This window comes from Glycine soja, chromosome 20, assembly GCF_004193775.1.
Source record: "Glycine soja cultivar W05 chromosome 20, ASM419377v2, whole genome shotgun sequence".
Taxonomy (NCBI): domain Eukaryota; kingdom Viridiplantae; phylum Streptophyta; class Magnoliopsida; order Fabales; family Fabaceae; genus Glycine; species Glycine soja.
This window is the reverse complement of record NC_041021.1, coordinates 6,094,410-6,166,498: the sequence shown is the minus strand read 5'-3', so window position 1 is coordinate 6,166,498 and position 72,089 is coordinate 6,094,410. Positions and strand designations below refer to the sequence as shown.

General features: G+C 31.8%; 1 protein-coding gene across 1 annotated transcript; it reads right to left on the bottom strand.

Moving 5' to 3' along the window:
* Positions 1–30,114: 30,114 nt before the first annotated feature.
* LOC114401818 (AT-hook motif nuclear-localized protein 19-like) lies at positions 30,115–30,834 on the bottom strand. The gene has a single exon (XM_028364402.1). The coding sequence runs from the start codon at positions 30,832–30,834 to the stop codon at positions 30,115–30,117; it is 720 nt and encodes a 239-aa protein (XP_028220203.1).
* Positions 30,835–72,089: the final 41,255 nt, after the last annotated feature.

Genomic DNA, 72,089 nt, shown 5'->3' with positions numbered 1-72,089 from the left:
TATATATATATATAACACATTAGAATCTTATATACATATAATCATATAATTTTATATATGGAAAACAAATATACATATATCACTAAGCATACTCCAAGGCAACCATAGGAATCTAGCTACGAGAAATTTAGTCAATAGAAGATTATGATCAATTTTCCAAGGCTTCGCATTCTAATTCACAACAACTTGGTTTCATGTACTGTTCCAATATTTCGGAGATTAATCACAAAATTTAAGAATTACCATAATAGTAAAACATAATTCAGCGAAATTCATCATTGGTGAAAAGGGGAAAATGTTACGAACATCATAACAAAAAATTTGTCACAAAATAAAATTAAACTTATTTGGAATTTTTCAACTCGTTCAAATCAAGGGAAAATTATACAATAGAAGGAATAGAGAGCTCACTCCCCTTATTATTATTATTATTATTATTATTATTATTATTATTATTATAATTAAAACAAGCAACACAAAATATTTAATAACAAATAATATATATTTAAAATTAAATTGGGATGTTACATGCCGTCCTTAAGAAACTAACCATTGTCTCCTTGTCAACAGATTTCAGACGTGGTCTTTCATAAAGCATTATATCCACTGTTTCTTAGGTTATGTCCTCTCGGTCTTTATCGAACACCAATACCTCCTCCAAACAATCACTTGCAGCAGTAATGGTTTTAGAAAAGATAATCACCTCCTTCCTATTTACGCATCCTCTTATGTTTACTTTGTCGGGCCTATTTGTTCCCCAAAATAAGGCATAGGGGCAATAGCGCAAGGTACTGAATTTTTCCTGAAAAATAGTCCATCCTACACAATCAAACAAATCTTTTACATCAAACCCATATGTTACATGTAGTCCTTAAGAAACTAACCATTGTCTTCTTGTCAATAGATTTTGGACTTGGTCTTTCATAAAGCATTATATCCACCGTTTCTTCGGTTATGTCCTCCCAGTCTTTATCGAACACCAATCCCTCCTCCAATTAAACAATCACTTGCAGCAGTAACGGTTTTAGAAAAGATTATCACCTCCTTCCTATTTACGCATCCTCTGATGCTTACTTTGTCTAACCTATTTGTTCCCCAAAATAAGGCATAGGGGCAATAGCGCAAGGTACTGAATTTTTCCAAAGAAATAGTCCATCCTACATAATCAAACAAATCGTTTACATCAAACCCATATGTTACATGCAGTCCTTAAGAAACTGACCATTGTCTTATTGTTAACAGATTTTGGACGTGGTCTTTCATAAAGCATTATATCCACCATTTCTTAGGTTATGTCCTCCTAGTCTTTATCAAACACCAATCCCTCCTCCAAACAATCACTTGCAGCAGTAAAGGTTTTAAAAAAGATAATCACCTCCTTCCTATTTACGCATCCTCTTATGCTTACTTTGTCTGGCCTATTTGTTCCCCAAAATAAGGCATAGGGGCAAATAGTGCGCAAGGTACTGAATGTAGGCAGGGTACCCTAGAAATGTATGATTCTTTAGCCCTTGTATTTTAAGGCACCTAGACTATAGTTTTTGTATTAGGGGTAGTTTTGTAATTTCACATGCATTAAGTAAATATGTGTGTGTTGGGAAATAAATTTAATTGAATTGGGAGAAGCATAATGCAATTAAATTTTAGAGGGGGAGGTGAGCATTTGCTTGCTACACCCCATTGCCACATCATACAGTCACACTTTGTGCATGTCCTTCTTGCTTTACATGCCTCATGACACCAATGAGCACTTAGTGCATAATCTTGAACTTAATATTGGATTAGTGGGCAAAATCATAGCTAAAATTCACTAATCATAATTAGTGAAATTTGGGCTCCACAAATTCAACTTTAAATCCATTGATGAAAAAGATCCAAGGCCTACAAGCTCCACATGGAGTTACATCATGTGGTATCAAGAGAATTTTCATCTAGGTGATGTTCTTTTGCTTCCTCTATCTTTTTGTTTGGTCAATTCACTTTAATTCCTTGTTTTTCAGATTATTCTCCATGTATATTCTCCATTGTCTTGTGGTTTGGTGCTGTTTAGAGTAGATACAAAAAAAATAAACCGATTAAATCTTAGATCTACACTTGTTCTTGCATTTCAATGGTTCAAATTTTATAGATATACTTTTGAATCATATTTTTGTGTTGATTTTAGGTTCTATCATTTTACAATCATAATCTTCTTGTGCTAAACCTTTAGATTTAAATTTTCTTCTAAAATATTCATTAAAAAAACACAAAAATCTAAGTGTAAGTCACTTAATCCATGTTGTCTTAAAGTCATGTTTAATCATAATAATTGTCACAGTATGTTCTAAGTTTGCGTTGAATTTTGATTTTGTTGATTGAATTCTAGATAAATTTGTTCATGTATTCTTGTCATTCTTAGCCTATCTTTTGAATTTTGAGTCTAATTCATGCATGTCATTTAGTTCATAACATGTTCTAAATCAATTCCTAGAAATAGTCTTGTTGAACTTTTTTTTTCTAAGTTTCTTACATGATGCCTATGAAGAAGTTTAGTTGTGGCTAGATTTGTGAATCAAAATAAGTCTTAAGCTCTCTTGAATTGTGTTATTCAAGACAATTGAGCATAAGCAAAATCAAATTGTAACTATCCAAGCTGTAAGCAACATAAACACTACTCTTGATTTCTAGGTTGAAATCGCTGGTTCTAGCAACTTGAACATACGAACTTGTAAAAATTATTGGGAATTGGTAACTATGAATTTTGAGCTGAAATATTTACTGAATTTTCTAGACATCTGGAAAAAAATATAAAAAAAGAACCAAGTGATTTGGAAAAAAGGAAAATATAATAAAAATCACACAAGTTGGCAGAAAAATCAGTGTCCATAAAAGAAAAAAAAAAGTGAAAGGGAAGTGTGCTTGTTGTTTTGGCTCAAAATTTGTTCTATAATTGGTGCCTATTTTATACCAATCTTAGTTCTGAAATTTCAATTGAAAATTAGTGTGAAAACAAGTGCCAAAACTAGAGGTTTCTTGAGTCTTATTTTTTTTTGTGTTTTTACTCTACTCTAGAGCCATTCTAGGTTTCTCTTTGAGTCCTAGCTTGCTTCTATGTCCTTTTCATTGCTTTAATTGTTGAATAATCCTTGAAAATTTGTCTTGTTAAAACTCCATTGATTTAGCTTTATTTTGATTTTTTGGTCTTTATTTATTGCTTATCTCTTTGTTTCCTTGTTTGTGAATTTCCATATAGGGAATTGGAAAGGAGGATTGGTGTCATCCCTTTAAGAACTTGAGTCAAAAAGCAAGGGGCCAACCACCTTAAGAGCTATTGGACTAAAAAGCACTCCAAATTGAGTGAATCACCAAAGAGAGAAGAACCACCAAAATTGAGGACCTTTTTGTAATTTTGTAATTGACAATTTAGTTACCTTCATTGCTTTCAAATTTTGTAACAAAAAAGTGTTTCATTGGAAATAAGTTGGGAGCCTCCAATAGGTCACCCTACTTCCATTTGTGTGTAATAATTTTAGGCAATTTTTCCTTAGGATAGTGAGTGATTTGTTGGAACCTTAAATGAGGTCATCCAAACACTCTTAGGAACCGCCTAGTTTACATTTCTTTCTCGTTAATTTCTTGCTTACTTTCATAGCTTATTTTCTTTACTAGTCACACCTAGCTTATCTTGTTATTGCATAATACTTTCTTCTTGCTTATCACACTTATCTTGAGTTCTTTTGGAACCCTATCTTTTACCTTTTTTTCAAACCCCCAACAAGAAAGAACCACAACTAAGGAACCAACATGAGTCATCATTCATCTAGTGTTAATGGTGAGGGTACTAGCCATAAGGACCCTTTATCTAGAATCTTAGATGAATGACATTTATAGTAGCCAAGATAAGGCTACTACTTCACCTTCATCTAGTGAAAGTGAAGAAGCAAAAGGTGAAGTAGTAGCCTCATCTTGGCTACTATAAATGTCTTGGCCCCTCATAATCATGATTTTCTTGGTGGGGCATTGAGAAGTAAAGTGTTCTCCTCCAAGACATTTAAAGCACTTCATGGAGCTAGTCTTCTCTTGCATACTAGCCTTAAGGGGTTGCTTTTCTATTGTCTTCCCTTTATCATCTTTGGGCTCAGAAGGTGTCACCCCTAAGATGCCTTAACCTTGGTCTTTCTTTGGATAAGAGTTAGAGCCATAAGATTTTGAAGTAGAGTTCCTTTTAAGTTGCTGCTCTACCCTTATTTCCCAATCTAAGTTAGCCTCTACATGTTTTTCTTTTCTTAACTCTTTTAGTATTTTGCTTCTTTCTTCCTCTCTTATTTTCTCTCTTTCATCATGACTTATTTCTTCCACTCTTTTTTTTCTTTTTCTTTTCTCTCTTGTTTTTTTTTCACATCCAGCCACAACTCATCAGCATAACTCAACTTCATCATATGCATCATGTAGGAATCTTGCAAAACAAAAAAAAAAAGAATTCAACAAGACTACTTCTAGGAATTGATTTAGAACATGTTGTGAACTAAATAACATGCATGAATTAGACACAAAATTCAAAAGATAGGCTAAGAATGACAAGAATACATGAAAAAATGTATCTAGAATTCAATAAACAAAATAAAAATTCAACACAAACATAGAACATAATGTGACAATTACTATGACTAAACATGGCTATAAGAAAACATGGATTAAGTGATTTACACTTAGATTTTTGTGTTTTTTTTCTAATCAATATTTTGGAAGAAAATTTATATCTAAAGGTTCAGAACAAGAATATTATGAATGAAAATTGATAGAACCTAAAATCAACACAAAAACAAGATTCAAGAGTAGATCTACAAAATTTGAACCATAGAAATGCAAGAACAAGTGTAGATCATAATGAAATTTTCAACATCAACAACATCTCATCTCAATGTCATTATCAACATCAACATCATCTCATCTCAATGTCATTCTCGACATCAATATCATCTCATCTCAATGTCATTCTCAACATCAACATCATCTCATCTCAATGACATTATTAAAGCCACAATAACATAATCATCAATAACAACATCATCTCATATCAATATTATCATAAACACCAACGTCGCCTCCTATCAATTATTATCAATATCATCTTCAATAACAACATTATCATAAGTATCAACGTCACCTAATATCAATTAATATCATCACATTTTGCATATACATACATATATAGATAATGCCTGAGATTCACACTCTCCAGGTCTTCAAACAACACAAGTCTAATAAAAACAATAATGTCATCTATCAATAACAGACGTACCGTATCCCATTAGTAAAAAACATTGTTTTTTATTTTATTTTAAAATCAGCATGCAATAGGGACAGAAATACATCCCCATAGTTAGGTTCCCTAACCCTAATTATGGTATCAAAAGCCATAAATTACAATAAACTCCTTTCACCTATTGTGAGCCCTCTGTCAATTCCTCTTTGTGTCATTCAGAGACCTCTCTTGTTCACATTCGTCAGTCCAAACACAATGTTCTATATACCAAATTGAAGGAAATTTAGTATAGATTTCAAAAAAAAGGTTAATAACAACATTCAGAGTCAATTACCCCTGTCAAAACATAAAGGGCTAAGGGGTGTTTCGGATTCTACTAAAAGGAGATGTCATTTTGAAATTTTGATCACGCCAATGTGATTGGGGTTCAATGCAGGTCACGAAAATGACATCAATTTTATAAAATAAATAATTTTTACAATGTCTCATTTTAAAGGGGTTTTCCAAGGAAGTGTAAAAAGACCCTGTTACAATACCCAAAACATGAGAGACACTAAGAGAAGTTTAAACTAACTAGGAGAAAGACTTAGAAGTCAAGATTACCTCAAAGAAGCTATGAAATAATGGATTGAGGGATTGTTCTTCACTGAATCCTTGAGGTGGATTCTGAGGATTCCGCTCTGATTAAAATGTTCCTCTTCTTGTGGTGGTTTAGTGGCAAGCAACGACGGCTCATGGTGGCAACCGGAAGTTGTGGGTGGTGGAGAAGAAGGTGTTAGGGTTTGGGTGGGCATTTGGAGAGGATGAGAGTGAAAAATAGTGTTTTTCACGCTGAAGAACGTATTTATAATCTATAGATCTTGTTAGTGAGCTTATCTCGCTAAGTGGTAGTCTATTTTTGGTGCTAAGCATGACAATCCACACTCAGCGCAATTCCCTCTCGGATTGAAATTGCGCTTCTCGCGCTAAGCGAAAGGTCAAAATTTGTTATTTTGCAAATCCCAACGGTCAAACCTTGGGGACATGTGTTAGGAATCTACAATCAATTTGAAATCCAAGATTGTTGTTTTACTGGAATATTTGAAATCTCATAATTTCAACTTAGGTCAATAAAACTTCACATAACTCAACATCCACATCAAGCAAATCACACATGACTAATTCACACCATACCTCAACTCAATCATATAATCAAATAACACGATAAATACAATTAAACATCAATTTATAGTTAGCAAAATTTTAGGACGTTACAGTTGGGGCTGGCTTATTTGGTTATATGTGCATTATTACACTATAGACTTGGTACAATTGAAGCATCTAAGGATATGAGTGCCTGGTATTGTCTTTTTCCTTTTGATTCATTGTAGTAAATCTGATATAGACATCATAAATAAATATCATTGTCCATTGATAGAACTTCAATTAATCTAGTTATTTTGGGAAGTTCAATTGTTTTCAACTTTCCAATATATCTTCCATTCCATGCCATTGCATATTGTTTTCAAATTATCATTTTTTTTCTTTTCAACTCAAGATTACCTATAGATACACTTGCCATAGAATTTGATCTTGCTTGTGTTCTCTAAAATTACCTAGTCTAATGTTGCTAAAAATATTATGTGAATATATGAGAAATCTTGAGTGATTTATTCATATGCTACTTTTGTAGGTTGAGGGGACAACAATGTTTAGCATTTCACCAAGTCCATATCAAAAGCCCTTGAAGTTTGTCAAGCCTCCTTTAATTCCATCATATATTGGAAAATACTATATTTTCACTTCTTTGAGAGAGAAAGAGAGAGAGAGAGAGAGAGAGAGAGAGAGAGAGAGACATCTAACTGCCTATTTAACTAACATCTAACTCCGAACTAATGAGTAATTTGCAAGATGTATGAGTTGAGTATGTTCTCTGAAACTTGCTTTAACTATAAATTGCCTGCTTAAATTTATAATTTTGACTTATGTCATGTAGAAAAAATTAACTGATGAATATTGTATGAATATTGAGAGAAAGTTTTAGTAAATCTAATGATCTAATAAACATATATAATTCATGTGAGCATGCAAATGGCAGGTTTGGGCCTGGTCGGTGTTCTGATTGGTTAAAAATGAATTGCAAAAGTGGTGATTCGAGAACTGAGCCATATTCGGTTGGTGTTCAGGGCATCATATTTCCATATTGGTGTTGTATACATTGTAGTTATATGTTTCTTAAACATTCTCACAATCTTGTATACATGGTAGATCTTTGGACCAGTTCTTCTTCTCATGGAGGTGTATTTTATTTGTCGAATACTTAGCATTATCTAATTTGGAATTATTTTATTTGTCATTATTTGGCAATGTAAGAGGCCCTATCTGTGTTGGATTTTTCATTTTGGCTCAATTTATGCTAACACAATTTTTCATTTTTACTTTTTAACTTTAGGTTGATAGCTTGGAAAAGGCTATAAACATTATCAATGTAAACAAGTACATTGGTTAACAACTACTCCATTTCATTTGTATTTGTTGAACTATCATTTTTGTCATACTATGACTATTACAAATTGAAATTGTGCTTCTATATTTACCACATCTAGTGTGGCTGCGAGGAAATTTCAGACCGAGAATGAGGGTAGACAGGTTTGTCAACTAAGTGGGATGCTTTCTACCAAGCCATGTGACTTTTTAAAAAACTTAATGAGTTGTGTTTTAATCTCGACCATTTTTCATAATGAGATTTAACACTCAATGTTTATTTCTCTCACTCTCACATGAAAAAGGTCTTCTCATAGTCTCACTATATATATATATATATATATATATATATATATATATATATATATATATATATATATATATATATATATGAAAAGAGATCAAATTACATGGATGTAACTAAAAAACTATTGCACCAATTTAGAATGTGATTTTTATCGATCCAACTATTGTCTATTTCAAATTTTGTCAAAATTGAACACCAATAATAAGGTAAGCAAATTATCCACATTGTAGTATATTTTCAAAACTTATAATATGTCGATTTAAAAATCTATGAAAGGATGAGGTAGCAAATAATTATGTATTAACATGTAATTTTGTATATATGATCATAGTCATTGCTCTGGTACTCTGAATGAAAGAATTAGCCGAAACATCCTATTTTGTCTCTTTACCCGTTAGTTTCACAATTCTTTCTCAATCACAAAAGGAGTGAAATTGTTGTCACTCATTTTCCTTGTGTGCTTCGTCCATTGTACAAATTGTCCATGGTGTTCTTGAACCATTTCTCTTTTGGTTTGTTCACACTTGGAGTTGATCTGCCATTGCAAATGATATGTGCATAACACCTTTACTTTATTTTTCTTAATTAGAGAGTGCGACAAGTGCAAGAAAATTTCTCTTGAAATTATTAAAAAGTGAACTTAGTAACTTATTAATAATTGAAATAAGCAATCGGTTTAATCAAATAAAGCTTATTGCGAAACAATAGCAGAAACAAAACACGTATGTCAAATGAGTGACATCAAATTTTCCCTTTTGTGTATGAACAAGGAAAGTGAAATAAACTGGTAAGGAGAATGAAATTCCTTGTATTGTCTAATTTTTACCTTTGTAGCAACAACTTACCATGGATAGTTTCAACATGAACAAAATGCTGAGAATGGATTCATGTGTAGTTGGTCACGCTTGAGTGCAATTAGTTTACATCTTAGTCGTTAGAGTAAAATTGAATAGACCGGGGTAGATGAAGTTACTCTTGATAACTTGATTCCCCCCCCCCCCCACACACACATATAGAAATAGTGGGAACGATAAAAATTACATTTTTTTCAAGTTCTTGAATGTTGAAATATTTGTTTAAGTTACACCAAGGTAATTTGATCCCTTGTATATGAGGAGAGATCAAACTAATTATGTGTAAATTAATATCTCCTCATATATGAGAAGGGATTAAATTATATTGATGTAACTTTATTCAATTATTGCACCATTTAATAACTTTCAATTGGATTATGTTTCCTTATAATCCACTGTTGAATTAAAAGTTCTTTCACATATATCATATGTAAAAAATTCCATATTAATAAAAAATTATTTGTTTCTTCATTCATATAGATTAAAATCAAAGTCAATTAAACTTTTAAAACATATTAAAATATGAATTATTTTATTACCTTCTTAATTTTGTTCAATTTTGACACAGTCAATATTGGTAATATGTAAATATAAATAATAGTTGGATCAATAAAAGTAATATTTTTGTTTCAAGATCTTGAATGGTGTAATAGGTGTTTAAGTTACACCAGTATAACTTGATCCCTCATACATGAGGAGAGATCAGATTACATCAGTGTAACTTGATCCCTCCTTGTATATGAGGAGTTATCAAATTACATCTATGTAACTTTGTCCAATTATTATATCATTCAATAACTTTCAATCATACTATTTTCTTATAACCCACTATTTGATTGTAAGCTCTTTTCACATAGATCATATGTATGAACTATCATGTTAATCCAAAATTATTTATTACCTCATTCATATAGATTAAAATTGAAGTAATTTAAACTTTTAAAAATATATTAAAATATGAATAATTTGATAACCTTCTTATTTTTGTTCAATTTTTACCAATTTAACATAGTTAGTATACTTTAACATTATGTAGATATATTGCAATGGTTGGATCAATAAAAATCAAATTTTATTTCAAGTTCTTGAATGATATAATAGTTATTTAAGTTACACTAGTGTAATTTGATCCCTCATATATGAAGAGGGATCATATTACACCAAAGTGACTTAGACCAACTACTACACTATTCAATAACTTTCAATTGGACAATACTTTCTTATAACCTACCTTTGGATTGAAGTTTCTTTCACATAGATCATATATACAAACTTTATATTAATTTAAAATTATTTATCATCTTGTTCATATATATTAAAATCGATGTAATATAAATTTTTTAAAAAAATACCAAAATATGAATAATTTGATAACCTTTTTATTATTGGTTAAATTTGTTATTATGGATATATGTTATGATTTTGCCAAGAGTACCAAATCACTCAAGTAACAAAATGATAAGTAATGGGATGCTTGCAGTTTTTCACAGAAACTAATTCTAAAAACATTTTATCTTTAAAAAACATAATTGATAAAGAAAATATATTCTAATTTTAAATTTAGAGGAAAATGAAAATTGTTTTTTCTGCTTGTGTTTGTGGCTAAAGGAGGAGAGAGATATATATAGGCATAGACTCCCTTATGTAACAATGCAAAAAACTCAAAGTACCACACTTACTAAATGTTGGAAACCAACGTGTAGAACAAAAACAAACATAACAAACACGTAACATAATTAATATAAGTAATATATTATTAGAAATTTTAAACTATAAAACAAATATTTACTAACAGATTCAAGCTTCAACAAAGTTCCCTAATGTTCTATCTTCATATCAAATTCACTCCAAGCATAAAAAATAAAGAATCCATGTCAATGTCCCCAAGAATCTACCTTTCGAAAACATAAAACATAAAACAAAACTCAAAAAGTCCTAGGTAATAAAAAGTAAAGGAAATAGTCATGCAATTAGTCCTAAATGACACAAAATGAATGCAAACCTAATGAATTAATATGCAAAAACATGGTATAAATATCGCACGTCAGTATATTAATAATTTATAAGGGAGTTGACTATAATATTATTGTTTTTAAAATTTGACTGGTAATAGTAACTAATATATTAAATTTTTACAAGCACTTGAGTGATATACTCCCTAAATATTTTCACTATTTACCTAAAGTATGTTTAAAATATTACTTATGATGGTTACACCAATGCTATTGGGTTATCCTAGGTAGACAATGTCCCAGAGCAAAACCATACCATGCTAGGATACACTAGCGTTGTAAATGAAAAATTGTTTTGGCAAGAAAATGCATATCAGTCTAGTTGTAACACTAGTCTTTCCACATTATTGTAAAAAGGGGTTCCGTGATAGTCATTTAAGGTCATTCATGACGGTTTTTAACTATTATGAAATTCGCCGTTGTAGAAAATCTATCGCTTTCCATGACGATTTTTAAAGCGACATAAAACATGTATCTCTATGATGATTTTTAAAAATTGATGTGAAATTCTATACATTTTTACAAATAAGTTTCATTTACATCGATTTTTGTGACGGTTTTCATAAAAATCATCATAAAAGATAATCTATTAGTTGCCGGAAAATCGTTATAGAAAGTCCATCTTCTATGACGGTTTTGATAGAAACCTCAAAATCGTTATAGAAAGTGAATCTTCTATAATGTTTTCTAGGAAAACTGTAATAGGTTTGATTATTTTTTTAAAAAATAATCATTTTATTTTAGTGTCTTAGAAAGTCTCATTTTATTTAATAAAAACAAATATTTAAAGTAAACTCAAATAGTCCAAACCAAATCATACATCAATTAATACCAATAAATATCTTGTAAATGATCTACAATATCAAGTAGTGCTCAATTCATTATATTTAAATTGTAAAAAGTGTTATGTCCATTCCTTTTGATTTGTTGTAATCTTTTCCATTTTAAATTGTGTTTCATCATTCAACCACTACAACAAACATAAAATAAACACAAGTTGATCACATTAAATAATAAAAAATATAATAATTAAAAAGAGTTATGCATTTCCAATTTATAGTATGAAGATAAACTTTGCTAGCAAATACTAATATATACTTACATAAAGAATGCAATAATATGTTTATCACGAAAGAACATAAAAAATTAGAACACAACGGCTAGAATTATGTTAATGCACTCCATTAATAATATGCAACATGAATAACATGCATAGTTGAATAACAAAAGGGGGGGAGATGAGACTGTTATTTTCTAGAAAAAATATAGTCTATAAAATGATGAGCTGCAAATCTCCAGATGAGTATGGACTATTTCTTTCCAAAATGAGCTAAAAATATTCATAAGCATTAGAATATCAAGCCTTACAGTTTACGACACATAATCTCGTGCACTTGAACATTAACAAAGGAAGTTAGAATGACCAAAGCTGACATACCAATAGGCATCTCCATTTTGGTCCAAGCCATCTAACAAGAATAACATCACTAATATTAGTAATTAATCCTGTGCATCTAACAATAGAAGTTAGACCCAGATAAGTTATTGATAGGTAATCAATATAGTAGGAACAAGCATGATAATTGACAAACCTTTGCTCTGCCACAACTTAAGTCTCAAAATGTATTATGAACCTCATTCCAAGTAAATAAGAATAGTCAAGGCTCTTTAAGAATTTGTGAATAAGTATGATGGATTCCAAAGAGCTGAACCTACAAAGGAACTTCAATGCAATTTGTTTTCTTGTATTAAACCAAATCTCCTGCTAAGCACCTTAAAATAGAAGAGTCACGTGAAATGGGAAATTTTCAATTAGACATTATAAACTAATCATCTTTCCGAATTTAGAATCCTATCCCCATCTTATACAAACAAACAAAACTCCATAATAATTATGCACATGAACTGACCAATTTATAGATATATTAGTATGTTTAATGTTAGCAAGTGAAATACCCCCATATATGTAACAAAACCTATATTCCAAGTAATGAAGATCCTTTGCCACAAGCTCTTTGTGAATGTCTCTGTGGACTGTAATCCTAAAAGTAACAATAGATAATAAATTTAAAATGCTACAACAAAAATATCCAAAGCATACTTCCAAGAGCTTGATATCATGGACAGACACATTTCGAAGCACTTACAAGATCAGGCTTGTATTTTGAGTATTAAATTAGGGTAAAGCAAATCAGAACAGACGACAAAACACTAGAACACAATTCCTATGATGAGAAATCAATGCATCATAATTCATACTAGGGGAGGAAAGAAATATTCAGCTACTCAATAGGGCACCCAGAATCCACCATGAGCGCTATTGTTTGAGTTGTGAGAGTCTTGCAGAACATATGGGGAGTTGTTCATTTCACAATAGCTTCAATTTCCTCTTTTTCCCCACCAACAACAATTTCCCTTTCCCACAAGCTTTGTTCCTCTTGCTATAATCAAGTCCAAGTTCAAGAAAAATACACACTTCATGCACTTAATACCCCTCTTTCAACTCCTCTTAATCCGTACAAAAAAATAACAATAAGAGACTTTTCTGTGGATCTATTTCTCCGAAATAACATAATATTGAAAGGACTAGTAACATGGATATAGAAAGAAAAGAAAATTGAGTTAACCACATAGTCCACTTTATGTCTCCTTTGTAGAAAAGAGAAATAATAATTGATGATATTAAGTGAATTGTTTAAAGAGATAGATAAAATAAAAATGTGATTAGCATTAATTAATATAGGTGTTTTGATTGTTTAGGTATCCAAAAATAGTTGAAGGTTTTATTGGTTTGCGAATAGCACAAAAGTAATTTGGAAATGCATACTATCATCCAATTTTAATTCAATAGATTTGATTTGCCTAAACTTTACAAACTTGGTAGCATGTTCAAAGTTTCTTATTCAAACACTACTTTACACATGTGCAGTACATAAGTTTTCTACAATTAGAACAGTGGAAATATAAATAAATGTTCAATTGAAAGAATATCCACTAGTTGTTTACTAAAAGGAGGAAAGATGGAAAACTACTAACTATAAAATATCTTTTATTGTAAACCTGAGGATCTTTCCATTGTTGTGATCTAAAGCCCATGCATAACTACTTTTCTGAACTACAACAACTATATCTTTCTTGGTTCGATTTATTTATGTCGTCAACATCATTGGTGCCTCACAAAAATCAACATCTGGCTAGAGACCTTGGGGAGGACAATTAGGAGTTGAAGTATTTCTACATGGATAAGTTGAGATATTATGTACAAGCCTCCTAGCGGAACCAAAGGGAATTATTACAACAATTATATATTCATTCCAATTTTACAGCATAGGAACACATTCATTTATTAGAGGGCAATTCAAAAAGAGTGATAAAGTGGGCACGAGCACAAGAGGCCCTAGGGTTCAAAGTAAGGATGAGTGAGTAAGTGAGGAAGATGAGTGTGGGTGAGTTGAAAAATATCATATACCATGATGGTTTTTTAAAAATGTCATTGAACTCTATCTTCCACGACGGTTTTATAATTGTTACCCATACCCATTTATTTAAAAAATTGCCAATGTGCTTTCATCAAAAGACACTTTTTGTAGTAGTGTCGTGTTCCTTTTTTTTAAAATCGAATTTCCAAAACACACACTGCTTGAAGAGTCTAATGGAATAGTCATTAATTTATCCTTCTCAATGATAATGGCAAGTGAAGGAAGTAGAATATTGAGAAATATAAGAGATCATTAATTCCAAATGAATATAGAAAAATCATTAATTCATCATGCAAAAAGATAATGGGTAGTGAGGGAAGTAGAAGATTGAGGAATAAGAGAGATTAAACCCAAATTCTCAACAAATACAACTTACATAATATTGAAACAGGCTAGAATATGTTTTCAATCTCTAATAAATATCCAAATTTTGTGTTTGCTCCCCAATAAATTTTTTCTTTCCTTTGAGTCCCTAATAAAACAATCGTTTTGTTTTTGGTCCTTGGTATGATTTTTTAATCCCTGATAAATTAGTGATTTTTATGTGCACTCCCAAATATTTTTTTTTATTTCTTATTAGTCTTTTTCAAAGGGATTAATAACAAATGAATTTCTTTTATTAGGGAGCAAATAAAAAAACATAATGTATAGGAACTAAAAAAAATGTTCCAAGGACTAAAATCGAAATTATTGTTTTATCAAGGAGCAAATACAAGCACAATCACAAAGTTGTCTCATTGTTGTCAACATAAAGTAATCCAGTACAAGAATTATCTTTTCTGAAAGATGCATCTACAACTTTAGCATGGAAGACACCTCAAAAAATTTAACTTAAATGTTTTGTGTCAAATCATTGATGACCAACATATACGTTATTTGAGTTAATAACCTCCTGGGCTTTTTTATACTAAGGCTCCAAATTTTGACCGACCAAAAGTAGCACATCAAAATCTCATTCCATTCTTAAATTAGCGACAAAATCTCACATGTGAAATATTATATTATTAGAAAATGATTAAGTAACATGAGTACCAAATCACTAAAAGTAAATGTGAATATGTGGTAAGGAAATTTTGTAGCAAGACATTATTTCAATTTCCACAAGAGTATAAGAAATCAAAATCTACTAGTACACAATACACATAATATCAACAAAAACTCTTAGATATGACAAGGTACTGTAATTCAAGCTAACTAATGAATAAAAAATCCTTTTTGTTTGTTGGTTTAATTATATAATTGGTCCCTTAATTATATTTTACGGTTTAATTTTGTCCCTCAATTATTAAAAGGTTCAATTTGGCACATCAATTATTTAAAATGAAACAATAATACCCTTGTTGTCAGATCCATTAATTATTTGATGGTAATCGGTACATTTTGCTTTGATTGTCAATGCAACTAATATAAAATGTTGTATTTTATAAAATAGATGCTTGGCACCCATTGTTAAAGGCTCGGTTTGGGTAAAGCTCGAGGATATCCTTTTACATTGCTTGCCAAGCATTTGATTTAAAAAATACAATATTTTACGTCAATTGTATTGACAATCGATGCTAAAAGTTCTAATTTCTGTCAAATAATAAGCATATTTGATGAAAAAGGCATAATTATTTCATTTTAAATAATTGAGGGACCAAATTGAATCTTAAAATACAACTAAGGAACCAATGGTATAATTAAGCCTTCTTTGTCACCAACAAATTTATGTACTCTAACATTTTCCTTTTAATATCTTTTTGCTTTATTCTTTAATAAATGAGTAACTTTGATAAATCACACCAACTTCCTTTATTATTTTTCTAAATTCCATAACTAACATTTCCTCTCAACGAGTATCTCTCAATTACAAACCCTCACACATTAGTATTTGAAAACATGAAACGAAGTGCAATAAGATAATATCCTTTGTTTTTTTTTATCACACCTCCGAAGAAAGTTTCCTAGTTCCTATTAATTTTTAGGATCAAGCTTCAATGTCTCCTAAGATCAGAAAACAACCAAGAATTCAATGCAGGAAAAAAGCACAAATTATTCAATAAAAAGCAATCTTAGAACTTTAAATTCTGAATTTGATAATGTTATCAAACTTTACCTGAAATTTTTTTAACCAAGCAAAACATAAGAATATGTTAATATCTGTCAACAAAGTCGGTACAAGATGTACCTTGATCAACCAACATAATGGTGATAAAGAAGTAGCCAAAGAATTGTTATGAACCCCTTACCCAAGCCAATATATTAATATCTCATCTTAATCACATTATTAAGCCGTTTTAATTAAATTGAAAGAATAATTAAAGTTATTTTATGTTGTTGAAAATATAAATTAAGTGGATGATGTTCTAGATTTTTAAGACAGATGAGTATTGTTGTATGGGACTTTGGTTTGGACCGGACTTTGGTGAGGAGATCCCATTTCATTTTCCATCCCTTTTTTATGAGAATCCTTTGTACCAAAAAAGTCATTCTCATCTTTTCTCTCATGAAACCTAGAGCCCTCTTTCTCCTCTTCTTTTAAAAACCTTGTCTCGTGTTCTCCTCCACCCACAAGGAGCTTTTTCAAGAATGGGACTTGGACTCCCTTCAAGACAAGTGTTCTTCCCTCTTCCTTTAGTCCGTGACTCTATTATTAGATGGTGAACCCTCTTTCTCTCCTCTTTATCTTTTACATGTGTTTACCTATAATGGGTATGTGTGCAAAGTTCCAAATCCCTCAATGTTTTAATGATTTTCATCGAAACCATGAGCCTCGAACAAGACATGGGAAGAAGTAGAATCATAAAGCAGAATCATGCTATTCAATACCCAAACTAACTCAAGAAAGACATTCATTTTGCAGCCATTGTCGATCATACCAAAAAAATCAAAAGAAAAGAATACAGATTCACACAAAGAAAGAAGAAAAGAATAGAAACCCTAATTCACAAAAATAAGAAGAAAAGAAGATTGCGTTTGGAGAGGGAGCATGGTAGGCTTTTGGAGAAGAACATAATATCACAATGTGACAATGATGGCAGTGCAGACAAATGTTGGCTTGAGGTGTAGCAAGGAAAACAACGATTTCGGTTTGGGGGAATGAAAACTCTAAGAGTGTGTTTGGAAGTAAAGATGAGAAGAACATTGAAGAGAAATTTTTTACTTTTTAGTGGGACCCACTACTTTTATACTCTACTTTAATTAAAAATTTTCTCTTTTATTTTTATCCTCTAAACCAAACACACCATAAGCAGGAAAAAGATAGGATAGGAGCACATTTTATTTTTGAGGGGTGGGGATGATTTTCTAAAATGGTTTTAATTTCAAGTTATCTATAAAAAAACTATTTAAAATGGTTAAAAAGTGAATTGATGTAGAAAGATAATCTTTTAGATCGGTTTAACTTTTATCCAATCTTGAAACAATTTTTTAGATTGATTTTCTTACAACATTTTAAAAATGGTTTTCATATAACCATTTAAAAAAGTCTTTCTAAAATGTATGTTTTCACTAGTAACTTAATCTAGATGTTAAATCAAATATTCCAATATTTTCTTTGTTATTTCGAATAAAACATTCATCACTTCCAAAGACATGAAAGTAGGATATATTTTGTATACTCCCTTTCTATTACTCATGGTATTTTGTTCATAATGCTTTTGATTGATACATTGTTCAATATATAACAAGAGGGGCTTATAGCTTCAGCCAAAAAATATTTTTCAATGCTAGAGTCATTTATAAGTGCTTTGTCCATTTCTCTAAGGGTTTGTTCTTTCTTTCAACTACTTCATTTTGTTGTGGAATCCTAAGACATGAGAAGTTACAAAAAATACCTTCTTTGTGAAAGAAAGTGCTATAAGAGGAATTCTCTAGTTCTCCTCATGGTCACTTATCACTAAAATAATTTAGAACCTCTCTCTTTTCTACCTTTCTAAAGAAGCTTCTAAAGGCTTTAAATGCCTTGTCTTTTGTATAGAGAAACAAAATCCATGTGTTCCTAGAGTAATCATCCACTATTACAAAATTCTATATATTGTTCCTCCTAAGGTAAGTGTCTTAGTAGATCCAAAGAGATCCATGTGCAAAAGTTCTAGTGGTTTAGTGGTTGATGCTATATACTTACTATGAAAACTAGCATGTGTTTGCATTCCTCTAACACAGACCACAAAAAAATTATCTTTCTCAAATTTATTTTTAGGCAACCCTATAACCAGTTCTAACATTGATAACTTAGTATGGTTTTCATGTTAATATGTGTTACCTTTCTATGCCAAATCCATCTATCATATTCTGATGTCATGAAGCATGACTAGCTAGGAAGTTTCTCAAAGGAGACACTATATAGGTTTTTATTCCTACATTAAAAAAATGGTATTTTCAGTGAATGATCCTCTAATCACACATTTGTTATGTGACCTAGTGTATAATTCTAATTAGGGAACTAGTTTCTATATCACTAGGTTCCCCAATTAGAATTGCAATACAAGGCATAACCTAAACAGTGTTTTAGGAACACAATTGATCAATTCCTAATTCGAATTTAACAAAATAGAATTAAGATGAAGAAACTAGATTTAGGGAATGATCAACTCAAGGATTCAATTCTGAGGTAAAATTATCATAGTTCCTTCAATGAAATAAAAATCATGAACATAGATTTTCAATATGAATTAATAGGATCATCTCACATACATTGATGAAAATGAAACGCAATCACATTTACTAATTTTAATGAATTCAGACACAAAATTGCAATGACTCAAGCAATCAATCGATCACCGAATTTGGATTAATCAATCTTAATTTTAATCCAATTTCTAAAATCTAATCATATTCATGTCCATGAATTAAATTCAGAAACTGAAATTAGAAATGGAAGATAACACATATTCGAAAAGAAAAGGGGAACTCAAATTTTACCATCCTCCTCAAAATCCTTGAGTTGAAAATGAAATTAGCCCTCTATTAAAGGAATCAAACCAGGAAAATGTAGAAGAAAGGAGAAAGGGAGAAGAGGAAGAAGAAGAAGAAGAAGAAAGGAGAAAGAAGAGAGAAAACCCTTAATCTGAAAATTATAAAAATGTAAAATTATGTGTCTCAACAAAGTGTGTGTTGGGATTTTGGCAAAAGTAAAATCGCTCAAGTAACATAGTAGTAAGTAATACATCATCTCCATAGGGACTTATACAATAAATGGATAATTTTTAGTAAATGTAATAGACTAAAATATTTAAAATATATGAGTAACCAAAATTAAAGTCATCTACATAAAATGTAAAGAGTTTAAAGAAAGAAATTTGGCATGGAAATTCTAGCGAACACAAAATACACAAAAATACACACGCGTATAGGAACACACACTATCACAGGACAAGTACATGCGTAGGACAAAACCAATAATATAAAAAATATTTACAAAGTGTGGGATGTTACAATTCTACCCCCCCCCCCCCCCCCCCCCACCCTTAAATGATTTTCATCCTCAAAAATCAAGATCAAGCCATCGTCCTACTACACACATCCATCTCCCACTACTCCTTATGTATTAAATCTGATGTCTAACTAGATTCTTATTCTCCTTCTAACTTTTTCTAAATGATCAAAATCCTATGAATGAAAGGGGTTCTTAAACTCTTAAACATAATTTCTTGTTGACATGGTGGAGCATGTTGCTTAAATATAGTAGTAACCTGAATTACGCACTCTAGGGTTGGGGAAAACATACTCCAAAAAATGTCAAACATTTTCATAGAGCACGCATGGGAAAACATGAAAGACACATAACTCACAAGTCGAAAGGTTTGACATGCTCTGATACCACTAAATGTAACACCCTAAGGGTATTAGGGTAATTATGCTTATTTTCTAGAATGTGAAAATTTAAAATATTTATACGATGTTATCATGCGAAAGCTAAAAAATAGATATCCAAATTAGAACTTAATTATAATATTGATAAATAAAAATCCTCCCTTGTAACAAGGGTCTTATACATCATATAAAATACAGTACATATAATCATAAAACATAACTAGACTTTGTTATCCACAACAAGACTTCATGCTCCACAACACACACCATCACTTATTTCCTGAAAAGATTGAAACTTAAAGGGGTAAGACATAATATCTCAGTGAGTGCTCTAAAGACTCTACAATTGGGATAGACTCTTCTATCTGACCACTCTATCGTTCATTTTTGTCTCATGGCTTTATCTTTTGTATTTATCAAACTTTACTACTTCTATGGTTAGGTCTACATTCATCAAATCATAAGATATTGCGTCAAACTTATCCCTTATACAAACTTACTACACTAGTTCATCTTCACCAATATCTTAGGGTTTACTCTTAGTCAGACTAATACTTAGTTTTACTCTTACAACACTAGCTCGCTGTTAGGAAAAAGATGCTTTGCCATGGAAACTGCCATAGGGGTAGTTATCATTCTAGAAGTAGTTAATGTAGTGGTTATTGTAGCATGTAGTGGCATGTAGTGGTTATCATATTAACTTCCATGTAGTGGTTATTATGTTAACTTCCAAGTTGCATGTATTTAAAAAGGCAATAGTGCACTAAATAAAGGTAGAGAAAATTCTCCAAGCTTGATTTTGTTTTCCTTCTTTCCCCGGGAGATTATCCTTGGTCTCGAACGCAAGGAGCAGCCCTTACCATTTGGTCTGCTCTTCAATGGCGGACACTAAACTTTCCGCCGCCTGCGTGGATCGCCTCGAGGCCGCCATGGCCAAACTCGCTGCAGCCCAAACTTCCATGGCTTCCAAACTTGATGTCATTCTCCGGATATTGAATACCATGGTACCCAGACAACCTTCTCCATTTTCTGCCTCTACAAAGTCACCATCCATGCCGCCTCTGCTTCCCAAGGTAACCAACCCATCTTCTTCCTCTGCTAAGCCACCATCACCAGTAGAAACCAAGCCACCTCCACCAACAGCAGAAACCACGCCACCTTCCCTTCCCATGGCAGCTTCCCACCTTCTCGTTAACAAGCACCAGACACTCTCCTTCGACCCCCTCTTGGCTGCCAATCTCCGGTCCCACTTATGGCAGTTATCATTCTAGAAGTAGTTAATGTAGTGGTTATTATAGCATGTAGTGGCATGTAGTGGTTATCATATTAACTTCAATGTAGTGGTTATTATGTTAACTTCCAAGTTGCATGTATTTAAAAAGGCAACAGTGCACTGAATAAAGGTAGAGAAAATTCACCAAGCTTGCTTTTGTTTTCCTTCTTTCCCCGGGAGATTATCCTTGGTCTTGAACGCAAGGAGCAACCCTTACCATTTCCTCTTGCAGTAATTCCACTTTCCTTACTTGGGCTTTACTCTTAAACACTAACCTTGCTTCATTATTTGCTCAAAATTCTAGCCTATGCTCACACAGTGTCCTTCTAGATAGATCTCACTCTATGTCCTTAAAGAGTCATATCTCATCCATTCCAAGACATCACAATAGTTTCACATCACCATGTGTCATAACTGAGGATGGAACCATGAACAAATAATACAACAATAACCTAAGATATTCATGGCATCCACATCATCAATGACATGACTCAGACCAACTCACAATAATGCACTATGTAATGAAATGCAATGTTCTTTTCTCTTTTTCATATGCATGCGGTACCAAAAATAAAACTGCGAAAGAAGATCAGGAAGACATGTAGTAACGGATCCACATGATCACATTACTACACTCTGATTGAGACGAGGCTGTCGGTGGTGTGTTAGGGTTACTTAGTCTTCCAAGGATACTCCAATCCATGGGATCAATATGAACAACACAGAGATTCCATACTAGATACCCCCCAAGGGACGACTCATATGCCAACTCATTCATGTCCTTCCCGGTTAATCTTTACCACATCCCTTGACTTAAAAAAATGCACATTTATGATGCATTTCTCAAACATTAAAGCACAAGTAGTTTTACTGAACCTCACATCACATATAGTGAGTTCATTCTCGCCATGTAACACCTTGAACGAATCACACCGGAATGAGAGGGATGCATAGGTTGTACAAGTATGGGACTATACAGTTAAGGATGTATTAAAGGAATGAATTGGTACTACCTATACCAACAAAATGTATGTACTTTTCGATAGCCTATCACATAAGAATTCCACAGTTAAGCATGCTTAGCTTGGAGTAGTTATGAGATGAATGACCTTTTGGGAAGTTTCTCGAAAAACATATGAGTGAGGACAAAGCATGATAAAAAATCTCGTGTCAGAGTTTGTTGTTGATGTCTAGGAAAGGGTTACCTACAAAGGATTTTGATTGGTGGAGGGTTCTGACCAATGAGAAGTTAAATGAAGTGTCATCATGTGAAGTTTCATAGTGTGGGAGCCACCGAGAAGTTGATAATCAGGGGATTTACACGCCCCACGTAGGCTAGGTAACTCATGGTCAAAATATCACTCAGGCCTATTCTCATCCCACATAGGCTAGGTCACCCATCTCAAAGGCATTTATAATTGGTGTTTTGCGGTCTATGATCAATGTACACATATAACATGTTATGCTTTCATTCACTATTCCTTCATTATTCTCTGCACCCAAAATATTGATCTCAACATTTGATCGTGTTGGTTCTCTTTTAACTTTGTCTAGATATTAAATATACTCATTTTAACCCTTTAATTTCACCTTTAATACTATCTTTCTAATCTAGTTCAGTTGATTAAACATGATAAATTGATAGGTGAGTTATTGTAAATTTCAAATAGTATTTTTTTATTCCTACCAATAAAAAATCTTATTAATTTAATGCATTTATTATTTTGAATGAGGAATTATCTTAAAAAAAGTAAATTACATATTTGTTCATCTAGTTAGTTTAATTAATTTTTAGATTTTTGACAAGTTTACAAATATTTGATCAAATAAAAGTGTTTGAGAAATGATTTTTTCTTATTGATTATAAGATTTGCTTTTAAACATAACTTAAATTTACGATTACCAATTTTATTTTTATTTTCAATAAAATAATAAAATTTATCATTATCATTTTATCTGAAAATAAATTATTTATTTTGATAAAACTTTTTCTTATCATTTGTTAACTAAAAAACTATTTTTTAGATTGGCTTAATTAAATTTTTCATACCTGAAAAATAGACCATTTTTGAATTACTACCTTAAAATTCATTTTTTGTTAAATAATTACCTGAAAAAATTTTGTTTCGACTTATTACCTGTCGTTAGGTGACTTCCGTTAAGTGATGACGTGGTTGACGGAGTGTCATGCCATCATGTCCAATCATTGACACATCATTGAAGGTGACAATGTGACAACGAGATGTCTGTGACAAGGCGTAATAATGTGACACTCTGTTTGTCATGTCATCACTTAATGGAAGACGACTAACGACAGGTAGTAAAATGAAACTAAATTTTTTTCAGGTATTTGGTTGAACAAAATGAATGTTAGTAGTAATTTGAAAACGACCAAATAATAGCTTTATATTAAATGAGTTTCTATACTAGTGAGGTGTCTATTAATCATGTTAGGTGGAAATAATAGCTTTTGTGTGCTTGAAAGGTTCAACTTGTTTTATAAATGGGCTTGTGTTGTGTGTGATGTTCCTAATGCTAATGTGTGTTAGTGGGAGGTTATGAAATTCCATAAGAAGGCTTCATTTTACTGTGTCTAATGCTGACCATGAAGACAGGTGAAAAACAAAGAAGTTAAGTCTCGGTGCATATCATGTTGAATTCAAATGGATTTCATTATTCCGTTATGCATAGTTCATATAAGTTATCCTTTTTTGTTTTTTCATTACAAACTCTCACATCATTTTTGTTATGAAGTCATGCGTGCATTTCATAAATCTTTAATGATTTATTACTTTTATGAAATCTTAAATTAATTCCTTATTTATTATGGATTCAGATTTTTTTTGGTAAAAAAAAATATAAGATGCATTCATTATAATAAATGCCACCATTCAAAATAAAAAAGATTGTATAGTATTAGTTTATGTTGAAACGCCTTTCTTACTATATTTGATTGAACTTTTCAGACTTTCTCTCATGCATCTAGTGTCTTCCAGATCATGGCATAACATGATATTATTGAAATGGGATACACTAGAAGTAAATGAAACAGTGTTCATTAACATGATATTAACAAAATTTTGGATACCCTTTACGACAACTTTTTGAATTCTTATTTACTTTCAATCGTATGAAGAATTATATATATATATATATATATATATATATATATATATATATATGTAATTATAAGACTCGTATTTTCTTATAATACGCATAAAAAATAATACAGAAGAAAAATAGTTTTAATTTATGGCAAAAACCATAATTTTATTGTTTAGTTTCCACTTAAAATTAATTACTCACTAATTTTCATTAATTAGTGTGTCTCTTAATTGACTATTTCAAAGTTCTCTCAATCTGAATATATCGATTTTCATTAAAATTAATCTGAAATCTCTTTTCTTATTTTCTCTAATTATCGAAAATAATCCAAAAGTCACTCTTTATTCTCTTCTAAATGATCTGAAATATCACTCTCATTCTCATTTATACTCTTTGTGCCTCTTTGTTCATACAAATTTTTCATTCCTTTAATCTCATTTGATTAAGTACACTTATTATTTTTCTCCTCAATATTTATTTTGCTTTTGATTTGTGGTTTGGCTTTGTCACTCCTATTTCATCACATGTAAGGTATTACACATGTTATTTTTAATAATTCTTCTATCCATTTGGCTAAATAATTTGAATCCTTTATGCTCCTTTTCGCTTTTTTAAATACGATTGTAATTTTATTATTTTTGTATAATTTCTTGAAATTCTAAAATATTTTTTTTTTACATTTATTAGTTTTGGAGTTCATAGAGCATTGCGGTGAAATATCTCAACTCAAAATATAAAGCAATCAATTTGCAAGTTGGCAATCAGGTTTTATTATTCTAACTTTTTTTTTTTCAAAATCTTGATTTATAATTTTTATACATTAGTTGCTTTATTTCAAAATGTCAACTCGAAAATTTGAATATGGTTATTCAAAACTAAAAAAAAAAAAAGAATTCATGCTTTAATTGAATCACAAAAAGGGGATCTAGATAAATTTATCAAAACAAATAAAAATAAATATGCAAATATAGGTAATTGCTCATTGAATGAACAAGTTAATAATGTAGAAACTGATGAAAATGAAAATAGAAAAGAAGTATTAGTTAATGAACAAGTTAACAATGTAGTAATTGATGAAAATGAAGATAGTGAGAATTATTATTAGTTAATGAACAAGATTATATTGATTCACAAACTCAAAATGAAAAAGAAGAAATTAATAAATTAAAATAAACAAGTATTAAAAATATATATGATCCAAGTCAATGGACAAATATTAGTATAAATTCGATAGATTTATTAATAGAAAAAGGTCCTATTAAAATTACTAATATAGATTTTCCTAAGGATGAATTCTCAAGGTATGTTTCTTTATCATTTTACATTCAGAAGCTATCTAATGGTGAACAACATGAAAGAAGATGGTTAATTTATTCTCAAGATTTGTATAAAGTCTTTTGTTTCTATTGCAAATTGTTTAATATTGTCCCTAGTGCAACTTAATTAGATAATGAAGGTAGTAGGGATGGGAGAAATATTAGTCATGAGTTGAGGAATCATGAGATAAGTAATGGGGACATTGCTAATATGAGTTTACGGTTTCACTTAGAAACAAGGTTACTAAAAAATAAAACAATTGACAAACATGTTCAAGAACAAATAAATAGAGATAGGAAACATTTGATAAATGTTTTATTTAGAATTATTGTGGTTGTTAAATGACTGCAAAATCTGATCCTATAATGCAAGAACATATTCATCTAATTCAATATAATAATATTAATAACAATTACGTTGGACATAGGATACAAGATTAATTGATAAATTTGTTAGCAATTGAAATTAAAACATATTATAAAAAATATCAATAATGCAAAATATTTTTCAATCATACTTGATTGTACTCCTGATATAAGTCATCAAGAACAAATGACTTTTGTATTATGATATGTAGATGTTTCTTCAATTCAAATACAAGTTTTTGAAATTTTTTTTTATAATTTTTAAAAGTAGATGATAAAACCGGAAAAAGGCCTTTTTGAAGCTATTATGAATGAAATAAATAATATTTCACTTGATATTAATTACTTAAGAGGACAAGGTTATGATAATGAATCAAATATGAAAGGATAACATCAAGGTGTGCAAAAAAGAATTTTAGACTTTAATTATCGATCATTTTATACTCCACGTGATTGTCATAGTCTAAATTTGGTATTTTGTGATATGACTAACTCTTGTCCTAAAATTACATCTTTTTTCGGAGTACTACGATGCATATATACTCTATTTTCTTCTTCAATAAAAAATGAAAAATTCTACAATATCATATTCTAGTCTAACTCTCAAACCATTGTCACAAACACGATGGGAAAAGTCATATTGAAAGTATAAAAGCTTTAAGATTTCAAACTCCACAAATAAGTGATGCTTTATTAAAATTAAGTGAAATTAATGATGATCTAAAAAATAAAAAAGCGAAGCTAATTGTTTGGTAACTTATGAGCTTCAAAATTTTGAGTTTTTGTTAAGTATGACATTATTTGTTGTAAACTCCATTAGTAAAAAGTTGCAAATAAAAAAGATATGGGAATGTATGTTGCTATAGAATAATTGAAAGGTCTAGTCTTGGAGGGATAAGCAAGGCATGGATCTAGTCTTGGAGGCGTTGATGGAGAGGTTCTCTTGGTCCCTCTCGCAATGGCTTGGGAACCATAGAGGGGGAATTAAAGAGTGAGAATATAGAGACTGCGAGAGAGTAGAGGGAGACATCAAATATTATAAAAAACAAAAATTCTTCTAAGACAGATTTGTAAAATTGTCTTAGAATAACAACCTTCTAAGATGGTTTTCACAAAACTGTCTTAGAACGATAGTCTTCTAAGAGGTTTTTCAATAAATCGTCGTAGACTGATTGTATTTATTTACAAAAATCCCACCACATTTCTTTCTAAGACGGTTTTTTGACAACCGTCTTAAATATGCCTCATAAAAAGTATTTTTTTAGTAGTGACATAACATTCTATATTATTATGAAAAAAATAATTTACAAGTTAATTCTTCAAATGTAATCACTAGCTAAAAGCATCACTTGGTTATGCTCTGACCCGAGTAGCATGGGGCATGTGGAATCCCATGTGAATCAGCAAGGGTGAATGACTATTCTGAGATCGAACAAGAAAAGTTGAATTTAATTCATTCAATTTATATGACTTTGAAACAATTAGAAAATTATAAAAATAAAGTACAGTTGTTACAAATGGGTCACTAGGGTGATAAACGAGTATGTTTGCATTGCATTTACTTATTCAAAGTGACTTAGATAGATTTTTTCTGTCGATAACCTCAAACCAATCAATCAAATATTGATTAATATGTAATCAATTGAACATTACTTGAAAATGACTATTTTGCTAAAAAATGAAATATTCCAAATGTTCCTGGATATTTAATTATATGATAATTTGAAATAATCACACTAAAAAAAGTTAATATATTATTATTATTATTATTGTTTATGTGAAATAAATATTTTTCATAAAAACATATAATTAAAGTAATAATATTTGAAATATTAATAAACTCAATGTCAAAAAATCATATAACAGATTAAAAAAACAAAATTCAACAATCTTAAATGAGGCATCAAAGCATTACAAGTGGAATTTAACTTTTATACATTGTCACAATAAACTATTTTTACGTTAATAATAAATTAAAAATTATAACTAAATCTAATTTTTTTTTTAAATTATTATAATTTTTAATATGTATTACAACGGTCAAGAGTCTTATTATACATAAGAATCTATAAATTATAGTCTTAAATATATTTTTCCTACCTATAATAAAGAAATGATATGACATATACTAAAATCAAACATAAAAAACATTCCAAGTAGTATTTTTTTAAAGTGAAGTTTAGGTTGTAAAATAAAAATGAATATTATAGGTAAGAACAAACATATATTTAAGCCTAAATTATATAATTAGATGATAATGTGATAATTTTATCCAATATCAGTATATTCTGGTTAAATTCTCACAATTATATAAATTATCTAATTGGAAAATATGTAAAACTCAATTTTCAAATGGTAACATAATTTAATGTAAATTTATATTTAAAATAAATTTAAATGCATGTTTGAATCACATTGAATGGGTTTGTGTTAAACGTATGAACATTAGTTTTATTAAATTTTAAACCAATTTAATTAATTAACTGATAAGAAAAACAATTTAGTTCAACTATGTCTGACTCTTTGACCAGCAAAAACATGCTTGACTATGTGGAAAGTCATCTCAATCAAATATTTTTAAAGGTTGATTGACCATAGTCCAAACTGCCTGGTTGTTTTAGAAACATCTATCAAACAGCTTTGAGACATACTTTAATGTAGGCCAACACACGGTTGAAAATGCTAGTCAAAGAAGTATGGTCAATGCCACGTAAAAAATGAGTAATCTGTTGACCATATTTGTAATTAAATAATGAAAATATTTAGAGAGTTTCATTAAGAGTTATCTTGTAGAAATTTAATACATCAGTTATTATAGGTAAGATTTATAAAAAAAAATTATTATTATTATATATAATATAAATATAACATTGATAAATAATATAAAAATTTCATCCTAAAAATACATAAAAATTAAATGTACTATAATTTAATAACGAAAAAGAGAAGGAGGATTTTCCATGCATTATTCATAATGGAATAATGAAAGCAACTTGAATTGAACATAGTCTAGTCCAATGAGCCATTTGTGGCCTGTTCCTTCAAAGCACCATCCACCATTGACTTAGCTTCTTAATTTATCTTTCATTGTCTTCATCCTCAACATTGGAGATCATAAATCAAAGATCTCTCGACAACGAAGCAAAAGAAAGAAACACACCCTGTTATGCTATGGAATTCCATAACCACTCCCTGGCACACATTATCATTGGCTACATTAGACACACACAACAAAAACTACAATTTCCACTTAACATGATAATAAACACACCTCAACAATACAATAACTCATTTTGTCTATCCTTCTTGTTACATTATATGATTTATCATATTATGATGTCTCACCCTTCTGTTTCTTTATCTTTCATTGTGTTGATTAGAATTTATTGTCAACAATACAATATTCATTTCCACTACTAAATCTATCTATTCCATCTACAATAATTCCAAAAACCATCATGCACTGCCACAAAAGATATTTGGTTTTACATGAACTTGCAATTCTCTCAAAGGAACAAATCGCATGAACGGAAAAATAAAATTGATTTGAAAAAAAGAAAGAGGAATTGATTAATAGAAGAGTTTCATTTAAAATGGATAAGTTGAAACAAGTATATATGTTGAACATATTTTTTCACCCAACAAAAAGCATCAGCAAGTAGAGTGTCGTGGAGGGCCATCCTCTTATTTTACCCCCATGACACAATGTAACAACTAACACACTTCCAACAAGACCCAAAACCTAAACAAAAAACCACAAAAAAATTGACACATTTAGAGAGATAGATCTTCATTTATTTGCTGTGTTCTTGCTCTCATGTTGTAACTTTCACATCATTCACCACCCATGGACTCCAATCCATAACTAATCATGTTGAACCACAACAACTCATTATTCCCATTAAAAGCTATAGTTATTGTTATAATTGTTGTTGTTATCATTGTCACCCCTGTCCCTTTCTTTGTCTCTAGAAGCATACTTGTACATCACAGGGTTCTTGAAGGTGCAAATTGTAAGGCTGACATCATTATCGGCAATGACTCTACCACCAATGGCACCGCCAAAGACTTGCCCTTGAGAGGTGGAAAAGCTGATCCCAAATGATAAGGGAGGGGCAGGGGTGGCTCCAGGGTGAAGGGCGTAGTGGTTGTTGTATAAGTATGAGCCATTGAGGGAGAGCAAGGTGAAGGGCCCGCGAAGTGTGAGGGCATCAACACCATGCGAAGAGTTGTTGAGGGTTACTCCGGTGATCGTTCCAGAGGCACTAAGGACAGTGAGGCTAACATGGCCTCGATGAGCAACATCAAGAATGGACTCAATGATATCGCTGCTCGGGGTCACATTGACAATGATGACCTTCATGCAGGGTTCCACAGGTTGGGCCACCAGGAAGGGGGTGATCTTGGGCTTGTTCTTGGAGCCTGCGGGCCTGCCATGTGGCTTCTTGGTGGGTGGGTTTGTAAGAGGGAGATTCTCTAGTGGTTGGTTTGTAGCTGGTGATGGTGGACAACGAGGGCACTGGGAGGAGGAGCTAGTGTGGTTGAGCCAAGAGGATGTCAAGTCTAAGTCGAAGGAGACGGAGTTCTGAGAGGTTGAGATTGCCATGGAATTGTTGGTCATTACGACAAAGAAGGGAATGAAATAAGAGGAGGTAGAAAATGTAATAGATGTTTTAAATGTTTCAAGAGGTATGGAGTGAAAGAAAAGAAAAAGGTAAAATGGTTTGGGTGAGAGAGAGTTAGATGGAGCAAGATCCAATAGCCTTGGTTTTAATGGTGTGAAGTTTTGTTTGTGAAGGAATTTATAGTGTGGTACTGGGAGTGGCTTCTATGAATTTTTTTTCAGTAAACAAGAATCAAGGGGCTTTCTGAGGTAGGTAATGTGAGCGGTTTTTGAAAGTGGGGCTCTTTTATGCACAATGCAACAAAAGTTTTTAAAGTCTCATGAAATTTATTTATAAAAGGTAATATAATTTAAAGTTAGGATTATAGTCAAAGAATTTAAAATCATTTATTGAAATATATTACAAAAACTACTTCAAATAAAAGGAAGGAATATTTATTGGTATATATTATTTTTAACGTATTATTTAATCAAGTCAAAGTCATGTTAGACATATTTATCATTACTTAGCACATAGATTAGTTAGTCTGAAATTTTTTCATCATAATCAATGATCTCGAGTTCAATTGATGGAAAAGCAATCTCTACATAGAGAGATATTGCTAATAGTGATTCTACATAACTTAAGTAAGGCGCCTCCTTTGAAGGATAACATGCAATCTCTACAAAAAAAAAAAAAAAAAGATATCTAAGCCCAAAAATGTTATACGTGTTAGTTCAAAAATAAAGCTCAATGAGATATATGCTATTACGTGAATTTTATTCAACAAAAATATATTTAAAAATATGTGTCATGAGAATTGAGTTCAATGAAATATTGTTGTTATTTGAATTTTATTTGGATTTAATTCAATAATAAATTAAAATGAGTGTAAATAAAAATAAGTAGAATTTGTATTAATTAAACTTTTCTAATTGCATCACGAAAAAGGTGTGATGAGAAAAATACTGATATAATAGTTGAGCTTGTTAAATATAATTTTTTATATAATTTTGATTTATTTTCATCTCATTTATCTACAAGATTAATAATTAAAATTTATTAGTAAAGTTCTCTACTTGGGAATAATTTTATAAATCTTAACACCTAAAAATTTAGCCATTGGAGCAACAGCTAAAAACCACGGATTTCACCTCTTCCAAATATGATTGAGTTGTTAGCAGGATATTATCATCAATACTAACTAGATTAGGAATAGTCTTTGCAATGAGGTCATTCGATTGGCATTATATGCTGCATACAACTTCTTCAAAGAAGTGAAAAACAAGCTCTTCTAGTTTTGCCTAAGACTGGATTAACATCCCATCTTTCTTCATTGCATTCATATTCTTAGTAGCCCTTCTCACCTTAGTTACTTAATGAAAAAATGTAGTGTTATGGTCCCTTTGCTATGCCAATGAAGCCTAGCTTTATCCTTCCAAAACTATTCTTGGACTACTAATGCATTTTGAAGTTCAATTCCTGCCTTTGTTTCAAGCAAATGAAGTTCCTCCTAGAGATACATAGGGTTTAAGTTCATTCTTTAAACCTCTAAGTTTTTGCCCCAAGACATACATAGGACATCCATATATACGAGAACTCCAAACTTTAGAAATAAGTCTTCTACAATCTGGATTATTAATCCACATCTTGTGAAATTTAAAAGAAGAGGCGAGAGAAGTTAGCCTATGTTTAAGGTCAAGAAGTAAAGGATAATGGTCAGCTCTTACCTTCATTAGTGTGCTACAATTAATAGAGTTCCAAAAATTGAATGCCTCATCATTACCCAAGGATCTGTCCAGCCTCACTGAAATATATTGACTGCCTTTCTTCCCATTTGACAAAGTGAATTCAGCACCTAAGGTAGTTATGTGAACTAAGCCACAACTATCTAACCAACATCTGAATTCTTGACACTAGGCCAAGAAAGGATAGCACCCATCATTCTTCTCATGAGCCCCAACAATTGTATTAAAGTCACTGTTGTAACACCATGGTTCAGGATTCAGAGCTTGATTGTTAAGGGTCTTGATTTTTCTAATCTTCTAAAATGTGGCTTTGTTCTCCCCCTACACAGCTATGCCCATTCTTCCTAACATAGCTTGGACCTTTCCTAGCAAGGGCATTGTCTTGCAAAATGATCTCTTTATTTTTCTCTTTGGAGGACATGAACCTCTTTCTTCCTTGCTCCGATTACAGAACATTGTTTGATTCCTTTGATTTCTTTTTGCACTCTGTAGGAGAATGACTTTCATTGTGGAAGCAAGTAAAAAACGAAGGGAGTCTTTCTTACTCGATACCCACATAGAAGGCATATCCTTTCCTTTCCACTAAGAGTTGTCCTTAGTTTTCTATCAAGGTCCACATCTACAAAAATCCAAGCATAGCGTCCAAATGCACGACTATTCATTGCATCATCTGTGTAGAGGGGATCCCAACACCTATTGCGATGGAGAATAGGATAGCTTGTCTCTATACTTTTGTGGTAACCCTAGAATTCAAATACAACACTGGGTACTGGTTTGTTTCACCAAATTAGGGTTAAAGTTCGGGGTTCAGTTGAAAAGCCTCAGAGTGCTAGGGTTTAGGTTCCAAATCCCTACCACCACACCTTACGTAAATCTTGAACTAAGGAGAAAGAAGAAATGCAATAGCCTTTTCCAATTGGGACCATATGTCAACGTCCCAAAGGATGCCAAAGCTTTGGCTTGCAAATCAGAAACTCTTGGAGGAGGGACACCCTTTGCCAAAAGAATCCTGCTATGCAAATAACTTTTGCAGTCTTCAAGGCCTTCTCTGTATTCCTCTTTCGGTATTGCAATAACAACCACATAACCCTTCAAAGCTTATAAGTATGTTTACATATGGCAAATATATATAACAAATCACTATACATATATAGAATAAAAGTGATACACAAGCAAGATACTCAAACTCATGAATTTCCAAATTGGTTCCTAAAGTATACTTAAGCAAATACATATATTTTATATATGAAATTGAAATCTAAAACAAAATCACTACATATGTATCCTTATATATATATATATATATATATATATATATATAACACATTAGAATCTTATATACATATAATCATATAATTTTATATATGGAAAACAAATATACATATATCACTAAACATACTCCAAGGCAACCATAGGAATCTAGCCACGAGAAATTTAGTCAATAGAAGATTATGATCAATTTTCCAAGGCTTCGCATTCTAATTCACAACAACTTGGTTTCATGTACTGTTCCAATATTACGGAGATTAATCACAAAATTTAAGAATTACCATAATAGTAAAACATAATTCAGCGAAATTCATCATTGGTGAAAAGGGGAAAATGTTACGAACATCATAACAAAAAATTTGTCACAAAATAAAATTAAACTTATTTGGAATTTTTCAACTCGTTCAAATCAAGGGAAAATTATACAATAGAAGGAATAGAGAGCTCACTCCCCTTATTATTATTATTACTATTATTATAATTAAAACAAGCAACACAAAATATTTAATAACAAATAATATATAATTAAAATTAAATTGGGATGTTACATGCCGTCCTTAAGAAACTAACCATTGTCTCCTTGTCAACAGATTTTGGACGTGGTCTTTCATAAAGCATTATATCCACTGTTTCTTAGGTTATGTCCTCTCAGTCTTTATCGAACACCAATACCTCCTCCAAACAATCACTTGCAGCAGTAATGGTTTTAGAAAAGATAATCACCTCCTTCCTATTTACGCATCCTCTTATGTTTACTTTGTCGGGCCTATTTGTTCCCCAAAATAAGGCATAGGGGCAATAGCGCAAGGTACTGAATTTTTCCAGAAAAATAGTCCATCCTACACAATCAAACAAATCGTTTACATCAAACTCATATGTTACATGCAGTCCTTTAGAAACTGACCATTGTCTTCTTGTTAACAGATTTTGGACGTGGTCTTTCATAAAGCATTATATCCACCATTTCTTAGGTTATGTCCTCCTAGTCTTTATCAAACACCAATCCCTCCTCCAAACAATCACTTGCAGCAGTAAAGGTTTTAAAAAAGATAATCACCTCCTTCCTATTTATGCATCCTCTTATGCTTACTTTGTCTGGCCTATTTGTTCCCCAAAATAAGACATAGGGGCAAATAGTGCGCAAGGTACTGAATGTAGGCAGGGTACCCTAGAAATGTAGGATTCTTTAGCCCTTGTATTTTAAGGCACCTAGACTATAGTTTTTGTATTAGGGGTAGTTTTGTAATTTCACATGCATTAAGTAAATATGTGTGTGTTGGGAAATAAATTTAATTGAATTGGGAGAAGCATAATGCAATTAAATTTTAGAGGGGGAGGTGAGCATTTGCTTGCTACACCCCATTGCCACATCATATAGTCACACTTTGTGCATGTCCTTCATGCTTTACATGCCTCATGACACCAATGAGCACTTAGTGGATAATCTTGAACTTAATATTGGATTAGTGGGCAAAATCATAGCTAAAATTCACTAATCATAATTAGTGAAATTTGGGCTCCACAAATTTAACTTTAAATCCATTGATGAAAAAGATCCAAGGCCTACAAGCTCCACATGGAGTTACATCATGTGGTATCAAGAGAATTTTCATCTAGGTGATGTTCTTTTGCTTCCTCTATCTTTTTGTTTGGTCAATTCACTTTAATTCCTTGTTTTTCAGATTATTCTCCATGTATATCCTCCATTGTCTTGTGGTTTGGTGCTGTTTAGAGTAGATACAAAAAAAATAAACCGATTAAATCTTAGATCTACACTTGTTCTTGCATTTCAATGGTTCAAATTTTATAGATATACTTTTGAATCATATTTTTGTGTTGATTTTAGGTTCTATCATTTTACAATCATAATCTTCTTGTGCTAAACCTTTAGATTTAAATTTTCTTCCAAAATATTCATTAAAAAAACACAAAAATCTAAGTGTAAGTCACTTAATCCATGTTGTCTTAAAGTCATGTTTAATCATAATAATTGTCACAGTATGTTCTAAGTTTGCGTTGAATTTTGATTTTGTTGATTGAATTCTAGATAAATTTGTTCATGTATTCTTGTCATTCTTAGCCTATCTTTTGAATTTTGAGTCTAATTCATGCATGTCATTTAGTTCATAACATGTTCTAAATCAATTCCTAGAAATAGTCTTGTTGAACTTTTTTTTTCTAAGTTTCTTACATGATGCCTATGAAGAAGTTTAGTTGTGGCTAGATTTGTGAATCAAAATAAGTCTTAAGCTCTCTTGAATTGTGTTATTCAAGACAATTGAGCATAAGCAAAAACAAATTGTAACTATCCAAGCCGTAAGCAACATAAACACTACTCTTGATTTCTAGGTTGAAATCGCTGGTACTAGCAGCTTGAACATACGAACTTGTAAAAATTATTGGGAATTGGTAACTATGAATTTTGAGCTGAAATATTTACTGAATTTTCTAGACATCTAGAAAAAAATATAAAAAAAGAACCAAGTGATTTGGAAAAAAGGAAAATATAATAAAAATCACACAAGTTGGCAGAAAAATCAGTGTCCATAAAAGAAAAAAACAAGTGAAAGGGAAGTGTGCTTGTTGTTTTGGCTCAAAATTTGTTCTATAATTGGTGCCTATTTTATACCAATCTTAGTTCTGAAATTTCAATTGAAAATTAGTGTGAAAACAAGTGCCAAAACTAGAGGTTTCTTGAGTCTTATTTTTTTTTTTGTGTTTTTACTCTACTCTAGAGCCATTCTAGGTTTCTCTTTGAGTCCTAGCTTGCTTCTATGTCCTTTTCATTGCTTTAATTGTTGAATAATCCTTGAAAATTTGTCTTGTTAAAACTCCATTGATTTATCTTTCATTTGATTTTTTGGTCTTTATTTATTGCTTATCTCTTTGTTTCCTTGTTTGTGAATTGCCATATAGGGAATTGGAAAGGAGGATTGGTGTCATCCCTTTAAGAATTTGAGTCAAAAAGCAAGGGGCCAACCACCTTAAGAGCTATTGGACTAAAAAGCACTCCAAATTGAGTGAATCACCAAAGAGAGAAGAACCACCAAAATTGAGGACCTTTTTGTAATTTTGTAATTGACAATTTAGTTACCTTCATTGCTTTCAAATTTTGTAACAAAAAAGTGTTTCATTGGAAATAAGTTGGGAGCCTCCAATAGGTCACCCTACTTCCATTTGTGTGTAATAATTTTAGGCAATTTTTCCTTAGGATAGTGAGTGTTTTGTTGGAACCTTAAATGAGGTCATCCAAACACTCTTAGGAACCGCCTAGTTTACATTTCTTTCTCGTTAATTTCTTGCTTACTTTCATAGCTTATTTTCTTTACTAGTCACACCTAGCTTATCTTGTTATTGCATAATACTTTCTTCTTGTTTATCACGCTTATCTTGAGTTCATTTGGAACCCTATCTTTTACCTTTTTTTCAAACCCCCAACAAGAAAGAACCACAACTAAGGAACCAACATGAGTCATCATTCATCTAGTGTTAATGGTGAGGGTACTAGCCATAAGGACCCTCTATCTAGAATCTTAGATGAATGACATTTATAGTAGCCAAGATAAGGCTACTACTTCACCTTCATCTAGTGAAAGTGAAGAAGCAAAAGGTGAAGTAGTAGCCTCATCTTGGCTACTATAAATGTCTTGGCCCCTCATAATCATGATTTTCTTGGTGGGGCATTGAGAAGTAAAGTGTTCTCCTCTAAGACATTTAAAGCACTTCATGGAGCTAGTCTTCTCTTGCATACTAGCCTTAAGGGGTTGCTTTTCTATTGTCTTCCGTTTATCATCTTTGGGCTCAGAAGGGGTCACCCCTAAGATGCCTTAACCTTGGTCTTTCTTTGGATAAGAGTTAGAGCCATAAGATTTTGAAGTAAAGTTCCTTTTAAGTTGCTGCTCTACCCTTATTTCCCAATCTAAGTTAGCCTCTACATGTTTTTCTTTTCTTAACTCTTTTAGTATTTTGCTTCTTTCTTCCTCTCTTATTTTCTCTCTTTCATCATGACTTATTTCTTCCACTCTTTTTTTTCTTTTTCTTTTCTCTCTTGTTTTTTTTCCACAATTTAAGGGATCTCAACTCATCTAATATCTTATACAAGGGGTCCTTAGGAGTAGAACCCTCACCATTAACGCTAGATGAAGAATGAAGACTCATGTTGGTTCCTAAGTTGTGGTTCTTTCTTGTTGGGGGTTTGAAAAGAAAAGGTAAAAGAAACTATGGTTGAAACTAGTCAAAATAAACACTAAAAGACGTGTCAAAGATAAGGTAAAAACTAATTAGTAAAAGACAAGCTATCTAAGCGGTTTGACAATGGAAGGTAAAGGAAAAAAAGTTATGAAAGTAAGCAAGAAATGTAAACTAGGCGAATCCTAAGAGTGTTTGGATGACCACATTTAAGGTTCCCAACAAAACACTCACAATCCTAAGGAAAAATTGCTTAAAATTATTACACACAAATGGAAGTAGAGTGGCCTATTGGAGGCTCCCAACTTACTTCCAATGAAAGGCCTTTTCGTTACAAAATTTGAAAGCAATGAAAGTAAGTAAAATGTCAATTACAAAATTACAAAAAGGTCCTCAATTTTGGTGGTTGTTCTCTCTTTAGTGATTCACTCAATTTGGAGTGCTTCTTAGTCCAATAGCTCTTAAGGTGGTTTTCCCCTTGCTTCTTGACTCAAATTCTTCAAAGGATGACACCAATCCTCCTTTCCAATTCCCTATATGGCAACTCATAAACAAGGAAACAAAGAGACAAGCAATAACCAAAGACCAAAAAAATGAAATGAAAGCTAAAACAATAGAGTTTTAACAAGACAAATTTTCAAGGATTATTCAACAATTAAAGCAATGAAAAGGACATAGAAGCAAGCTAGGACTCAAAGAGAAACTAAGAATGACTCTAAAGTAGAGTAAAAAAACTAAAAAAAAAGACTCAAGAAACCTCTAGTTTTGGAACTTTTTTTCACACTAATTTTCAATTGAAATTTCAGAACGAAGATTGGTATAAAATAGGAACCAATTATAAAACAAATTTCGAGCCAAAACAACAAGCACACTTCCCTTTCACTTTTTTTTTCCTGGACACTGATTTTTCTGCCAACTTCTGTGATTTTTCTTATTTTTTCCTTTAATCCAAATAGCTTTGTTCTTTTTTTTATAATTATGATCCAGATGTATAGAAAAGTCAGTAAAAAATTCAGCTCAAAATTCATAGTGACCAATTTCCATTATTTTATACAAGTTTGTATGTTCAAACTGCCAACACCAGCAATTTCAACCTAGAACTCAAGAGTAGTGTTTATGTTGCTTAAGGCTTGGATAGTTACAATTTGTGTTTGCTTATGCTCAATTATCTTGAATAACACAATTCAAGAGAGCTTAAGACTTATTTGATTCACAAATCCAGCCACAACTCATCAGCATAACTCAACTTCATCATAGGCATCATGTAGGAAACTTGCAAAACAAAAAAAAAAAGAATTCAACAACAAGACTACTTCTAGGAATTGATTTAGAACATGTTGTGAACTAAATAACATGCATGAATTAGACACAAAATTCAAAAGATAGGCTAAGAATTACAAGAATACATGAAAAAATGTATCTAGAATTCAATAAACAAAATAAAAATTCAACACAAACATAGAACATAATGTGACAATTACTATGACTAAACATGGCTCTAAGAAAACATGGATTAAGTGATTTACACTTAGATTTTTGTGTTTTTTTCTAATCAATATTTTGGAAGAAAATTTATATCTAAAGGTTCAGAACAAGAATATTATGAATGAAAATTGATAGAACCTAAAATCAACACAAAAACAAGATTCAAGAGTAGATCTACAAAATTTGAACCATAGAAATGCAAGAACAAGTGTAGATCATAATGAAATTTTCAACATCAACAACATCTCATCTCAATGTCATTATCAACATCAACATCATCTCATCTCAATGTCATTCTCGACATCAATATCATCTCATCTCAATGTCATTCTCAACATCAACATCATCTCATCTCAATGACATTATCAAAGCCACAATAACATAATCATCAATAACAACATCATCTCATATCAATATTATCATAAACACCAACGTCGCCTCCTATCAATTATTATCAATATCATCTTCAATAACAACATTATCATAAGTATCAACGCCACCTAATATCAATTAATATCATCACATTTTGCATATACATACATATATAGATAATGCCTGAGATTCACACTCTCCAGGTCTTCAAACAACACAAGTCTAATAAAAACAATAATGTCATCTATCAATAACAGACGTACCGTATCCCATTAGTAAAAAACATTGTTTTTTATTTTTTTTTAAAATCAGCATGCAATAGGGACAGAAATATATCCCCATAGTTAGGTTCCCTGACCCTAACTATGGTATCAAAAGCCATAAATTACAATAAACTCCTTTCACCTATTGTGAGCTCTTCGTCAATTCCTCTTTGTGTCGTTCAGAGACCTCTCTTGTTCACATTCGTCAGTCCAAACACAATGTTCTATATACCAAATTGAAGGAAATTTAGTATAGATTTCAAAAAAAAAGGTTAATAACAACATTCAGAGTCAATTACCCCTGTCAAAACATAAAGGGCTAAGGGGTGTTTCGGATTCTACTAAAAGGAGATGTCATTTTGAAATTTTGATCACGCCAATGTGATTGGGGTTCAATGCAGGTCACGAAAATGACATCAATTTTATAAAAAAAATAATTTTTACAACGTCTCATTTTAAAGGGGTTTTCCAAGGAAGTGTAAAAAGACCCTGTTACAATACCCAAAACATGAGAGACACTAAGAGAAGTTTAAACTAACTAGGAGAAAGACTTAGAAGTCAAGATTACCTCAAAGAAGCTACGAAATAATGGATTGAGGGATTGTTCTTAACTGAATCCTTGAGGTGGATTCTGAGGATTCCGCTCTGATTAAAATGTTCCTCTTCTTGTGGTGGTTTAGTGGCAAGCAACGACGGCTCATGGTGGCAACCAGAAGTTGTGGGTGGTGGAGAAGAAGGTGTTAGGGTTTGGGTGGGCATTTGGAGAGGATGAGAGTGAAAAATAGTGTTTTTCACGCTGAAGAACGTATTTATAATCTATAGATCTTGTTAGTGAGCTTATCTCGCTAAGTGGTAGTCTATTTTTGGTGCTAAGCATGACAATCCACACTCAGCGCAATTCCCTCTCGGATTGAAATTGCGCTTCTCGCGCTAAGCGAAAGGTCAAAATTTGTTATTTTGCAAATCCCAACGGTCAAACCTTGGGGACATGTGTTAGGAATCTACAATCAATTTGAAATCCAAGATTGTTGTTTTACTGGAATATTTGAAATCTCATAATTTCAACTTAGGTCAATAAAACTTCACATAACTCAACATCCACATCAAGCAAATCACACATGACTAATTCACACCATACCTCAACTCAATCATATAATCAAATAACACGATAAATACAATTAAACATCAATTTATAGTTAGCAAAATTTTAGGACGTTACAGTTGGGGCTGGCTTATTTGGTTATATGTGCATTATTACACTGTAGACTTGGTACAATTGAAGCATCTAAGGATATGAGTGCCTGGTATTGTCTTTTTCCATTTGATTCATTGTAGTAAATCTGATATAGACATCATAAATAAATATCATTGTCCATTGATAGAACTTCAATTAATCTAGTTATTTTGGGAAGTTCAATTGTTTTCAACTTTCCAATATATCTTCCATTCCATGCCATTGCATATTGTTTTCAAATTATCATTTTTTTTCTTTTCAACTCAAGATTACCTATAGATACACTTGCCATAGAATTTGATCTTGCTTGTGGTCTCTAAAATTACCTAGTCTAATGTTGCTAAAAATATTATGTGAATATATGAGAAATCTTGAGTGATTTATTCATATGCTACTTTTGTAGGTTGAGGGGGCAACAATGTTTAGCATTTCACCAAGTCCATATCAAAAGCCCTTGAAGTTTGTCAAGCCTCCTTTAATTCCATCATATATTGGAAAATACTATATTTTCACTTCTTTGAGAGAGAGAGAGAGAGAGAGAGAGAGAGAGACATCTAACTGCCTATTTAACTAACATCTAACTCCGAACTAATGAGTAATTTGCAAGATGTATGAGTTGAGTATGTTCTCTGAAACTTGCTTTAACTATAAATTGCCTGCTTAAATGTATAATTTTGACTTATGTCATGTAGAAAAAATTAACTGATGAATATTGTATGAATATTGAGAGAAAGTTTTAGTAAATCTAATGATCTAATAAACATATATAATTCATGTGAGCATGCAAATGGCAGGTTTGGGCCTGGTCGGTGTTCTGATTGGTTAAAAATGAATTGCAAAAGTGGTGATTCGAGAACTGAGCCATATTTGGTTGGTGTTCAGGGCATCATATTTCCATATTGGTGTTGTATACATTGTAGTTATATGTTTCTTAAACATTCTCACAATCTTGTATACATGGTAGATCTTTGGACCAGTTCTTCTTCTCATGGAGGTGTATTTTATTTGTCGAATACTTAGCATTATCTAATTTGGAATTATTTTATTTGTCATTATTTGGCAATGTAAGAGGCCCTATCTGTGTTGGATTTTTCATTTTGGCTCAATTTATGCTAACACAATTTTTCATTTTTACTTTTTAACTTTAGGTTGATAGCTTGGAAAAGGCTATAAACATTATCAGTGTAAACAAGTACATTGGTTAACAACTACTCCATTTCATTTGTATTTGTTGAACTATCATTTTTGTCATACTATGACTATTACAAATGGAAATTGTGCTTCTATATTTACCACATCTAGTGTGGCTGCGAGGAAATTTCAGACCGAGAATGAGGGTAGACAGGTTTGTCAACTAAGTGGGATGCTTTCTACCAAGCCATGTGACTTTTTAAAAAACTTAATGAGTTGTGTTTTAATCTCGACCATTTTTCATAATGAGATTTAACACTCAATGTTTATTTCTCTCACTCTCACATGAAAAAGGTCTTCTCATAGTCTCACTATATATATATATATATATATATATATATATATATATATATATATATATATATATATATATATATATATATATATGAAAAGAGATCAAATTACATGGATGTAACTAAAAAACTATTGCACCAATTTAGAATGTGATTTTTATCGATCCAACTATTGTCTATTTCAAATTTTGTCAAAATTGAACACCAATAATAAGGTAAGCAAATTATCCACATTGTAGTATATTTTCAAAACTTATAATATGTCGATTTAAAAATCTATGAAAGGATGAGGTAGCAAATAATTATGTATTAACATGTAATTTTGTATATATGATCATAGTCATTGCTCTAGTACTCTGAATGAAAGAATTAGCCGAAACATCCTATTTTGTCTCTTTACCCGTTAGTTTCACAATTCTTTCTCAATCACAAAAGGAGTGAAATTGTTGTCACTCATTTTCCTTGTGTGCTTCGTCCATTGTACAAATTGTCCATGGTGTTCTTGAACCATTTCTCTTTTGGTTTGTTCACACTTGGAGTTGATCTGCCATTGCAAATGATATGTGCATAACACCTTTACTTTATTTTTCTTAATTAGAGAGTGCGACAAGTGCAAGAAAATTTCTCTTGAAATTATTAAAAAGTGAACTTAGTAACTTATTAATAATTGAAATAAGCAATCGGTTTAATCAAATAAAGCTTATTGCGAAACAATAGCAGAAACAAAACACGTATGTCAAATGAGTGACATCAAATTTTCCCTTTTGTGTATGAACAAGGAAAGTGAAATAAACTGGTAAGGAGAATGAAATTCCTTGTATTGTCTAATTTTTACCTTTGTAGCAACAACTTACCATGGATAGTTTCAACATGAACAAAATGCTGAGAATGGATTCATGTGTAGTTGGTCACGCTTGAGTGCAATTAGTTTACATCTTAGTCGTTAGAGTAAAATTGAATAGACCGGGGTAGATAAAGTTACTCTTGATAACTTGATCCCCCCCCCCCCCCACACACATATAGAAATAGTGGGAACGATAAAAATCACATTTTTTTCAAGTTCTTGAATGTTGTAATATTTGTTTAAGTTACACCAAGGTAATTTGAGCCCTTGTATATGAGGAGAGATCAAACTAATTATGTGTAAATTAATATCTCCTCATATATGAGAAGGGATTAAATTATATTGATGTAACTTTATTCAATTATTGCACCATTTAATAACTTTCAATTGGATGATGTTTCCTTATAATCCACTGTTGAATTAAAAGTTCTTTCACATATATCATATGTAAAAAATTCCATATTAATAAAAAATTATTTGTTTCTTCATTCATATAGATTAAAATCAAAGTCAATTAAACTTTTAAAACATATTAAAATATGAATTATTTTATTACCTTCTTAATTTTGTTCAATTTTGACACAGTCAATATTGGTAATATGTAAATATAAATAATAGTTGGATCAATAAAAGTAATATTTTTGTTTCAAGATCTTGAATGGTGTAATAGGTGTTTAAGTTACACCAGTATAACTTGATCCCTCATACATGAGGAGAGATCAGATTACATCAGTGTAATTTGATCCCTCCTTGTATATGAGGAGTTATCAAATTACATCTATGTAACTTTGTCCAATTATTATATCATTCAATAACTTTCAATCATACTATTTTCTTATAACCCACTATTTGATTGTAAGCTCTTTTCACATAGATCATATGTATGAACTATCATGTTAATCCAAAATTATTTATTACCTCATTCATATAGATTAAAATTGAAGTAATTTAAACTTTTAAAAATATATTAAAATATGAATAATTTGATAACCTTCTTATTTTTGTTCAATTTTTACCAATTTAACATAGTTAGTATACTTTAACATTATGCAGATATATTGCAATGGTTGGATCAATAAAAATCAAATTTTATTTCAAGTTCTTGAATGATATAATAGTTATTTAAGTTACACTAGTGTAATTTGATCCCTCATGTATGAAGAGGGATCATATTACACCAAAGTGACTTAGACCAACTACTACACTATTCAATAACTTTCAATTGGACAATACTTTCTTATAACCTACCTTTGGATTGAAGTTTCTTTCACATAGATCATATATACAAACTTTATATTAATTTAAAATTATTTATTATCTTGTTCATATATATTAAAATCGATGTAATATAAATTTTTAAAAAAAATACCAAAATATGAATAACTTGATAACCTTTTTATTATTGGTTAAATTTGTTATTATGGATATATGTTATGATTTTGCCAAGAGTACCAAATCACTCAAGTAACAAAATGATAAGTAATGGGATGCTTGCAGTTTTTCACAGAAACTAATTCTAAAAACATTTTATCTTTAAAAAACATAATTGATAAAGAAAATATATTCTAATTTTAAATTTAGAGGAAAATGAAAATTGTTTTTTCTGCTTGTGTTTCTGGCTAAAGGAGGAGAGAGATATATATAGGCATAGACCCCCTTATGTAACAATGCAAAAATCTCAAAGTACCACACTTACTAAATGTTGGAAACCAACGTGTAGAACAAAAACAAACATAACAAACACGTAACATAATTAATATAAGTAATATATTATTAGAAATTTTAAACTATAAAACAAATATTTACTAACAGATTCAAGCTTCAACAAAGTTCCCTAATGTTCTATCCATATCAAATTCACTCCAAGCATAAAAAATAAAGAATCCATGTCAATGTCCCCAAGAATCTACCTTTCGAAAACATAAAACATAAAACAAAACTCAAAAAGTCCTAGGTAATAAAAAGTAAAGGAAATAGTCATGCAATTAGTCCTAAATGACACAAAATGAATGCAAACCTAATGAATTAATATGCAAAAACATGGTATAAATATCGCACGTCAGTATATTAATAATTTATAAGGGAGTTGACTGTAATATTATTGTTTTTAAAATTTGACTGGTAATAGTAACTAATATATTAAATTTTTACAAGCACTTGAGTGATATACTCCCTAAATATTTTCACTATTTACCTAAAGTATGTTTAAAATGTTACTTATAATGGTTACACCAATGCTATATGGTTATCCTAGGTAGACAATGTCCCAGAGCAAAACCATACCATGCAAGGATACACTAGCGTTGTAAATGAAAAATTGTTTTGGCAAGAAAATGCATATCAGTCTAGTTGTAACACTAGTCTTTCCACATTATTGTAAAAAGGGGTTCCGTGATAGTCATTTAAGGTCATTCATGACGGTTTTTAACTATTATGAAATCCGCCGTTGTAGAAAATCTATCGCTTTCCATGACGATTTTTAAAGCGACATAAAACATGTATCTCTATGATGATTTTTAAAAATTGATGTGAAATTCTATACATTTTTACAAATAAGTTTCATTTACATCGATTTTTGTGACGGTTTTCATAAAAATCATCATAAAAGATAATCTATTAGTTGCCGGAAAATCGTTATAGAAAGTCCATCTTCTATGATGGTTTTGATAGAAACCTCAAAATCGTTATAGAAAGTGAATCTTCTATAATGTTTTCTAGAAAAATTGTGATAGGTTTGATTATTTTTTTTTAAAAATATTCATTTTATTTTAGTGTCTTAGAAAGTCTCATTTTATTTAATAAACACAAATATTAAAAGTAAACTCAAATAGTCCAAACCAAATCATACATCAATTAATACCAATAAATATCTTGTAAATGATCTACAATATCAAGTAGTGCTCAATTCATTATATTTAAATTGTTAAAAGTGTTATGTCCATTCCTTGTGATTTGTTGTAATCTTTTCCATTTTAAATTGTGTTTCATCATTAAACCACTACAACAAACATAAAATAAACACAAGTTGATCACATTAAATAATAAAAAATATAATAATTAAAAAGAGTTATGCATTTCCAATTTATAGTATGAAGATAAACTTTGCTAGCAAATACTAATATATACTTACAGAAAGAATGCAATAATATGTTTATCACGAAAGAACATAAAAAATTAGAACACAACGGCTAGAATTATGTTAATGCACTCCATTAATAATATGCAACATGAATAACATGCATAGTTGAATAACAAAAGGGGGGGAGATGAGACTGTTATTTTCTAGAAAAAATATAGTCTATAAAATCATGAGCTGCAAATCTACAGATGAGTATGGACTATTTCTTTCCAAAATGAGCTATAAGCATTACAATATCAAGCCTTACAGTTTACGACACATAATCTCGTGCACTTGAACATTAACAAAGGAAGTTAGAATGACCAAAGCTGACATACCAATAGGCATCTCCATTTTGGTCCAAGCCATCTAACAAGAATAACATCACTAATATTAGTAATTAATCCTGTGCATCTAACAATAGAAGTTAGACCCAGATAAGTTATTGATAGGTAATCAATATAGTAGGAACAAGCATGATAATTGACAAACCTTTGCTCTGCCACAACTTAAGTCTCAAAATGTATTATGAACCGCATTCCAAGTAAATAAGAATAGTCAAGGCTCTTTAAGAATTTGTGAATAAGTATGATGGATTCCAAAGAGCTGAACCTACAAAGGAACTTCAATGCAATTTGTTTTCTTGTATTAAACCAAATCTCCTGCTAAGCACCTTAAAACAGAAGAGTCACATGAAATGGGAAATTTTCAATTAGACATTATAAACTAATCATCTTTCCGAATTTAGAATCCATCCCCATCTTATACAAACAAACAAAACTCCATAATAATTATGCACATGAACTGACCAATTTATAGATATATTAGTATGTTTAATGTTAGCAAGTGAAATACCCCCATATATGTAACAAAACCTATATTCCAAGTAATGAAGATCCTTTGCCACAAGCTCTTTGTGAATGTCTCTGTGGACTGTAATCCTAAAAGTAACAATAGATAATAAATTTAAAATGCTACAACAAAAATATCCAAAGTATACTTCCAAGAGCTTGATATCATGGACAGACACATTTCGAAGCACTTACAAGATCAGGCTTGTATTTTGAGTATTAAATTAGGGTAAAGCAAATCAGAACAGACGACAAAACACTAGAACACAATTCCTATGATGAGAAATCAATGCATCATAATTCATACTAGGGGAGGAAAGAAATATTCAGCTACTCAATAGGGCACCCAGAATCCACCATGAGCGCTATTGTTTGAGTTGTGAGAGTCTTGCAGAACATATGGGGAGTTGTTCATTTCACAATAGCTTCAATTTCCTCTTTTTCCCCACCAACAACAATTTCCCTTTCCCACAAGCTTTGTTCCTCTTGCTATAATCAAGTCCAAGTTCAAGAAAAATACACACTTCATGCACTTAATACCCCTCTTTCAACTCCTCTTAATCCGTACAAAAAAATAACAATAAGAGACTTTTCTGTGGATCTATTTCTCCGAAATAACATAATATTGAAAGGACTAGTAACATGGATATAGAAAGAAAAGAAAATTGAGTTAACCACATAGTCCACTTTATGTCTCCTTTGTAGAAAAGAGAAATAATAATTGATGATATTAAGTGAATTGTTTAAAGAGATAGATAAAATAAAAATGTGATTAGCATTAATTAATATAGGTGTTTTGATTGTTGAGGTATCCAAAAATAGTTGAAGGTTTTATTGGTTTGCGAATAGCACAAAAGTAATTTGGAAATGCATACTATCATCCAATTTTAATTCAATAGATTTGATTTGCCTAAACTTTACAAACTTGGTAGCATGTTCAAAGTTTCTTATTCAAACACTACTTTACACATGTGCAGTACATAAGTTTTCTACAATTAGAACAGTGGAAATATAAATAAATGTTCAATTGAAAGAATATCCACTAGTTGTTTACTAAAAGGAGGAAAGATGGAAAACTACTAACTATAAAATATCTTTTATTGTAAACCAGAGGATCTTTCCATTGTTGTGATCTAAAGCCCATGCATAACTACTTTTCTGAACTACAACAACTATATCTTTCTTGGTTCGATTTATTTATGTCGTCAACATCATTGGTGCCTCACAAAAATCAACATCTGGCTAGAGACCTTGGGGAGGACAATTAGGAGTTGAAGTATTTCTACATGGATAAGTTGAGATATTATGTACAAGCCTCCTAGCGAAACCAAAGGGAATTATTACAACAATTATATATTCATTCCAATTTTACAGCATAGGAACACATTCATTTATTAGAGGGCAATTCAAAAAGAGTGACAAAGAGGGCACGAGCTCAAGAGGCCCTAGGGTTCAAAGTAAGGATGAGTGAGTAAGTGAGGAAGATGAGTGTGGGTGAGTTGAAAAATATCATATACCATGATGGTTTTTTATAAATGTCATTGAACTCTATCTTCCACGACGGTTTTATAATTGTTACCCATACCCATTTATTTAAAAAATTGCCAATGTGCTTTCATCAAAAGACACTTTTTGTAGTAGTGTCGTGTTCCTTTTATTTAAAAGCGAATTTCCAAAACACGCACTGCTTGAAGAGTCTAATGGAATAGTCATTAATTTATCCTTCTCAATGATAATGGCAAGTGAAGGAAGTAGAATATTGAGAAATATAAGAGATCATTAATTCCAAATGAATATAGAAAAATCATTAATTCATCATGCAAAATGATAATGGGTAGTGAGGGAAGTAGAAGATTGAGGAATAAGAGAGATTAAACTCAAAATCTCAACAAATACAACTTACATAATATTGAAACAGGCTAGAATATGTTTTCAATCTCTAATAAATATCCAACTTTTGTGTTTGCTCCCCAATAAATTTTTTCTTTCCATTGAGTCCCTAATAAAACAATAGTTTTGTTTTTGGTCCTTGGTATGATTTTTTAATCCCTGATAAATTAGTGATTTTTATGTGGACTCCCAAATATTTTTATTTATTTCTTATTAGTCTTTTTCAAAGGGATTAATAACAAATGAATTTCTTTTATTAGGGAGCAAATAAAAAAACATAATGTATAGGAACTAAAAAAAATGTTCCAAGGACTAAAATCGAAATTATTGTTTTATCAAGGAGCAAATACAAGCACAATCACAAAGTTGTCTCATTGTTGTCAACATAAAGCAATCCAGTACAAGAATTATCTTTTCTGAAAGATGCATCTACAACTTTAGCATGGAAGACACCTCAAAAAATTTAACTTAAATGTTTTGTGTCAAATCATTGATGACCAACATATAAGTTATTTGAGTTAATAACCTCCTGGGCTTTTTTATACTAAGGCTCCAAATTTTGACCCCAAATTTTGACCGACCAAAAGTAGCACATCAAAATCTATCATTCCATTCTTAAATTAGCGACAAAATCTCACATGTGAAATATTATATTATTAGAAAATGATTAAGTAACATGAGTACCAAATCACTAAAAGTAAATGTGAATATGTGGTAAGGAAATTTTGTAGCAAGACATTATTTCAATTTCCACAAGAGTATAAGAAATCAAAATCTACTAGTACACAATACACATAATATCAACAAAAACTCTTAGATATGACAAGGTACTGTAATTCAAGCTAACTAATGTATAAAAAATCCTTTTTGTTTGTTGGTTAAATTATATAATTGGTCCCTTAATTATATTTTACGGTTTAATTTTGTCCCTCAATTATTAAAAGGTTCAATTTGGCACATCAATTATTTAAAATGAAACAATAATACCCTTGTTGTCAGATCCATTAATTATTTGATGGTAATCGGTACATTTTGCTTTGATTGTCAATGCAACTAATATAAAATGTTGTATTTTATAAAATAGATGCTTGGCACCCATTTTTAAAGGCTCGGTTTGGGTAAAGCTCGAGGATATCCTTTTACATTGCTTGCCAAGCATTTGATTTAAAAAATACAATATTTTACGTCAATTGTATTGACAATCGATGCTAAAAGTTCTAATTTCTTTCAAATAATAAGCATATTTGATGAAAAAGGCATAATTATTTCATTTTAAATAATTGAGGGACCAAATTGAATCTTAAAATACAACTAAGGAACCAATGGTATAATTAAGCCTTCTTTGTCACCAACAAATTTATGTACTCTAACATTTTCCTTTTAATATCTTTTTGCTTTATTCTTTAATAAATGAGTAACTTTGATAAATCACACCAACTTCCTTTATTATTTTTCTAAATTCCATAACTAACATTTCCTCTCAACGAGTATCTCTCAATTACAAACCCTCACACATTAATATTTGAAAACATGAAACGAAGTGCAATAAGATAATATCCTTTGTTTTTTTTTATCACACCTCCGAAGAAAGTTTCCTAGTTCCTATTAATTTTTAGGATCAAGCTTCAATGTCTCCTAAGATCAGAAAAAAACCAAGAATTCAATGCAGGAAACAAGCACAAATTATTCAATAAAAAGAAATCTTAGAACTTTAAATTCTGAATTTGATAATGTTATCAAACTTTACCTGAAATTTTTTTAACCAAGCAAAACATAAGAATATGTTAATATCTGTCAACAAAGTCGGTACAAGATGTACCTTGATCAACCAACATAATGGTGATAAAGAAGTAGCCAAAGAATTGTTATGAACCCCTTACCCAAGCCAATATATTAATATCTCATCTTAATTACATTATTAAGCCGTTTTAATTAAATTGAAAGAATAATTAAAGTTATTTTATGTTGTTGAAAATATAAATTAAGTGGATGATGTTCTAGATTTTTAAGACAGATGAGTATTGTTGTATGGGACTTTGGTTTGGACCGGACTTTGGTGAGGAGATCCCATTTCATTTTCCATCCCTTTTTTATGAGAATCCTTTGTACCAAAAAAGTCATTCTCATCTTTTCTCTCATGAAACCTAGAGCCCTCTTTCTCCTCTTCTTTTAAAAACCTTGTCTCGTGTTCTCCTCCACCCACAAGGAGCTTTTTCAAGAATGGGACTTGGACTCCCTTCAAGACAAGTGTTCTTCCCTCTTCCTTTAGTCCGTGACTCTATTATTAGATGGTGAACCCTCTTTCTCTCCTCTTTATCTTTTACATGTGTTTACCTATAATGGGTATGTGTGCAAAGTTCCAAATCCCTCAATGTTTTAATGATTTTCATCGAGGCCATGAGCCTCGAACAAGACATGGGAAGAAGTAGAATCATAAAGCAGAATCATGCTATTCAATACCCAAACTAACTCAAGAAAGACATTCATTTTGCAGCCATTGTCGATCATACCAAAAAAATCAAAAGAAAAGAATACAGATTCACACAAAGAAAGAAGAAAAGAATAGAAACCCTAATTCACAAAAATAAGAAGAAAAGAAGATTGCGTTTGGAGAGGGAGCATGGTAGGCTTTTGGAGAAGAACATAATATCACAATGTGACAATGATGGCAGTGCAGGCAAATGTTGGCTTGAGGTGTAGCAAGGAAAACAACAATTTCGGTTTGGGGGAATGAAAACTCTAAGAGTGTGTTTGGAAGTAAAGATGAGAAGAACATTGAAGAGAAATTTTTTACTTTTTAGTGGGACCCACAACTTTTATACTCTACTTTAATTAAAAATTTTCTCTTTTATTTTTATCCTCTAAACCAAACACACCATAAGCAGGAAAAAGATAGGATAGGAGCACATTTTATTTTTGAGGGGTGGGGGTGATTTTCTAAAATGGTTTTAATTTCAAGTTATCTATAAAAAAACTATTTAAAATGGTTAAAAAGTGAATTGATGTAGAAAGATAATCTTTTAGATCGGTTTAACTTTTATCCAATCTTGAAACAATTTTTTAGATTGATTTTCTTACAACATTTTAAAAATGGTTTTCATATAACCATTTAAAAAAGTCTTTCTAAAATGTATGTTTTCACTAGTAACTTAATCTAGATGTTAAATCAAATATTCCAATATTTTCTTTGTTATTTCGAATAAAACATTCATCACTTCCAAAGACATGAAAGTGGGATATATTTTGTATACTCCCTTTCTATTACTCATGGTATTTTGTTCATAATGCTTTTGATTGATACATTGTTCAATATATAACAAGAGGGGCTTATAGCTTCAGCCAAAAAATATTTTTCAATGCTAGAGTCATTTATAAGTGCTTTGTCCATTTCTCTAAGGGTTTGTTCTTTCTTTCAACTACTTCATTTTGTTGTGGAATCCTAAGACATGAGAAGTTACAAAAAATACCTTCTTTGTGAAAGAAAGTGCTATAAGAGGAATTCTCTAGTTCTCCTCATGGTCACTTATCACTAAAATAATTTAGAACCTCTCTCTTTTCTACCTTTCTAAAGAAGCTTCTAAAGGCTTTAAATGCCTTGTCTTTTGTATAGAGAAACAAAATCCATGTGTACCTAGAGTAATCATCCACTATTACAAAATTCTATATATTGTTCCTCCTAAGGTAAGTGTCTTAGTAGATCCAAAGAGATCCATGTGCAAAAGTTCTAGTGGTTTAGTGGTTGATGCTATATACTTACTATGAAAACTAGCATGTGTTTGCATTCCTCTAACACAGACCACAAAAAAATTATCTTTCTCAAATTTGTTTTTAGGCAACCCTATAACCAGTTCTAACATTGATAACTTAGTATGGTTTTCATGTTAATATGTGTTACCTTTCTATGCCAAATCCATCTATCATATTCTGATGTCATGAAGCATGACTAGCTAGGAAGTTTCTCAAAGGAGACACTATATAGGTTTTTATTCCTACATTAAAAAAATGGTATTTCCAGTGAATGATCCTCTAATCACACATTTGTTATGTGACCTAGTGTATAATTCTAATTAGGGAACTAGTTTCTATATCACTAGGTTCCCCAATTAGAATTGCAATACAAGGCATAACCTAAACAGTGTTTTAGGAACACAATTGATCAATTCCTAATTCGAATTTAACAAAATAGAATTAAGATGAAGAAACTAGATTTAGGGAATGATCAACTCAAGGATTCAATTCTGAGGTAAAATTATCATAGTTCCTTCAATGAAATAAAAATCATGAACATAGATTTTCAATATGAATTAATAGGATCATCTCACATACATTGATGAAAATGAAACGCAATCACATTTACTAATTTTAATGAATTCAGACACAAAATTGCAATGACTCAAGCAATCAATCGATCACCGAATTTGGATTAATCAATCTTAATTTTAATCCAATTTCTAAAATCTAATCATATTCATGTCCATGAATTAAATTCAGAAACTGAAATTAGAAATGGAAGATAACACATATTCGAAAAGAAAAGGGGAACTCAAATTTTACCATCCTCCTCAAAATCCTAGAGTTGAAAATGAAATTAGCCCTCTGTTAAAGGAATCAAACCAGGAAAATGTAGAAGAAAGGAGAAAGGGAGAAGAGGAAGAAGAAGAAGAAGAAGAAGAAGAAAGGAGAAAGAAGAGAGAAAACCCTTAATCTGAAAATTATAAAAATGTAAAATTATGTGTCTCAACAAAGTGTGTGTTGGGATTTTGGCAAAAGTAAAATCGCTCAAGTAACATAGTAGTAAGTAATACATCATCTCCATAGGGACTTATACAACAAATGGGTAATTTTTAGTAAATTTAATAGACTAAAATATTTAAAATATATGAGTAACCAAAATTAAAGTCATCTACATAAAATGTAAAGAGTTTAAAGAATGAAATTTGGCATGGAAATTCTAGCGAACACAAAATACACAAAAATACACACGCGTATAGGAACACACACTATCACAGGACAAGTACATGCGTAGGACAAAACCAATAATATAACAAATATTTACAAAGTGTGGGATGTTACAATTCTACCCCCCCCCCCCCTCACCCTTAAATGATTTTCATCCTCAAAAATCAAGATCAAGCCATCGTCCTACTACACACATCCATCTCCCACTACTCCTTATGTATTAAATCTGATGTCTAACTAGTTTCTTATTCTCCTTCTAACTTTTTCTAAAGGATCAAAATCCTATGAATGAAAGGGGTTCTTAAACTCTTAAACATAATTTCTTGTTGACATGGTGGAGCATGTTGCTTAAATATAGTAGTAGCCTGAATTACGCACTCTAGGGTTGGGGAAAACATACTCCAAAAAATGTCAAACATTTTCACAGAGCACGCATGGGAAAACATGAAAGACACATAACTCACAAGTCGAAAGGTTTGACATGCTCTGATACCACTAAATGTAACACCCTAAGGGTATTAGGGTAATTATGCTTATTTTCTAGAATGTGAAAATTTAAAATATTTATACGATGTTATCATGCGAAAGCTAAAAAATAGATATCCAAATTAGAACTTAATTATAATATTGATAAATAAAATCCTCCCTTGTAACAAGGGTCTTATACATCATATAAAATAAAGTATATATAGTCATAAAACATAACTAGGCTTTGTTATCCACAACAAGACTTCATGCTCCACAACACACACCATCACTTATTTCCTGAAAAGATTGAAACTTAAAGGGGTAAGACATAATATCTCAGTGAGTGCTCTAAAGACTCTACAATTGGGATAGACTCTTCTATCTGACCACTCTATCGTTCATTTTTTCTCATGGCTTTATCCTTCGTATTTATCAAACTTTACTACTTCTATGGTTAGGTCTACATTCATCAAATCGTAAGATATTGCGTCAAACTTATCCCTTATACAAACTTACTACACTAGTTCATCTTCACCAATATCTTGGGGTTTACTCTTAGTCAGACTAATACTTAGTTTTACTCTTACAACACTAGCTCGCTGTTAGGAAAAAGATGCTTTGCCATGGAAACTTCCATAGGGGTAGTTATCATTCTAGAAGTAGTTAATGTAGTGGTTATTGTAGCATGTAGTGGCATGTAGTGGTTATCATATTAACTTCCATGTAATGGTTATTATGTTAACTTCCAAGTTGCATGTATTTAAAAAGGCAATAGTGCACTAAATAAAGGTAGAGAAAATTCTCCAAGCTTGATTTTGTTTTCCTTCTTTCCCCGGGAGATTATCCTTGGTCTCGAACGCAAGGAGCAGCCCTTACCATTTGGTCCGCTCTTCAATGGCGGACACTAAACTTTCTGCCGCCTGCGTGGATCGCCTCGAGGCCGCCATGGCCAAACTCGCTGCAGCCCAAACTTCCATGGCTTCCAAACTTGATGTCATTCTCCGGATATTGAATACCATGGTACCCACACAACCTTCTCCATTTTCTGCCTCTACAAAGTCACCACCCATGCCGCCTCTGCTTCCCAAGGTAACCAACCTATCTTCTTCCTCTACTTAGCCACCATCACCAGTAGAAACCAAGCCACCTCCACCAACAGCAGAAACCACGCCACCTTCCCTTCCCATGGCAGCTTCCCACCTTCTCGTTAACAAGCACCAGACACTCTCCTTCGACCCCCTCTTGGCTGCCAATCTCCGGTCCCACTTCCATAGGGGTAGTTATCATTCTAGAAGTAGTTAATGTAGTGGTTATTATAGCATGTAGTGGCATGTAGTGGTTATCATATTAACTTCAATGTAGTGGTTATTATGTTAACTTCCAAGTTGCATGTATTTAAAAAGGCAACAGTGCACTGAATAAAGGTAGAGAAAATTCACCAAGCTTGCTTTTGTTTTCCTTCTTTCCCCGGGAGATTATCCTTGGTCTTGAACGCAAGGAGCAACCCTTACCATTTCCTCTTGCAGTAATTCCACTTTCCTTACTTGGGCTTTACTCTTAAACACTAACCTTGCTTCATTATTTGCTCAAAATTCTAGCCTATGCTCACACAGTGTCCTTCTAGATAGATCTCACTCTATGTCCTTAAAGAGTCATATCTCATCCATTCCAAGACATCACAATAGTTTCACATCACCATGTGTCATAACTGAGGATGGAACCATGAACAAATAATACAACAATAACCTAAGATATTCATGGCATCCACATCATCAATGACATGACTCAGACCAACTCACAATAATGCACTATGTAATGAAATGCAATGTTCTTTTCTCTTTTTCATATGCATGCGGTACCAAAAATAAAACTGCGAAAGAAGATCAGGAAGACATGTAGTAACGGATCCACATGATCACATTACTACACTCTGATTGAGACGAGGCTGTCGGTGGTGTGTTAGGGTTACTTAGTCTTCCAAGGATACTCCAATCCATGGGATCAATATGAACAACACAGAGATTCCATACTAGATACCCCCCAAGGGACGACTCATATGCCAACTCATTCATGTCCTTCCCGGTTAATCTTTACCACATCCCTTGACTTAAAAAAATGCACATTTATGATGCATTTCTCAAACATTAAAGCACAAGTAGTTTTACTGAACCTCACATCACATATAGTGAGTTCATTCTCGCCATGTAACACCTTGAACGAATCACACCGGAATGAGAGGGATGCATAGGTTGTACAAGTATGGGACTATACAGTTAAGGATGTATTAAAGGAATGAATTGGTACTACCTATACCAACAAAATGTATGTACTTTTCGATAGCCTATCACATAAGAATTCCACAGTTAAGCATGCTTAGCTTGGAGTAGTTATGAGATGAATGACCTTTTGGGAAGTTTCTCGAAAAACATATGAGTGAGGACAAAGCATGATAAAAAATCTCATGTCAGAGTTTGTTGTTGATGTCTAGGAAAGGGTTACCTACAAAGGATTTTGATTGGTGGAGGGTTCTGACCAATGAGAAGTTAAATGAAGTGTCATTATGTGAAGTTTCATAGTGTGGGAGCCACCGAGAAGTTGATAATCAAGGGATTTACACGCCCCACGTAGGCTAGGTAACTCATGGTCAAAATATCACTCAGGCCTATTCTCATCCCACATAGGCTAGGTCACCCATCTCAAAGGCATTTATAATTGGTGTTTTGCGGTCTATGATCAATGTACACATATAACATGTTATGCTTTCATTCACTATTCCTTCATTATTCTCTGCACCCAAAATATTGATCTCAACATTTGATCGTGTTGGTTCTCTTTTAACTTTGTCTAGATATTAAATATACTCATTTTAACCCTTTAGTTTCACCTTTAATACTATCTTTCTAATCTAGTTCAGTTGATTAAACATGATAAATTGATAGGTGAGTTATTGTAAATTTCAAATAGTATTTTTTTTATTCCTACCAATAAAAAATCTTATTAATTTAATGCATTTATTATTTTGAATGAGGAATTATCTTAAAAAAAAGTAAATTACATATTTGTTCATCTAGTTAGTTTAATTAATTTTTAGATTTTTGACAAGTTTACAAATATTTGATCAAATAAAAGTGTTTGAGAAATGATTTTTTCTTATTGATTATAAGATTTGCTTTTAAATATAACTTAAATTTACGATTACCAATTTTACTTTTATTTTCAATAAAATAATAAAGTTTATCATTATCATTTTATCTGAAAATAAATTATTTATTTTGATAAAACTTTTTCTTATCATTTGTTAACTAAAAAACTATTTTTTAGATTGGCTTAATTAAATTTTTCATACCTGAAAAATAGACCATTTTTGAATTACTACCTTAAAATTCATTTTTTTGTTAAATAATTACCTGAAAAAATTTTGTTTCGACTTATTACCTGTCGTTAGGTGACTTCCGTTAAGTTATGACGTGGTTGACGGAGTGTCATGCCATCATGTCCAATCATTGACACGTCATTGAAGGTGACAATGTGACAACGAGATGTTTGTGACAAGGCGTAATAATGTGACACTCTGTTTGTCATGTCATCACTTAATGGAAGACGACTAACGACAGGTAGTAAAATGAAACTAAATTTTTTTCAGGTATTTGGTTGAACAAAATGAATGTTAGTAGTAATTTGAAAACGACCAAATAATAGATTTATATTAAATGAGTTTCTATACTAGTGAGGTGTCTATTAATCATGTTAGGTGGAAATAATAGCTTTTGTGTGCTTGAAAGGTTCAACTTGTTTTATAAATGGGCTTGTGTTGTGTGTGATGTTGCTAATGCTAATGTGTGTTAGTGGGAGGTTATGAAATTCCATAAGAAGGCTTCATTTTACTGTGTCTAATGCTGACCATGAAGACAGGTGAAAAACAAAGAAGTTAAGTCTCGGTGCATATCATGTTGAATTCAAATGGATTTCATTATTCCGTTATGCATAGTTCATATAAGTTATCCTTTTTTGTTTTTTCATTACAAACTCTCACATCATTTTTGTTATGAAGTCATGCGTGCATTTCATAAATCTTTAACGATTTATTACTTTTATGAAATCTTAAATTAATTCCTTATTTATTATGGATTCAGATTTTTTTTGGTAAAAAAAAATATAAGATGCATTCATTATAATAAATGCCACCATTCAAAATAAAAAAGATTGTATAGTATTAGTTTATGTTGAAACGCCTTTCTTACTATATTTGATTGAACTTTTCGGACTTTCTCTCATGCATCTAGTGTCTTCCAGATCATGGCATAACATGATATTATTGAAATGGGATACACTAGAAGTAAATGAAACAGTGTTCATTAACATGATATTAACAAAATTTTGGATACCCTTTACGACAACTTTTTGAATTCTTATTTACTTTCAATCGTATGAAGAATTATATATATATATATATATATATATATATATATAATTATAAGACTCGTATTTTCTTATAATACGCATAAAAAATAATACAGAAGAAAAATATTTTTAATTTATGGCAAGAACCATAATTTTATTGTTTAGTTTCCACTTAAAATTAATTACTCACTAATTTTCATTAATTAGTGTGTCTCTTAATTGACTATTTCAAAGTTCTCTCAATCTGAATATATCGATTTTCATTAAAATTAATCTGAAATCTCTTTTCTTATTTTCTCTAATTACCAAAAATAATCCAAAAGTCACTCTTTATTCTCTTCCAAATGATCTGAAATATCACTCTCATTCTCATTTATACTCTTTGTGCCTCTTTGTTCATACAAATTTTTCATTCCTTTAATCTCATTTGATTAAGTACACTTATTATTTTTCTCCTCAATATTTATTTTGCTTTTGATTTGTGGTTTGGCTTTGTCACTCCTATTTCATCACATGTAAGGTATTACACATGTTATTTTTAATAATTCTTCTATCCATTTGGCTAAATAATTTGAATCCTTTATGCTCCTTTTTGCTTTTTCAAAATACGATTGTAATTTTATTATTTTTGTATAATTTCTTGAAATTCTAAAATATATTTTTTTTTTACATTTATTAGTTTTGGAGTTCATAGAGCATTGCGGTAAAATATCTCAACTCAAAATATAAAGCAATCAATTTGCAAGTTGGCAATCAGGTTTTATTGTTCTAACATTTTTTTTTTCAAAATCTTGATTTATAATTTTTATACATTAGTTGCTTTATTTCAAAATGTCAACTCGAAAATTTGAATATGGTTATTCAAAACTAAAAAAAAAAAGAATCCATGCTTTAATTGAATCACAAAAAGGAGATCTAGATAGATTTATCAAAACAAATAAAAATAAATATGGAAATATAGGTAATTGCTCATTGAATGAACAAGTTAATAATGTAGAAACTGATGAAAATGAAAATAGAAAAGAAGTATTAGTTAATGAACAAGTTAACAATGTAGTAATTGATGAAAATGAAGATAGTGGAGAATTATTATTAGTTAATGAACAAGATTATATTGATTCACAAACTCAAAATGAAAAAGAAGAAATTAATAAATTAAAATAAACAAGTATTAAAAATATATATGATCCAAGTCAATGGACAAATATTAGTACAAATTCGATAGATTTATTAATAGAAAAAGGTCCTATTAAAATTACTAATATAGATTTTCCTAAGGATGAATTCTCAAGGTATGTTTCTTTATCATTTTACATTCAGAAGCTATCTAATGGTGAACAACATGAAAGAAGATGGTTAATTTATTCTCAAGATTTGTATAAAGTCTTTTGTTTCTATTGCAAATTGTTTAATATTGTCCCTAGTGCAACTTAATTAGCTAATGAAGGTAGTAGGGATGGGAGAAATATTAGTCATGAGTTGAGGAATCATGAGATAAGTAATGGGGAAATTGCTAATATGAGTTTACGGATTGACTTAGAAACAAGGTTACTAAAAAATAAAACAATTGACAAACATGTTCAAGAACAAATAAATAGAGATAGGAAACATTTGATAAATGTTTTATTTAGAATTATTGTGGTTGTTAAATGATTGCAAAATCTGATCCTATAATGCAAGAACATATTCATCTAATTCAATATAATAATATTAATAACAATTACGTTGGACATAGGATACAAAATTAATTGATAAATTTGTTAGCAATTGAAATTAAAACAAATATTATAAATGGCCTTGACGAGCAACATCAAGAATGGACTCAATGATATCGTTGCTCGGGGTCACATTGACAATGATGACCTTCATGCAGGGTTCCACAGGTTGGGCCACCAGGAAGGGGGTGATCTTGGGCTTGTTCTTGGAGCCTGCGGGCCTGCCATGTGGCTTCTTGGTGGGTGGGTTTGTAAGAGGGAGATTCTCTAGGGGTTGGTTTGTAGCTGGTGATGGTGGACAACGAGGGCACTGGGAGGAGGAGCTAGTGTGGTTGAGCCAAGAGGATGTCAAGTCTTAGTCGAATGAGACGGAGTTCTGAGAGGTTGAGATTGCCATGGAATTGTTGGTCATTACAACAAAGAAGGGAATGAAATAAGAGGAGGTTGAAAATGTAATAGATGTTTTAAATGTTTCAAGAGGTATGGAGTGAAAGAAAAGAAAAAGGTAAAATGGTTTGGGTGAGAGAGAGTTAGATGGAGCAAGATCCAATAGCCTTGGTTTTAATGGTGTGAAGTTTTGTTTGTGAAGGAATTTATAGTGTGGTACTGGGAGTGGCTTCTATGAATTTTTTTTCAGTAATCAAGAATCAATGGGCTTTCTGAGGTACGTAATGTGAGTGGTTTTTGAAAGTGGGGCTCTTTTATGCACAATGCAACAAACGTTTTTAAAGTCTCATGAAATTTATTTATAAAAGGTAATATAATTTAAAGTTAGGATTATAGTCAAAGAATTTAAAATCATTTATTGAAATATATTACAAAAACTACTTCTAATAAAAGCAAGAAATATTTATTGGTATGTATTATTTTTAATGTATTATTTAATCAAGTCAATGTCATGTTAGACATATTTATCATTACTTAGCACATAGATTAGTTAGTCTAATTTTTTTTCATCATAATCAATGATCTCGAGTTCAATTGATGGAAAAGCAATCTCTACATAGAGAGAGATTGCTAATAGTGATTCTACATAACTTAAGTAAGGCGTCTCCTTTGAAGGATAACATGCAATCTCTACAAAAAAAAAAAAAAACATATCTAAGCCCAAAAATGTTATACTTGTTAATTCAAAAATAAAGCTCAATGAGACATATGCTATTATGTGAATTTTATTCAACAAAAAATATATTTAAAAATATGTGTCATGAGAATTGAGTTCAATGAAATATTGTTGTTATTTGAATTTTATTTGGATTTAATTCAATAATAAATTAAAACGAGTGTAAATAAAAATAAGTAGAATTTGTATTAATTAAACTTTTCTAATTGCATCACGAAAAAGGTGTGATGAGAAAAATACTGATATAATAGTTGAGCTTGTTGAATAGAAATTTTAACATAATTTCGATTTATTTTCATCTCATTTATCTACAAGATTAATAATTAAAATTTATTAGTAAAGTTCTCTATGTGGGAATAATTTTATAAATGTTAACACCTAAAAATTTAGCCATTGGAGCAACAGCTAAAAACCACGGATTTCACCTCTTCCAAATATGATTGAGTTGTTAGCAGGATATTATCATCAATACTAGATTAGGAATAGTCTTCGCAATGAGGTCATTCGATTGACATTATATGCTGCATACAACTTCTTCAAAGAAGTGAAAAACAAGCTCTTCTAGTTTTGCCTAAGACTGGATTAACATCCCATCTTTCTTCATTGCATTCATATTCTTAGTAGCCCTTCTCACCTTAGTTACTTAATGAAAAAAATGCAGTGTTATGGTCCCTTTGCTATGCCAATGAAGCCTAGCTTTATCCTTCCAAAAATATTCTTGGACTACTAATGCATTTTGAAGTTCAATTCCTGCCTTTGTTTCATGCAAATGAAGTTCCTCCTAGAGATCTAGCACTGTATGCACATCTCCAAAACACCAGCTTATTCTAGGGTTTAAGTTCATTCTTTAAACCTCTAAGTTTTTGCCCCAAGACATACATAGGACATCCATATATACGAGAACTCCAAACTTTAGAAATAAGTCTTCTACAATCTGGATTATTAATCCACATCTTGTGAAATTTAAAAGAAGAGGCAAGAGAAGTTAGCCTATGTTTAAGGTCAAGAAGTAAAGGATAATGGTCAGTTCTTACCTTCATTAGTGTGCTACAATTAATAGAGTTCCAAAAATTGAATGCCTCATCTTTACCCAATGATCTGTCCAACCTCAATGAAATATATTGACTGCCTTTCTTCCCATTTGACCGAGTGAACTCAGCACCTAAGGTAGTTATGTGAACTAAGCCACAACTATCTAACCAACATCTGAATTCTTGACACTAGGCCAAGAAAGGATAGCACCCATCATTCTTCTCATGAGCCCCAACAATTCTATTAAAGTCACCGTTGTAACACCATGGTTCAGGATTCGCAGCTTGATTGTTAAGGGTCTTGATTTTTCTAATCTTCTAAAATGTGGCTTTGTTCTCCCCCTACACAGCTATGCCCATTCTTCCTAACATAGCTTGGACCTTCCCTAGCAAGGGCATTGTCTTGCAAAATGATCTCTTTATTTTTCTGTTTGGAGGACATGAACCTCTTTCTTCCTTGCTCCGATTACAGAACATTGTTTGATTCCTTTGATTTCTTTTTGCACTCTGTAGGAGAATGACTTTCATTGTGGAAGCAAGAAAAAAATGAAGGGAGTCTTTCTTACTCGATACCCACATAGAAGGCATATCCTTTCCATTCCACTAAGACTTGTCCTTAGTTTTCTATCAAGGTCCACATCTACAAAAATCCAAGCATAGCGTCCAAATGCACGACTATTCATTGCATCATCTATGCAGAGGGGATCCCAACACCTATTGCGATGGAGAATAGGATAGCTTGTCTCTATACTTTTGTGGTAACCCTAGAATTCAAATACAACACTGGGTACTGGTTTGTTTCACCAAATTAGGGTTAAAGTTCGGGGTTCAGTTGAAAAGCCTCAGAGTGCTAGGGTTTAGGTTCCAAATCCCTACCACCATACCTTACGTAAATCTTAAACTAAGGAGAAAGAAGAATTGCAATAGCCTTTTCCAATTGGGACCATATGCCAACGTCCCAAAGGATGCCAAAGCTTTGGCTTGCAAATCAAAAACTCTTGGAGGAGGGACGCCCTTTGCCAAAAGAATCCTGCTATGCAAATAACTTTTGCAGTCTTCAAGGCCTTCTCTGTATTCCTCTTTCGGTATTGCAATAACAACCACATAACCCTTCAAAGCTTATAAATATGTTTACATATGGCAAATATATATAACAGATCACTATACATATATAGAATAAAAGTAATACACAAGCTAGATACTCAAACTCATGAATTTCCAAATTGGTTCCTAAAGTATACTTAAGCAAATACATATATTTTATATATGAAATTGAAATCTAAAACAAAATCACTACATATGTATCCTTATATATATATAACACATTAGAATCTTATATACATATAATTTTATATATGGAAAACAAATATACATATATCACTAACATACTCCAAGGCAACCATAGGAATCTAGCCACGAGAAATTTAGTCAATAGAAGACTATGATCAATTTCCCAAGGCTTCACATTCTAATTCACAACAACTTGGTTTCATGTACTGTACCAATATTACGGTGATTAATCACAAAATTTAAGAATTACTATAACAGTAAAACATAATTCAGCGAAATTCATCATTGGTGAAAAGGGGAAAATGTTACGCACATCATAACAAAAAATTTGTCACAAAATAAAATTAAACTTATTTGGAATTTTTCAACTCGTTCAAATCAAGGGAAAATTATACAATAGAAGGAATAGAGAGCTCACTCCCCTTATTATTATTATTATTATTATTTTAATTAAAACAAGCAACACAAAATATTTAATAACAAATAATATATATTTAAAATTAAATTGGGATGTTACATGCCGTCCTTAAGAAACTGACCATTGTCTCCTTGTCAACAGATTTCGGACGTGGTCTTTCATAAAACATTATATCCACTGTTTCTTAGGTTATGTCCTCCCAGTCTTTATCGAACACCAATACCTCCTCCAAACAATCACTTGCAGCAGTAATGGTTTTAGAAAAGATAATCACCTCCTTCCTATTTACGCATCCTCTTATGCTTACTTTGTCTGGCCTATTTGTTCCCCAAAATAAGGCATAGGGGCAATAGCGCAAGTTACTGAATTTTTCCAGAAAAATAGTCCATCCTACATAATCAAACAAATCTTTTACATCAAACCCATATGTTACATGTAGTCCTTAAGAAACTGACCATGTCTTCTTGTCAACAGATTTTGGACTTGGTCTTTCATAAAGCATTATATCCACCGTTTCTTCGGTTATGTCCTCCCAGTCTTTATCGAACACCAATCCCTCCTCCAATTAAACAATCACTTGCAGCAGTAACGGTTTTAGAAAAGATTATCACCTCCTTCCTATTTACGCATCCTCTGATGCTTACTTTGTCTAGCCTATTTGTTCCCCAAAATAAGGCATAGGGGCAATAGCGCAAGGTACTGAATTTTTCCAGAGAAATAGTCCATCCTACATAATCAAACAAATCGTTTACATCAAACCCATATGTTACATGCAGTCCTTAAGAAACTGACCATTGTCTTCTTGTTAACAGATTTTGGACGTGGTCTTTCATAAAGCATTATATCCACCATTTCTTAGGTTATGTCCTCCTAGTCTTAATCAAACACCAATCCCTCCTCCAAACAATCACTTGCAGCAGTAAAGGTTTTAGAAAAGATAATCACCTCCTTCCTATTTACGCATCCTCTTATGCTTACTTTGTCTGGCCTATTTGTTCCCCAAAATAAGGCATAGGGGAAAATAGTGCGCAAGGTACTGAATTTTTCTAGAAAAATAGTCTATCCTACATAATCAAAAAAATCTTTTCATCAAACCCATCTTCTAGGAATGAACCACGGTTTTGGGAAAGCTTTCTTTGCATCTTCAATGTTGTTGATTACTAGAATAGAAACCACTTTGTTGTTCTTTGGGGACATTTTAACAAACATATTTTTTAAAGAGAAGATGAGAGTTTTTGAATGATTGAATTCTCATATGCAACCAAAATGCACAAGAGTTCTCTGAGTTCAAGTTTTCAAAAGAGTCTCTCTAGATGCCTACCTTTGCCTTTTATAGGTTTTTTAAAAGAAAGAAGAAAATGAACAGTAATGATTCCAATCACAATTAATATTTTTTGAAACTATTTTCAATCATGGCAAAACAGGCGGCACACATTGGTCAAAAGGAAACTAATAACTTTTGTCTTTTTGAACATGTTTCCTCTTCCATCTGTATACTTTAACACATGTTGGTCTAAACAGATTAATGAACAACCATAAGACGATGGCATCGTTTGAGATGATATAACATAAATCATCAGTTTGATAAACTAACCGTATTTAAATGTTCCTAATACAGACGAAACAGTCTTTAGACAAAGACTTAGTAAAGATATCAACCCATTGATGATTTGTGTCTATGAATTTTATACCAAAACATATTTTTGCACATAATCACGAATGAAATGATATCCTATCTCAATATGCTCAGCCTTTGAATGAAGTATGGGATTCTTAGATAGATTGATTACACTAGTATTGTCATAATATATAGGAATATTGTTTCAAAACTAGAGTAATCTTCTACCTGATACTTTACCCATAACAGTTGTAAGCAACAACTTACAATAGACACATAGTTAGCTTCAACTGGGGATAAACCAATGGAATTATGCTTCTTGTTTGCCCAATATAACAGATTTCCAATATCCTACTAACCTAAAATCTTGATTTTTCTTATAAAACAAACTTTGGTCAATAATTCTTACTAGATATCATAGGATCCTCTTAACAAATTTAAGATGTGACTCTTGAGAATCAGACTGAAATCTAGCATATAGACATACACTATATATAATATTAGGTCTACTAGCATTTAGATAGAAAAGTGAGTCAATCATACCTATGTAAATCATCTGATCTGTTTGTTTACCTAAATCGTCTATACTTAGAGGATTGGAAGAATGCATGGGAGTTTTCATTGGTTTAACACCCTCCATCTTGAACTTCTTTAGAAGTTCCTTAATGTATTTCTGCTAGTGAATGAATATACCTTTGTTACCTTGCTTGATCTAGAGCCCCAAAAAGAACTTAAGTTCTCCCAACATGCTCATTTCAAACTCGTTCTTCATCAGATCAGAGAAATCCTTGCAGAAAGATTCATTAGTAGCTCCAAAAATAATAAGATCTACATATATTTTAACTATAATGAAATCTTTGAAAACCTCTCTTCTAAAAAGAGTAGTGTCTACCTTGCCTCTCATAGAGTCATTTTCTAAAAGAAAATAACTTAGTCCATCACACCAAGCACGATGCCCATTTTAGAACATACATGGACTTTCTATGTTTGAAAACATGTTCTGGCACTACTACAATTTTTAGATATAACATCGGACGGTTAACATCGGTTATTCACAAAACCGATGTTAACAAAAGCGCGGTGGCATTTTTGTAAATAAGTAGACTTAGTTAACATCGGTTTTTCCGAAACCGATGTTAACTAGTCGATATTAACATCGGTTATTTTAATAACCGATGTTACTATGGAGTAGTTAACATCGGTTTTGGAAAAACCGATGTTAGTATGCCGTTGTTAACATCGGTTTTGTAAAAATCGATGTTACGTAGTTGATGTTAACATCGGTTATTTTTAAAAAACCGATGTTGTTATCATTATATATTAAAAATCTGAAATTGCACAACCCGCGCGCTTGAACCCTATCATTCTTCTTCTTTCTCCTTCTGCCTGAGTTCGTCTTTGTCTCAAACTGGCCTGCGCTTCCATGACTGCAACCACATTGTGGAGATCGTGTTTGTGGAGATCGTCTCTTCCACTAATCGATTGAGGTACGTCCTTTCGTTTTAACATTAGGCGTTCGTCGTTTTAACATTTGCTCACTTTCGCAGGTTGAAGAAAACTAGGAAAGGAAAGAGTCCCGGAAAGGGTACTCCCAGGGCATTCTTGTTGTTTCTCCTTCTGCCTGAGTTGGTGTTTGACGCAAACTGGGCTGCGCTTCCGTGACTGCAACCACATTGTCGAGTTCGTGTTTGTGGAATTCGTGTCTGGCACTTATCTTTTGAGGTACGTCCTTTGGTTTTAACATTAGGCGTTCCTCGTTTGAACATTTGCTCACTTTCGTAGGTCGAAGAAAACTAGGAAAAAATCGAGTCCCGGAAAGGGTGGGACTCGATTTTGGAAGTCCATTATGCTTGGCTTTAAGACTCCCAGAGAAGCCATCGAAGGTATGTCTCTGTTGTATGCTAATGATGAAAATCCATTGTTCAATGGTCTGTCTCCGTTGTGATGTTTCGAAACCCTAGTTAGACTAACTAATATGATTGATATTTGAGTAAGCTGAGACTAGGCAATATGATTATTTTTCCAAACAATATGTTTTGTTACCCGTTCATGTTTCTGTGAATTTGGAGATTTAAATTAGACTAAGACGATACTAAGTCATTATAGTTGCTTACAAGTGCTATGAGACATGCTGGAGGGATTTCAAAATGGGGTCCCATTCTCCTGTCCAGTGTGGTGCCTTATCTAATAAAGAGTGTAGCGGTTTGAGCTATGATGATGCTTGGAATGCATGTTTTTTTTTTTTTTGGAAAGCAAAGATAATTTATATTAGAATAGATAAAGTACCAGACAGATCTAATTTAGACTTAGGAATGCATGTTTTTCCTTTCCATTATGATGACCCTTCAGTCAGCCCACCAAGTAGAGAAGTATAGCTTTCTAGGCCCCTGACCCAAACCCCTCCTACCATTGTATTTAGAAACCAAAATCTTGTTCCAAAGTTGGTCTAGTTTTTTTTTTTGCATAGCAAAAATTAATTATATTAATAATAGTTCAGTACTAGATGTACTGAAAATAGCAAATAGATACAAAGGCAAATCCTGCCAAACCCAACTACTATAGATTTTTTTTTTTGCTCAGCAAATATAATTATATTCATATATAAGAGGCCCATTGAGTTTATGGAGTGGTTATGCTGAGTACTCACTTGGTACAATGCTGGGCATTTCTCTTGTAGGGTTAAGTCTCCTACTCTCCATTTATCCTTCCAAAACCTAATCCGGACCCCATCACCCACCTTCCACCTCATATAATTGATGAGACTGTTGCTATGTTGCTGCTGGAAAACAGCTCTTAGATCCTTCCACCAAGGGGAGAAGTCTACACTGTTTCTACCATAACATAAAGCATTCCACCCACCATATATATTTGGACATCAAGAGTCTAGCCCAAAGCTGATTATAGTTATTTGCCAAGTCTCATCCCCATTTACCAATCAAGGCCTCATTAAACTTGGACATATCTTTAATCCCAAGCCCCCCTTTGTTCCTGGGAAGACAAACAGTATCCCAATTGACCCACTGTATCTTGGCTGCCTCAGAACCTCCTCCCCACAAAAAATTCCTCTGAATAGAAACTACTTTATGCACCACTTTTTTAGGGATTCTAAAAAAAGAGAGAAGGTAAATAGGGAGGGCTGTTAAGACAGAATTGATGAGGGTTATCCTGCCACCTTAGGCATATTGCAGAATATTAATCTCCTCCTTTTTTTTTACTACATAAATCAAGTATTGATTTTTTGTGTATTTTTAAGATAAAAAATTAATTAATTAATTAATTTTTTATAAAATATTAAAAGAACTAGCTAGTATAAGGATATTATAAAAAGTAATAATAACATCACTCTTCTTAATTCTCTTTTGTTATTTGCAACACTATTTTCTAAAGTAACAGGGTATTTTCTAGAAAATGCCACATCTCGTTGATACAATAATGTTATTTTGACCATTCAAGGCTTTAATCCAACATCTAGCACCATCACTCTTATATAATTGTTGTATTTTTTTTCTTAGCCTTTCACACTAGACACGTTGCCTGGTGCTGATAAAGACTGCCACCGGTTTAGTGGAAATGTTTAGGCTCACCTTCATTTAAAGTTTGGGTTGATTTCAATTTTCAATCAGGAAAAGTATAAATAAAAAATAAAAAATAAAAAATCAAACTGTATTTTCAGTCTATATACAATCTATGTTGAGTGCCAAAGTTTTCACTTGCCACCATCTCTTTCCACCCATGTCAAGCCACTTGTGTGTTGTCTGATTCATTTTCCTTGCATACAAAGATTTCCGCTGTAGTTGTTAAATTTTCCCATTTTGCATCTCATATATATTATTGGAGCAGCAGGGCTTTGTACTCTCATGTTAGTTGCTTAATTTAGCAACCGATCATGTCTTGAAACCATTCATTTTGATTTTTTTATGGGAGTAATTTTTTTATTAAATATATTTAACTACAAAAAATATCTTAATGGGAGCAATCATCTCCTTAGAGCTTTATGTGGATCCGTCCATGCAGGTACATGATTCCTATTTGTTGTGAGAGTGAAATGATGGGCAGCAGCAGCAAGTGAGGTGAGTTTATATTTCCTTTTTCTTGTCTTTATCTTTGTTAGTTTGTTATATATTTTATATGTTTGAGTTTTAAATGTGTAAAAAATAGAAATAGAAAGGTCTGCTAATTGCTTATTAAATACAAAGTAGGATATTTTGCTTGTAGAGTTAAATTATCCCCCAGCCACACAATAGATAGGCTTCTTTGCTTCCATTTTGCCCCCCATAGATAGTATCGCCACTAGGTAAGGCTGATAAAACTAAATTAATGAGAGTGATTCTAACCCTCATAGATAGGCTTCTTTGCTTCCATTTTGCAAGTTTGGCTTCAAACTTCCTTATAATAGGCTGCCACACAATCCCTTGAGTTGTGGAACTCAACGATTGCTTCTGCTTATGGATTTCATGGTCAAGGACAAGAAGCCATCAAGGTTTTCAATAAGATTGAACAAGAAAATCTGCCAGAAAGTGAAGTAATATTCTTAAGGTATTTAGCTGGGCATATATGTATTTCTATGGTTTTGTGCAAGGTTGATTGCTATCTGTCTATCTACGTGTTATTAGCTAGTACTATAGTGTATATCGTTGTTTATGGTTCAGATGGCTAACCAAAGAGGAAACGGGTTTTGATGACGTGTCTTGTGGAGGGACATTTGCTGTACTATAGTGTTTTGGGGAAAGTATGCATGACAGCAACACCTTAAGGGGAATGGCATACAACTGGTTTTGGTAGTTGTTAAAGCCTTTTTTTTTTGGAAGGCAAAAAAAATATATATATATATATTATTAATAGCTAACCAGTACTAGTGATACCAGAAAAAGAGATTACAAGGCACCTAAGTGCTGCCCTCCAAAATAACAACCCACCCTAATATAACAATAGTATGAAAGCCCAGTCAAACTATCCAAAGGAATTTGATATATTGGAAGACCAATGGTTGAAGCTGATATTGAAATCTTTTTCTTTAGCCTTCAGCTAGGACCAAACTAAGAAGATAGCATGATCCATGACTTTATAGGGATCAAAAGGTTTTCCTTGGAAAATCAGTTTGGTTCCTATGCTGCCATACAAAGCTAGTTAAGGCAATCCACCACCCACACCTTGTATTATGATTCACAAGTTCCCCAAAGCCTTCACAGAATTGAATAAAGTGGCACTTAGGTGTGATTGGAAGGGGACCTGCTACCCGGATCCATCTCATGGCTTCCCACCACAAACCTCTTGTCAAATTACAATTGAAAAATAAGTGACCTACATCCTCCTGTACACTTCCACACAGAGGGCAGTTATCTTCCAGCATACTGATGTTTCTTCTTAGAAGATTGTCCTTGGTGGGGAGTCTATTTTTAAGAAGCCTCCAATAGAAAACCACTGCCCGAGGGGGGATTTTCAACTTCCAAATTGTCTTATAGATCTTCCTATCTGAACTTGTTGTACTAGGGTTAATGCATAA

Bases quoted from the DNA above. Each gene is read 5' to 3' on its own strand.
- LOC114401818 (XM_028364402.1), bottom strand. From the start codon at position 30,834: ATGACCAACAATTCCATGGCAATCTCAACCTCTCAGAACTCCGTCTCC.